The sequence below is a fragment of the Schistocerca piceifrons genome, chromosome 2 (genome assembly GCF_021461385.2).
Source record: "Schistocerca piceifrons isolate TAMUIC-IGC-003096 chromosome 2, iqSchPice1.1, whole genome shotgun sequence".
NCBI classification, from domain to species: Eukaryota; Metazoa; Arthropoda; class Insecta; order Orthoptera; family Acrididae; genus Schistocerca; species Schistocerca piceifrons.
The window spans coordinates 662,962,128-663,034,216 of record NC_060139.1 but is presented as its reverse complement, the minus strand read 5'-3'; the positions used below and the strand labels follow the sequence as shown (position 1 = coordinate 663,034,216).

The 72,089-nt window shown below is 41.4% G+C and overlaps 1 protein-coding gene across 3 annotated transcripts; it reads right to left on the bottom strand.

Annotated features, from left to right (window-relative positions):
* Positions 1–20,697: 20,697 nt before the first annotated feature.
* Positions 20,698–58,014, bottom strand: LOC124776514. 3 transcript variants are annotated; one of them, XM_047251538.1, is made up of 4 exons: positions 57,945–58,000; positions 37,065–37,303; positions 27,689–28,571; positions 20,698–21,940 (listed from the first exon to the last, which is right to left on the bottom strand). In XM_047251538.1, exons 3-4 carry the CDS (start codon positions 28,550–28,552, stop codon positions 21,545–21,547), a joined length of 1,260 nt encoding a protein of 419 aa, XP_047107494.1. In that variant the 5' UTR covers positions 28,553–28,571; positions 37,065–37,303; positions 57,945–58,000; the 3' UTR covers positions 20,698–21,544. The 3 variants fall into 3 exon arrangements, with proteins under 3 accessions (XP_047107494.1, XP_047107495.1, XP_047107493.1); XM_047251539.1 differs by having other exon boundaries at positions 37,065–37,300; positions 57,945–57,990; XM_047251537.1 differs by lacking the exon at positions 37,065–37,303 and having other exon boundaries at positions 20,699–21,940; positions 57,945–58,014.
* Between the last annotated feature and the right edge of the window lie 14,075 nt (positions 58,015–72,089).

Sequence of the window (72,089 nt, the reverse complement as noted above, 5' to 3'; positions counted from 1 at the left end):
TAACTGCCATGTGGTTTCTGTACAAATTGTAAATATGCTTTCGCTCGTGGTATTTGATCCCTGTCACCTTCAGAATTTGAAATTGAGTATTCCAGTCAACATTTTCGAAGGCTTTCTCTAAGTCTATAAATGCTAGTAACGTAGGTTTGTCTTTCCTTGATCTATCTTCTGAGATAAGTGGTAGAGTCAGTATTGCGTCACATGTCCCAACATTTCTACGGAATCCAAATTTATCTTTCCCGAGGTCAGCTTCTACCAGTTTTTCCATTCGTCTGTAAATAATTCGTGTTAATATTTTGCAGCCGAGACTTATTAAACTGATAGTAGATCTAAAATTTTGTGTGTTGTATGGACCTAACCTACTAGGATACCAATAGCAACGTAGAAAAACCTCACTACACCAGTAAGTACGAAATTCGTGCTGTTTGTCGACAGATACATCACGAACATCTACCACATATGCGTGTTTTACGCCCATCATTGAACGAGTAATACTTCATGTTCTGTCGATCGAAACTGAAGCAGCTTTAGCTCCAGCATACTGCCTTGTATGCTGTTAGATTAACGAAACGGAAAATGTCACACTGATAAGAATGGCACTATCACGAACGGAACTCTAGTGCTTATATCGCTGTCAGCAACCGTAAATAAATTCTTGTCATGCCTTTTGTGTTAGAATTTCTTTCTCTCACTCTTTTCAGAAAACTGAGCCATTATTTCTATACATTTACAGTAGGAGATAAACCTTCTGAGTAACACAAAACGAAAATAAGGCTACAATGTTAAACGTTCGACCGAGAAACAATACTTATTTCTACGCTTTGCTCAAAATGAAACAACAAGAGCGTGTCGTATAAATACTCTCATCGGTTGTTCGAGGTTTTACCAAGGGTTTCCCCCTTGTATATGTATCGGGTTGCACTGGAAATGGTAGTCACCTACATAATTTGTCATTAGAGACGTAAATAAGACTAAAATGGATAGAAAAATAATTATTTTGGATATTTCGGGAATAGAGGTTGCTCCAGGAGTAATGGCCGATAGTCAAGGATATAGCGGGAACCTTCATTTGCAGCAATAAACTTAATGAGTATGGTTGCCCTATTCTGAATGGTTTCCTAGACAGAAAACGTTTAATATACATTTTAATGTCATTTTAGAAAGTAAGTGATGGGGAGAAATTACTTGGAATCTTTTTCGGAAAATTTGTTTGTTGAACGACTTGAGGACGTTCCTTTGACCACGTGGACTGCAACGCACTCCCTACATAACTGAGCCGTTCCACATTTTATCAGACGTGTGAGGAAACATCTCAACGGCACTTACCTTAACGACTTGATTGGTCATCGTAGTACAATAACTGGCCACCAAGATCGCAAAACCTTACACCTTTCCTTTTTCTGGGGCTGGATGAAGGCTGAAATGTGGAAACAAAAAGTGAAAACGTTAGATAAAGTGCTTGTTCGCATCATGGACTCTGCTGCCTTCTTCAGGGAATGTGCAGAGGCATTCAGACAAGCAACACAACTTGTGCCATAAGATGTCCCGCAAGGACGCACAAATACATTGAAGCTGACGGTGGGATATTCGCACATTTATTGAGAACTGTACAACAACTGTAATGTTTCCAGAACGAGATTTTCACTCTGCAGCGTAGTGTGCGCTGATATGAAACTTCCTGGCCGATTAAAACTGTGTGCCGGACACAATTTCAATCTGCCAGGAAGTTTCAGCTGTCATGTTAGTTGTACGATAATGCTTAGACATGAACATGTTAGAAATCACAGGGCTGTGACTGTTGGGGTCCCTAGTTCGAGATAATGTCAGCGTGCCCTGAGACACCAGACACAAAGCCGCCACGGGACCCACTGAGCCCTAGCACATAGCTCGTTGGCTACAGCGCTCCTACAGTAGGTCACCACTGCCACAATGCCCGCAGGACAATGCTTGCGGGAACGGTAGTGTTACGCCACTGCTGGACCACAGTGCTCCCTGTCCGCACTGCAGGATATCAAGCTTCCGCACAAGCGAAACAACTGGATTCCTCACCCACACTGTTGCTGTTTGAAATATATCCCGGCGGAGAGCTGCAATAAAGGAATCTGGAAGCACAAAACTAGTCTACTGACTCCAGTCCTGTTCCAGTCAATGTTATGAATCAATACTCGTTATTAAAATTTCCATTTGTGCACTTAAAAATAGTCCTCACCAGATTGTAACCAGCGGCTTCATGATTGCAAAGCCATTGCACTCCACGCTGGTGTTTCGACGATTTCGTTAAAAAGCCTCAGCTAGTTTTTACTTCTGTGCACTCAGAAATCTTCGATGACGATTTACTTCATTAGGAAATTCATATTTGGCCAGTGACCTTCAGATTCTTTAAGTATGAAGAAATTCAGAGAGAGCCACTCTATAAGTTCCCCTAGTGGGTCTCTTCAACAAAATACAAAGAAACTGACGATGAAGCCGATGTCCACAGAAAAGATCCGTACCCAAAGACTGGAAAGTTGCGCAGGTCACACAAGAAAGGTAGTAGGAGTAATCCACTAAATTACAGGCCCATATCGCTTCGTGATGACTGGGTGTTGTGTGATGTCCTTAGGTTAGTTAGGTTTAAGTAGTTCTAAGTTCTAGGGGACTGATGACCATAGCTGTTAAGTCCCATATTGCTCAGAGCCATTTGAGCAGGCCCATATCTTTAATGTCGATGTGCAGCAAAATTTTGGAACATATATTGTGTTCAAACATTATGAATTACGTCGAAGAAAACTGTCTATTGACACATAATCAACATGGGTTTAGAAAACATCGTTCCTGTGAAACCCAACTAGCTCTTTATTCACATGAAGTGTCGAGTGCTATTGACAAGAGATTTCAGATCGATTCCGTATTTCTAGATTTCCAGATGGCTTTTGACGCTGTACCACACAAGCGTGCTTATGGAATATCGTCTCAGTTATGTGACTGGATTTGCTATTTCCTGTCAGAGAGGTCACAGTCCGTAGTAACTGACGGAAAGTCATCGAGTAAAACAGAAGTGATTTCAGGCGTTCCCCAAGATAGTATTATAGGCCCTTTGCTGTTCCTTATCTGTATAAATGATTTGGGAGACAATCCGAGCAGCCGTCTTCGGTTGTTTACAGATGACTCTGTCGTTTATCGACTAATAAAGTCATCAGAAGATCAAAACGAATTGCAAAACGATTAGAAAATATATCTGAATGGTGCGAAAATTGTCAGTTGACCCTAAATAACGACAAATGTGATGTCATCCACATGAGTGCTAAAAGGAATTCGTTAAACATCGATTACAGTCTAATCTAAAAGCTGTAAATTTAACTAAATACCTAGGTATTACAATTACGAACGACTTAAAATGGAAGGAACATACAGAAAATGTGGGGAAGGCTAGCGAAAGACTGCATTTTATTGGCAGGACACTTAGGAAATGTAACAGATCTACCAAGGAGACTGCCTACAGTACGCTTGTCCGTCCTCTTTTAGAATGCTGCTGCGCGGTGTGGGATCCTTATCAGATAGGACTGACAGAGTACATCGAAAAGGTTCAAAGAAGGGCAACACGTTTTTTTATTATCGCGAAATATGGGAGAGAGTGTCACAGAAATGATACAGGATTTGGGCTAGACATCATTAAATGAAAAGCGTTTTCGTTACGACGGAATCTTCTCACTAAATTCCAATCACCTGCTTTCTCCTCCGAATGCGAAAATATTTTGTTCACACCGATCTACATAGGGAGAAACGACAACCCGATAAAATAAGGGAAATCAGAGCTCCTACGGAAAGATGTAGCTGTTCGTTCTTTCCGCGCGCTATGCGAGGTTGGAATAATACAGAATTGTGAAGGTGGTTGGATGAACCCTCTGCCAGGCACTTAAATATGATTTGCAGAGTATCCATGTAGATGTAGAGATTCTGATGTGTAGCACAGGCTAACTCATGTCGCGGCTACATTAAATTTCCCATTAACGGTCTTCCGAGTTGCTGATATTGTGAGAAACTCTGCCTGTCTGTCTGGTACACATATCCTTCAGATGAACCCGCAAGAAACAATAAACTGGGGTTTGCGTCAAGAGAACGAAGTAGTCACGAAACAGTGCCTCCTCTTCATATTCACTTTCCAGCACGAACGACGTACTTAATCATAAGCAAAATGTTTGTCATACTGGAACTACATTTTACACAGAGATCAAATTGGATACATTCCAACAAATAAGGGAATATTTCTCTCAGAAGGACAGCGTTTATTTTTGCAGTAAAGCAGGGAAAAGGTAGATGCGAGCGTATTGGTCAATTATTGACTATGACGACCCTGGAGTTTACTACAAATCTGTGGTGAAGGCTCTTCACGACTGTAAAGTGACGATTTCAACGTACTATACATGAGTTCTGAACTTTCGACATTTGATAAAACAGCCTTCATCGTAGAAAGCCCATGAATAGGGAAGCGAGAGTTGCCTCCACAGCGTTTCAATCCTATTGCCTCAACGCAACGCTAGGTGCGAATTCAACAAGTTAAAGATAGCATTTTCTGTGAATATCAGAGATGTAGCTTCTCTTCCAGTAATATTTTGCGTAAAAATTTTCGAGGATGGAATGTACAGGGTGTCCCAGGGGAAAGGGTTAGTATTCAGTCATATGATAGGGACGATCAACTGAAGCACAAAACTTCATAAGGACTTACGCCATGCCCTGTTTCGAGTGGTCTCCGAGATACGCCATATTTACGTTACACTGTTATTTATTTTCTGCATTAATCAGTACATTATCGGGTTTACAGATACAAACATCAAAAAATGTTTTGCATCACCCTGGGTTCAGAGAGTTCCGGAACCTGTACAGAAAATTGGAATAGAGATCAACATAAACATCATTTCCCCCCTTTTTATTCCTCATGAACACCACGCATTGCATGTTGTACCACCATACAGCGAGACATTCACAGGTTGTGCTCCAGATTGCTGTACACACCCAGCAGCACGTCCTCTTGCATTGATGCACGCCTGTATTCGTCGTGGTAGACTATCCACAAGTTCATGAACTTTTTTGGTCCAAATTGTCACACTCTTCCATGGCGATTCGGCGTGGATCCCTCAGAGTGGCTGGTGGGTCACGTCGACCATAAACAGCCCCTTTCAATCCATCCCATACATGAACGATAGGGTTCATGTCTGGAGAACATGCTGGCTACTTTAGTCGACCGATGTCGTTATACTGAAGGAAGTCATTCACAAGATGTGCACGATGAGGGCGCGAATTGTCGTCCATGAAGACGAATGTCTCACCAATATGCTGCCGATACGGTTGCACTATCGGTCGGACGATGGCATTCACATATCGTACAGCCGTTACGGCGCCTTCCATGACCAACAGCGGCGTACGTCGGCGCCACATAATGCCACCCTAAAACACAAAGGAACCTCCACCTTGTTGCACTCGCTGGACAGTGTGTCTAAGGCGTTCAGCCTGACCGGGTTGCCTCCAAACATGTCTACGACGATTGCCGGGTTGAAGCCATATGCAACACTCATCGGTGAAGAGAACATGATGCCAATCCTGAGCAGTCCATTCGGCATGTTGATGGGCCCATCTGTATCATGCTGCATGGTGTCATGGTTGCAAATATGGACCTCGCCATGGACGTCGGGAGTGAAGTTGCGCATCATGCAGCCTATTGGGCACAGTTTGAGTCCTAACACTCCGTCCTGTGGCTGCACGAAACGCATTATTCATCATGATGGCTTTGCTGTCAGGGTTCCTCCGAGGCATAATCCGTAGGTACGGGTTATCCACTGCCTCCCTTGGGAGTCCTGAGCGAGGCATGTCATCGACAGCTCCTGTATCTCTGTATCTCCTCCATGTCCGAACGTCATCGCTTTGGTTCACTCCGAGACGCCTGGACATTTCCCTTGTTTAGAGCCCTTCCTGGTACAAAGTAACAATGCGGACGCGATCGAACCGGTGTATTGACCGTCTAGGCATGGTTGAACTACAGACAACACGAGCCGCGTACTTCCTTCCTAGTGGAATGACTGGACCTGATCAGCTGTCGGACCCCCTCCGTCTAATAGGCACCATACAGCGAGACCTTCACAGGTGGTGGTCTAGACTCCTGTACACACCGGTACCTCTAGTACCCAGCAGCACGTCCTCTTGCAATGATACATTGTTGTTTACATATTTGGGTTCAAATGGCTCTGAGCACTATGGGACGTAACTTCTGAGGTCATCAGTCCCCTAGAACTTAGAACTACTTGCCGGCCGAAGTGGGCGAGCGGTTCTAGGCGCCGCAGTCTGGAACCGCGCGACCGCTACGGTCGCAGTGTTCGAATCCTGCCTCGGTCATGGACGTGTGTGATGTCCTTAGGTTAGTTAGGTTTAAGTAGTTCTAAGTTGTAGTGAACTGATGACCTCCGCTGTTAAGTATCATACTGCTCAGAGCCATTTGAACCATTTAGAACTACTTAAACCTAACTAACCTAAGGACATCACACACATCCATGCACGAGGCAGGATTCGAACCTGCGACCGTAGCGGTCGCGCGGCTCCAGACTGTAGCGCCTAGGACCGCTCGGTCACCTCGGCAGGCTCGGGTCCCCCCGTCGGAGGTTGGAGTCCTCCCTCGGGCATGTGTGTGTGTATGTGTGTGTGTGTGTGTGTGTCATCCTTAGCGTAAGTTAGCTTATGTTAGATTAAATGGAGTGTAAGCTTAGGGACTGATGACCTCAGCAGTTTGGTCCCATAAGACCTTACCACAACTTTCCATTTTCCTTACTCTGTCTTGTGTTCCTTTTTCTGCCTGTGTAAACAAGACCCACACTTAGAAGAGTAAGTGTCGCTGCGGCATTTGGTACGACAATGGTCAGCGTTGTTTTCCTCCTGCACTGACTCTCCCTGTATTGACTCATATGCTGCGTCGATGTCTCCACAGAGATTCCCCCCTCCTGCTAGCAAACGGGATTGTCGATGGACTGCATTAACTCGGGCCCCTAAAATTGCGGCAGGTAGATGGAAAGTAGATCTCATTATATCACATGATGTCCTGTTTATTAGTAGTTAACTCCCATCTAACTCTAGCCTTTTGCCGTCATGTGTCCCCCTGCTCGAAACAACTTGTTACTACTACTACGTTACCGAAGTCACGGTGCAGCCAATGTTCCACAGTCTGTGCAAGTACAGCTCACAGCTAATCACTTCTTTCGCGTATTACTTCTCTACTTTCTTTCCCATTAGTATCTTCGCTTTGCAAGTATTCTGACTGTGGTGTCACCGCCAGACACCACACTTACTAGGTGGTAGCATTTAAATCGGCCGCGGTCCGGTAGTATACGTCGGACCCACGTGTCGCCACTGTCAGTGATCGCAGACCGAGCGCCACCACACGGCAGGTCTAGAGAGACGTCCTGGCACTCGCCCCAGTTGTACAGCCGACGTAGCTAGCTACAGTTGACTGACAAACACGCTCTCATTTGCCGAGACGATAGTTAGCATAGCCTTCAGCTACATTTGCTACGACCTAGCAAGGCGCCATAATCCTTTGCTATATATATTGTGGTTATAACATGTATCATCAAGAGAGATGTTCTACAATTGTGGATTAAAGTTAAGTATTCCAGAAGCTACGTACTTTTCTTTATAGCATTCATTACGTATCCTGTTTCAGACCTCACGCCAGCCTGCGTGAGTTTAAGCGCGTGCCTTTCGGCTTCCTCTCATTGTGTCTAGGCTGTCTTGTCTATACACAACACTGACCCTCTTCCACTGCTCTGTTTCGTCAAATCATAATCAGACGTCTGTAACACATCTGTAGTTGTACTTCTTCCAATTCAACAAGTTTACTCTTGTCCTCCGCAACCAATAACAACCGTAGTACATTTACACTGACAAATTTCTTCAGCATCCCCCTTTTAACAGCATATGTGTGTTTTTGTAGCCCGTCCAGGTACTGTTCCAGTGACAGCAAGTTCACTCCAATTTGGCCTTACACAGCTTGCTGCCTCGCTCCTGTAACTCTGCTAACTTTCTTCGTGCTTTCCATATACTGTCCTCCAGGGACTGTAACCATTTTGTTACTACTACTTCCGTGTGCAATATTTCCAATATTACAATTGTAAGTAGCCTGTTTGTATGTTAGCAGCAATATAGACTGTGTTAATATCGCTGGCAGCTCTCTGCGCCCTCGGCAAGAGATTCTGGGATTGGATGTACTAGCAGTTAGTTAGTAGATAGAGAAATGTAGGGACATGTTTTTTCTTAGTGGAGACTCTGTGTTGGTAGGACATGCATTGTCAAGTGAGACGCATTGAAATGTATGAGGATGGATGTATGGTTTGATAAAATCTGGGCAATGGAATTATTGACAACTATATAATATTTGGAACTGGATATCATATGAATAAGGTGAAATTTTCTAAATTCATTGTTCGTTCTACAACAAGATCTTTCTTTTTCTGACCATATGCCTCTTAGTAGTTAGAGTCTATAGCAGTTAGAATCTCTTTATTTAACTGGCCATTGTTGCTACTTGCTGTTATTGCTATCGTTATTGTAATGAAAATTTTCAGTGAGCTAAATGACTTATAAAAAAGAATGCGGGTTTCTACTATCGAGATTCGTTAATGTAATGAGTTTAGGCAATTAACAGAGTTGGAGGTAGTTTCATATTTCTGTAATTCAATATTTTTTGGATTTGTATTATTGTTAGGATTTCTTGCAATTCAGGGCCATTCTTTTGTGTTAGTTATTGGAAGTCATGTTGTCAATGTATAGCAGTCAGATTGCGTTGGGCTTGTATATTGTGGGTAATAAATGAATAGGTTAAGTTTCAGGAAAGATTCTGTTGGTCAGCGCTTCATAAAAAATTAAAGAGTTAGTTTCACAATCTCTTAATGTTCCGATTCACTAATTCCTAATTCTTCCGCAGTTTTGTCGTAACTTATTACTTCCCCAGTCATCTGGCGTAGTAACCGAGTATTTTTCAACATATCTTTCTTAAACTAGCGATTTGTGTGACGAGCCACTTACTTGTTATCTTGTTTCCCTTCACCCATCGTTTTATTACATTTAGTGTGTTATTCACTCTCCTAATGTCGACCTCGTTGTCAGTTTTCATACGTCGGCCTCTCACGTTGATCCAACCTCTCCTCCTCTTCGTATGTGGTATAGTCCTCAGAACCTGTATCTTCTCATCCCTTAACTTCTCATAAGTCCCATGTATGCTTCTACATATCCCGAGAACTTTGAGCATTCCGTGATTCTCTGCCCCCCGTCTATCTCCCAGAGCGATTTCTACCTGACGACAGCCACTCAATACGTCCATTGTTGAGAAATACTGGCACTGGCCCAAATCGTATATGGTTTCCGTAATGTTTGACAAAGGGTAGGCAACCGTTAAATGGCTCTGAGCACTATGGGACTTAACATCTATGGTCGTCAGTCCCCTAAAACTTAGAACTACTTAAACCTAACTAACCTAAGGACATCACACAACACCCAGTCATCACCAGACAGAGAAAATCCCTGATCCCGCCGGTAATCGAACCCGGGAAACCGTTAAATTTTAGCATTCAGATGTAAATTTTTTTTTTTGAGTCGTCAGATTCTGACTGGTTTGATGCGGCCGGCGGCCGGCCACGAATTCCTCTCCTGTGCAAACCTCTTCACTTCTGAGTAGCACTTGCATCCTACATCTTCAATTACTTGCTGGATGTATTCCGGTCTCTGTCTTCTCCTACAGTTTTTGCCCTCTACAGCTCCCTCTAGTAACGTGGAAGTCATTCCCTTGATGTCTTAACAGATGTCCTATCATCCTGTCCCTTCTCCTTGTCAGTGTTTTCCACATATTCCTATCCTCTCCGATTCTGCACAGAATCTCCTCATTCTTAATCTTGTCAGTCCACCTAAATTTCAATATTCGTATGTAGCATCACATCTCAAATGCTTCGATTCTCTTCTGTTTCGGTTTTCCGACAGTCCATTTTTCAGGACCATACAATGCTGTACTTCAAACGTACATTCTCAGAAATTTCTTCCTCAAATTAAGGCCTATGTTTGATACTAGTAGAATTCTCTTGGCCAGGATTGCTCTTTTTGCCAGTGCTAGCCTCCTTTTGATGTCCTCCTTGCTCCGTCCGTCACTGTTTATTTTGCTGCCTAGGTAGCAGAATTCCTTAACGTCATCTACTTCTTGATCATCAATCCTGATGTTAAGGTTCTCGCTGTTCTCATTTCTACTACTTCTTATTACCTTTGTCTTTCTTCGATTTACTCTCAGTCTATACTCTATACTCATTAGACTGTTCATACCGTTCAGCAGATCCTGTACATTTTCTTCACTTTCACTCAGGATAGCAATGTCATCTGCAAACCGTATCATTGATATCCTTTCGCCTTGAATTTTAATCCCACTCCTGAATCTTTCTTTTATTTCCATAATTACTTCTTCGATATACAGATTGAACAGTAGGATTGAGAAACTACACCCCTGTCTTACACCCTTTCTAATCTGAGCACTTCGCTCTTTATTGTCCACTCCTCTTGGCTCTTGTACATATCGTATATTATCGGTCTCTCCATAGAGCGTACCCCTATTTCCCTCAGAATTTCGAACATCTTGCACTATTTTACATTGTCGAACGCTTTTTCCATGTCATATGTCCATAATCGCAACAAAACCTATACTTCCGTGTTCTATCCACAGATTTTTTGGCTACGGCAACTCTCCTCAGTAATTCCATCCTTCACTGCTGGTCGATAAATTCTTCCAGAATCGGCTGCTAGAGCCTTGTAGCTCTGTATGGTTTGCGGTAAACCGTTGATTCATTTCCTGTTGGTATCCAGTGCTGCGTAATATACACAGCTGGCAACAGCGGTATTAGAAAAAGGAATTCCCTAAACTCCAAAAGTAGGTGTTCCATCCGTTCTCTGTCACTACCATTTTGACGCTTACTTCCCTCATTATGCAGTTTAGATGGCGTTTGGTGAACGTCCGTGGCTAACAACAATACTGTAACGCAATGTGAATCGTCGGAAACTCGGTAATTCTACCCATTCGCAGATTCAAACTATACGAAAGAAAGTCATTGAAACAAGTATCCACGCATATCTAGTAGATCATACTCGTTATTCCAAAGATCCAGTGGCGACTTATCACCCACACAAACAGTCTCCGACTTTCCACTTGCAGACTCTTTGGTGTAGGTAATTTGACGCCTTTGTCTTTGCGTGGGTTTTTCATATTTGTACTTACGCAGCAGACCATTTGATGTATGTAATTTGACATCTTTGTCTTTACGCGGGTTTTTTCATATTTGTACTCCTGCAGTTTGCAAATTAAAGTTGTTCTGCAGCGTATCTCACGTTGATGATCTATTCCTTTCTCATATAAGAAAGAGACGGAAATTACGACAATCCGAACCCATTTACCCATTCATTTTAAGTAACTTCGTTTCCCAATGAAGGTTTCATTTACAGAAACAGTAGGCTCAGGGTCAAGCATTCAGTGATTTACTATCAGAATTTGTTTTTGCGTGGTCATTTGCATGTTATCCTTTCGAAATCTGCGTCCTTAAATAGTTCCCAGGATACCCCAGATTGGGACGTACATCGAGATCCGACATACATTTTTTAAATACGAAGTATTGCCGGGTTCCCTTAGCTATACAAATATTCTTCATCTGAAACAGAAGAATGGAAAAAGCCAATGAATTCAAAAGACAAAAGAGTAAAGATCACGGCAGATGTATGAAATGCTGTATTTCATCTGAAAGACCAGCACATGTTTATCAGTTGCAAAGTCCGCCACGATAGCTGAGTGGTCAGCGTGACGGATTGCCGTCCTACGGGCCCGGGTTCGATTCCCGGCTGGGGAGGGGATTTTCTCCGCTCAGGCACTGGGTGTTGTGTTGTCTCCGTCATCATTTCATCCCCATCCGTCGCGCAGGTCGCCCAATGTGGTGTCTAATGTAATAAGACCTGCACCAAGGCGGCCGGACCTACCCCGTAAGGGGCCTCCCGGCCAATAACGCCAAACGCTCATTTCCATCAGTTGCAAAACAGAAAGACCTCCTGCCGATGCTGCCATTTTTCCCCAATAGCACATAAATTTTACAGTAAACTTCGGAACAACTCATCCGAACAATAAATTTAATTTTGTTATTGCCCTGATAAAAAACTTAAAAAGAAATGCGAAATGGTTTTTATTACAATCCTACTAGTTAAAATATTATTGCTACATTTCTGTCTACATATTACCAGAAATAAACCCGCCAGGGTAGCCGAGAGCGCTAATGCGATGCTTCCTGGATGCAGGCAGGCACGCTGGCACTGGATCGAATCCGCCCAGCGGATTAACGACGAGGGCCAACATGCCAGCCAGCCTGGATGTGGTTTTTAGGCGGTTTTCCATATCCCACTAGGTGGATACCAGGCTGGTCCCCACGTTCCACCTCAGTTCCACGACTCATAGTTCGCACTATTTCATAGCTTACAGTAGACGATAACAGCTGGGGGTGACCTACTTACATCCCAGAGGGTTAGAGGAAGGGCATCCGGCCACCCTCTAGAACTAACACCGCCAAATCCGTAATAGCAAGGCCGACTGCACGTGGCATGGGACAAGGCCCCAAGACAGACATTACCACAAATAAAAAGTGCTATCTATGTATTAATGATGCTCGAATCAAAAACTTTCGAAAGACATTTAAAACCAGTCTTTTTTCTTGATATGGCACATATAATGTTCTTTATGAATTATTCTTTTTTGCAATGGTGAGTTGAGAAACAATTCTCTGGTATCAGCATAGCGTCTAAGTTCTTTGGATACAAATAAGTTATGTGCCTAGAGAGGTGTGCTGTTTTTCTTTTTTTCTTTTTCTCCAGACAAATTTAATATTTCGCACTTAGAACCTTTTCCATTTCAAATCCTAAGTTCATTGTCACCTTTCAATAACCAAAATGTTCATTCTGTTTGTGATGTTTATTGAAATTTGCAGCATTGTCTTTGAAAAATCTGTATGCATAGACATATTTGTAACCCAAACAAGGAAGATAGCTGATTGAAATGCGATATACAATAATCAGTACCAATCTTCAGAATTACCTTACACATTTTAAAGAAATCAGCATATTTTCTAACCTATTTTCTGTAATTTATGCCACATTTCTTGCGAAATTCAATTAAAAACGCACTATAATTTCCCACAGACAAATATTTGTGTCGTGATGACATCATCATTATACTCTTCTAACAGTAAACAGAAGTACTGTAGGTAAGGCTGTGCTAAGAAAGGTCAGTTGGCAGATAAAAGGCGGTGTCGAGAAGATAGTAAATGTACTTCATTCTCACGTTTCCCATCCTCTTCATCTGCTCGGTATGGCATTTTTAGTTGCGAGGCCCTGAGAGACTCTTCCAGCCGCTCAAGCGGATAAGTTGTCCTTCTCTGCTCGCAATGCCTTGTTTCCTGGAGTCGTGTCTCTAAAATATCTATTAAGCTTAGGCGACCCCGTAATGTATGTCGGTACAGCATGGGAAATATTTCTCTTGTATGCCTTCGTGAAGGGGGGGGGGGGGGGGGGGAGAAGATAACCCGAACTTGGCACATGGCCTTCTCCTCTAGAAAACCACCAAGGTTTCTATTGAGCGTAATACCTACATCAGACGGACGCATCAGTAGTCTCACATCCCCTTACTCAGTGAGAGACTGTGATGGAGTTTGAAATTTAATCAGAAACTTTATGTCACCACCTTTCCTGCTCTTTCTGGCCAGTGAAAGCCTTTAGCTTAATCTTAATTACTCATTACTAAAACCTATGTTCCAAAATGGCGGCCTCCCACCCCTGACTCATGTAGTGTATTTCTATTAGAGCCCCACCAACGCTCTTCATGTACCCAAGCATCATGAGGTAAGCTTGTCATTCATGCTGTGTACGTCGATCGATCAACACCATGAAGTGTGAGCCGCAGAAGGTGTTAATCCTTCCATCTCTCTCTCGTTGCACATTATTATTATATGTGTTTTTCATTAATTTCTTTTCCTTTCATATTCAAAAGATCCCTAATCATGATGGAGTCAACCTACCAGATTTATGGGAGCTGACCGAGTTACAAAAGTAGTTATCTAATTTATCAGACTTCTGATTTCCAATTCCTGATTCTTCGTCCAACTTTTCGTCTCTAGCGTAGCAGTGCACTGGTTATATACGACAGCAGTGCACCGCTGATATATCACAGTATCAGCAGCTGCAAGACGTGAAACTACTCTTCTTCCAGTGCATAGTTTTTATGTTTATGGACATGTATTTAAACAACGGTGGTGAGCATAAATGGTTGTGCAGCATGGAGAAAAAGAACTAACAAAACTCAGCTGAACTGAAGGGTGCACATAAGGTACATTGCAGTTATACGACAGCAGGCCTTAAATATATAGCACTCTGTCTTAAGGCCACGAGTGGCCTACCGGGACCATCCGACCGCCGTGTCATCCTAAGAGGAGGATGCGGATAGGAGGGGCGTGGGGTCAGCACACCGCTCTCCCGGTCGTTATGATGGTATTCTTGACCGAAGCAGCTACTAGTAGGTAGAGTAGCTCCTCAATTGGCATCACGAGGCTGAGTGTACCCCGAAAAATGGCAACAGCGCATGGCGGCTGGAGGGTCACCCATCCAAGTGCCGGCCACGCCCGACAGCGCTTAACTACGGTGATCTCACGGGAACCGGTGTAGCCACTGCGGCAAGGCCGTTGCCCAGGCCTTAAAACTACAATGAGAAAAAAAACAACGTTTTGTTACTGGAATTGTTGTGAATCACTAAGTTTTTGTAACTGCAATGTTCAGTGTGCATACATCTAGCTTTTATTAACCCTTTCTAAGAAGGTGATATCTGTATGTGATTCAAATTGACATCAGTACCTTCTGTCAGCGTTCCGCTTATCAATGTGAACATGAGACATCACCTCCAATACTTAAAGACCTTGTCATCAATATTAGGAAGCTCAGTAGTAAAGAAATATACAACGGTATTATTGCTTGATAGCACATATCCCTCAAACATTTGCGGGTATAAGACTATAGATGGCTTTATTTTTGTTACTAACTTTTGTAAATCGTCATTCCAAGAAGTCTTTTCCTTTTTTAATTAGACTATAGAAGATCTGATTTCCATGCTCTTTTAAAAGGTTAGTTACGAAGTACCTAACATCTTTACAAATGCACATGCGAAATTTGTGTAACTATGATTTTAAATGTGACTGGTGTATAGAAATGTGACTGCAGTTTACATCACTAAAAGTAGTTGATGATGGGATGCACAGAACACATGGGGAATACCATACTAACTTGTAGCTAAGAAAATAAAGTCCCCTCTTGTCCTGGATACGCTGAGGCAGGATGGCGGAAATATGACACGGGGATGGAGACAAACGCCACAATATCTACTCCACAAATTCCTCCCCGATGACAATCCACGAACAAATACACAAGCACACACACACCTTAGGGAGACAATGCATAGGGATTACACTGCAAAAAACCGTCACCTGCCAGTTTGTGTGAGAGGAGATAGAGGAGATCGCGCTAGGAATTGCTAGCTACGAAACTAAGTAAATAGCAAGACTAGATCATATCCACTCGGTAACATTGCCCCATGTATCACGGCAAATAGTCCCATATTTAACTAATCTAATAAATGACACCCTGAGACTGAGACGGGTGCCTCTAGTCTGGAAAACAGCAAAGACTGTAATTATTAAAAGAGCTGCAGTAAGAATCCGTCAGTACTAAAATCGTACCGACCAATTTGTTTGTTAAATACATTGGTCTTTGAGAGGCTTCTAAGTAATCACCTTCAAGCTCACAGGGAAATCCATGGCCTCAGTCAGCACCAATTTGGCTTTATAGCAAGAAAATCTATTGACGATGCGATTAATCGGGCTTTCCAAATCGTAGAAGAGACATTACAGAAGTAGGCAATTGCGATTCTTTTTGACGCTGCTGGCGCCTTTGATAATCTTCGGTGGCCAGCAAAGTTCGCACGAATTCGAGAGCTACAAGTACTCGGATCCCTGTACAATAGTCTTCGAGACTATTGTAGGAGCAAAGTGACTGAGTGGCAAGAGGGAAACCGCGAGATAGTGAAAAGGATTACCAAAGGATGTCCACAAGGCTCTATCTGCAGACCCATCTTATGGGGTACCACAACTGAACCGCTCTTGAGTTTAATCGAGTGAGACGAGCGTTCAGACGGGATCGTTGCGTATGCTAACAACCTGTTAGGTGTGATACCAGCCAACACAAGAGCAATGTTGGAATAGATGGCTAGCAGTATGCTACCCACAGTACAACAATGGTGCAACCAAAACAAATTATCCATAGAAGTCCAAAAAAAAGGCATACATAGTGCCTAAAGGATCACTACAGAGACACTCTCAAATATACACTGACAAACGACACAGCTTCAACGAACAAACTAGCCACATTAAATTCATCCGGTACAGACTACCATTCACACACATGAGAATGCACCACTGTGCACTTTTCGAATCAGTGTTGAGCTATGCAGCAAGTACATGGGTACATGGACTCGCTGTCGTCGTGAACAGGGTCACTGTTAGACGAGAGTATTAGGCAGCACATCGTTAGATTCGCTGCATGTGGCACTTGGAATACACCCGATCGATGTAACCACTAGATGTCGGGCTGCAACATACTGGATGAAGATGGGTAGACCTGAGAGTGTTGCAGGCACTGGGCAGCACATAGAAGATAGGCGACAACTAAAAAGTTTGCTTGCGGATACTCGGCAAAAATAGTGGGACGAGAGTGATAAGAGCGGTTCAGTCTACGCATTTTTCCCCAATATCAAGGAGCGGTTACAGTTGCGCCAACCGAGGCATGGTTCATTTTGTTACTACACACTACGCCCTTATCCCACGCACTTGTGACGCATGTCGCTTTCAGAAAGCAACCGTTGCACATCCGGCGAGCTACTTCCCCCGAGCACTTTCTTTTGAAATGCGTTAGATACAGGCACTTACGTAATAACATAGGACACATAAAGGAAACAACACTATACGATGTACTGAGGAACCCAGAAACACTGACACAGTTGAACCCAATCCCCAACAACATCTCGAAAGCAGACATGACATAAACAAACAGGCCCATCAACACAGAAGGCACAGAAAGACCGACACAGATAGTTCGAGAAGCTCGAGTACTGAATGATACGAGTGATAGTGACGACACTGTCATAACATAGACACACAAAATATACATAACGAAAAATGTGTAAAACATGCACAACTACTCACGTGAGCATTAATTAAAGATTGCAGTTTATATCCTATTACGAATGAATATAAACAAAAGTAGGAGTAATTAGAATAGTTCATGGATATATTTTGTTTTATAATCCACGTTAGACCTGTACAGCAAACTTTAGTAGTTACATAAATGAACACGTCAATGTAAATGTAATAACATGAATGTAATATGAACTTAATATAAAGTAAGCATGCAGGATCAAAGAATGTAAATGCACAACAAAAACCAATCATGTGTGTTACGCAACTATATAAAATTAATGGGTCCACTACTCAAAATAGTTTATTCCAAAAAAACGTTTTACAAGATTAATAATAGGTTAGTTGTGACTTGTTATTCCTCCTACAGCAATGTGGGAACAGTATATAACTTATTTAATTTCACTGATGTAAGATATTGTTCCAAAGCCAAGCAGAATTTGTTTACTAATAATCTACTTGTAGTAGTTATTATGTAACCTAACCACCATCTACTCACAAAGCACTCTAACAATCAGTGCTGACATAAATTAGATCTGCATGGACTGAACATATCGAGTTTCCCAGAAGAGCTGATGTGGATAGTTACTAAAATAGGTAGCACCATATGTGGACGCTGAACTTGAATTTCAATACCAACTCCCCTTCCCCAGGTGGTGTTGGTGAAGGGATATCTAAATCTGCTCTTTCCTGTCTTATTTTATTCCCTTCTTAAATGATACCATAAATTTATAATTTGCTGCTTCTAAATTCCTGTATTTTTCTTTGAAAGACAAGTGTAATTGCTGCAAGTAAATAACAGATAACACCAACGTGCAGACAAAAGAATTCCACGCAGCCCCACCTCCACGTGGTGCTGCATGGGCAACAGTGCCCGTGGCTTCAACTGCATAGCACAGTTTCTCTGTGCGGTGGTGGTCATGAGTACTGGCTAAGAGATCTGTGTGGAGCACTATGGCCTACATAATAAGATGCCAGGCAAAATTGCTCACAATGCAGTTTGAAGAAAAAAAAAAAAGTCCAGCAGCTAATAAGTTCTCACTATCAACATCGGCACCACTTGTGGGCAGTTACAATGGCACACCTCACCTATTAAAGTGAAGCTGTTCACAGTAATGGGCAACGGCCTTGCCCCAGTGGATACACCGGTTCCAGTCAGATCACCGAAGTTAAGCGCTGTTGGGTGCGGCTGCCACTGGGATGGGTGACCGTCGCGGCCGCCATGCGCTGTTGCCATTTCTTGGGTTGCACGCAGCCTCGTGATGCCAACTGAGGAGCTACTCGACCGAATAGTAGCGGCTCCCGTCACAGAAAACCATGTTAACGACCAGGAGAGCAGTGTGCCGACCACACGCCCCTTCTATCCACATCCTCAGCTGAGGATCATAAGACAGTCGGATGGTCCCGATGAGCCACTTATGGTCTGAAGTCGGACTGCTTTTATTCACAGTAACAAGCAATCTAAATGTAAGGGGAAGAAAGCATGCAGTTGTGGGCACGTCCTCTAGTGAAGAGTTCAACATGTTGGCACTAGCAGCATTTCATCCAATGAGTGGTGACAGGCATGTCAGAATTCTTCAAAGGTGATCTCACAACTGAATGGTCAAATGGCTCCTGCCATAGAATACATGTTGAGGAGTACCTAAAACAATTAAGATGTACAACAATGAGGACAGTGTATAGTGCACTCATTTTCAGAAAACAAAGTTTGGAAACTTGATGTGTACTACCACTGCCCTCTCGTGTGCTGTGAATGAACATCTTGGAAGGAGAGAGTATGTGTATGGATATGGCTATGTATGTTATGAGCATATAAAGCTCATCCATGAGAAAGCTTTGGAGGACGCTTCACTAACAATTTCGATGTTTTTGTTATTCTGTTTTCAATATGTATAGTGCGTCATGACTACTCAATGGAGCTACAATAATACATGCATACTTATACACTTGTATGTATCCTACAATGCTATGTGGGATTAAAAAAAGAAAAATGATGTTTTTTAAATAAAATTTCAAATAGATCATCCCCATTAGGTAAAGCTGCATAGGCACTGTAATACAGTAATCAGAGTATATGCACTAAAGAAAAAAAACGGAGTGACTGCGTTACTACCCTATCGCTCCCAGTGGCTGCAGGTATTTGTACGTGCAGTAGAACCACAGTCTAACGTAACAGCCGTGACACTCTGTCTCGTTTTTGGTACCTACCGCGATAGCACCTTCCAAGTACCCAGTAAGCGATATGTCTGAAGACAATAGCGGATAAATTAACGTTTATATTGATTTGTGACAAATTTTAAAACAGAGAGTGTATGTAGTACCACATTTGTCATTATTTAGTTTTTTTAAGGACCCTGGGAGATATAAACGATGCTTCACAGAACAAATTATTTACAGTTTTACTGTAACATTCAGGTAATTACCGAATAAAGTTGTTTTCCTTTAATAACTAAAAATTGCTAGTAAATACCAGAAGACCTGATCTTTTGCAGAACTAAGTCGTATATGTTCTCAGCAAAATGAATTTTCGTACGCTACACTTTCAGCCGAATCAGAAAATGTGGAACGCAGGAAATCTGTATGGAATGTAATACCTACATTATTGAACGCAACAAACAAGCCGCCACACCTGTAGCTTAAGGGAGAACCACACAGACACGATAATAAGTAGTCAAAAGCAATCAAACTGTTTCCCAAAACGCAAGAAGTCAGTTGCATAACTGTTGCTAAATATAATCCACAAACAGCAAGAATCTTCAACACATTCTCTTTCGAAGTACAAATAATTACATCTACTCAAATATTCGAGCATTAGAAAGTCGAATGAAGTGCAAGAATCGACGAATCGTTAGACTCTATGAAAATTTTTAAGTGTCAAGTATAGAATCCGTGATAATGAAAACAGGCAACATCAGAAATAAAAGTTTCTCAAGCATGAAATGTGTGTTAATGTTCTCTTGTTTTCAGCGGAATAAGCTGCAGATACAAACACATTCGAAAGTATTTTTTCATGAATAAACGGCAGCTCCTGTCACTGAATCAGTGGGATTCGGTTATTTTACGTGTATTCCACGATAATTCATGTCACTTGATACATTGCGAACGCATGGAACGCAAAAATCTGACAACTATTTCGTTCATTACGTAGTAAATAATTTAAAACAAACACTGCCCATAAGATACATGTGACTGCTTTCTCACCACTTGGAGCGCTAGTCTCGCTCCAGCTGTAAAGCGGTAGCAACTTCCGCACTAAAGAGCGTCGTGACTGTATGTATTAGATTGTGGTACAACTACTGCTGTTATTGGGTCTTCCTGTAAATATGATCAGGACGGATGTAAATGACAATTTAATAATTTCTAGTTTACTTCTATATATATAGATACAATTTTTTTCTGTTGTATGAAGAATGGCAATGATAGTAGCTAAAGAACACAGAGATACGTTGTCATTTATTTAATACACGTTTTAATAACAACGATCAAATACTTCTTATACTAATATTGTTTAATAATGTTGCCTAAAAACTTTTTAAAATAATATTAGTAGCATGAAGAGATATATATAGTTTTCCACAATGGACTTTTAAAAAATATGTTAACATTCTTTGATATAGCTGTTTCAGTAGAAATATTTTTACTGTTGACATTCTTTGATATAGCTTTTACAATAATAACTTTTTTTGGTTGGTGAATGATGCAACCAGTCACAATAACTTTTAAATGTTTTATTTTAGTGCCATAACCGGTTTCGGGCTACCATGTCCATCTAATATTTTTAGTTAACCAGTTGTTTTAACTGACAGCATGTCGTCTGCTCACATATTGCACAAAAATATTTCAGTATTTGATGCCACTTCATAAGTCGTTTCAGTAATGAAAATGCGCTAAAATGCTTGCGTTTATTTATATATCAAGCAAAATAGTGGTGTTTGCTTACGTAAATTCCAGCACATGGCGATTTGTTTTGTTGTAGTCCTCGTTGTTTTCCAGGTCGATGTACATGTTGTTGAATTCCGCACAGCACGCTTATTGTAAATAAAGTATAGCAGTAGTCTCATTATTTAAATACAAAACCTCGAGAAGCAAATACTGATTAATCATGTAATAGCATAGGTATGCTGCTGCAAGGCTAATAGTTTCAGGGAGATGAAAGGATGTCTAAAGTTACCATTTAAAAGTTGTTAAATAATGTCAACTGTAATAGGGGTACGTGCTACAAATGTTCATAAAATTCCTTTACTTTCAAAAAATGGTGTCAGGTATTTCATGTAGGATAACGAATAAGGATTTCTGAAGATCTTTCCGAAAGCTTCTTCGGCGTGTCCTGGGTCAGTGAACAATTTCGTAAACTCTACACCGTACTTTTCAGTCGCCAGAGCAAAGCTGCTCATGATGCTGAAGAGAAATCCTACAACTAGACAGCGGTCCATTTCCCGCTTTAGCTCCTCTAGAGTGAAGACCTCAGCTTCCTCCTGCATGCCCAGGCGCCGTAGAATGCCCACCAGCGTGTTGTGGTACTCGCCCAAAAGGTCATCCATGTGGTGGCGATGGACCTCCTCACTAGCGCTTGCGTACAAGAAGTACTGCAGGTCCGAGGCTGGGCTGGTCACGTATGATACCTGCAAACATCGCCATAACACTAGTTTAGAGTAAAGATGTCATACTATTCATCACAAACTCACACTATTGGATGTACTAGCTATTCGCAGACAATTCTATTATGATAAATGACGAAATAGGGAAGAAATCTTCTAGTAAGTTGAGTCCATTTACAGTTACAGTAGAGAGCAGGAAACCTCTTGTTTTAGTTATTTAGTTTGTTAGCCGTTTATATGAATCAAAAATGATTAGGACAACTAATCTTTGTGAGATGGAACGAGTCATTTTATACTCTTATTACTAATTCGTACATAAGTATGGCTACATACTGACCATTTACAAACTGTTTTTTCTTTAATACAGATGTGAATTAGTAATTTCTAACACACCACCTTTCACGTTTTAAATGAACAGAAATTCTTCTGTGGGATACAAAATGTCAAAGGCAAACTTTTTCAGTTTGTTTTCAGATTGAACTTCGCTTATTCGCAGACGGTTTATATCGTGGGTAAGGGAACAAAAATTTTGATGATAGAATTGTGCACCACTTTTTGTGAAAAGACAATCTAAATGTGGAATAATGAATGTCATTTTCTCTTCCAATATTGTAATTATATGCACCATTGTTCTTATTGTACTTTAATGGGTTGCTTACGAGAAATGTAATGAGGGAGTAGAAATACAGTGATGCACTAGTCAAAATACCTAACCCCAGGTATCTGCAATATAATCGTGGGTGAGTATCACATGCTATTCTTACAGCACTTTCGTGACCAATGAAAACTTTCTTTCTAAAAGTAAAGCTATCCCATAACATTATTCCACATGACAGGATTGAATGGGAATATGCAGAGTATGTCAACGATTTGTCTTCCCCCATGGTTTCCAGTGATTCTAATTGCCAATGTGTAAGAACTGAGTTCTTTTAGGAGTTCTAAATTTTTGTTCCACTTCAGTTCTCATCAACATTGCTACATAAAAACTTCGAAGTTTACAGCACACTTATTATTTCCTCGACATCTGTTTTATTTATCAACTGGTACAGTACCTCTAAAAGTGAATATGTTGCCTTCTGGAAATTGATAGTGAGACCATTTGCATTTCAATAATGTTTTCAAAAACAGTATTTATCATTTCTTCTGTTGCTCTATTTATTATCAGAATGAACAAAATGCTAGTGTCTTCAGCATGAAGAATGAGTAATTGAATATTAGATGGATGGTCATTATATATATATATATATATATATATATATATATATATATATATATATATATATATATATAATGTTCGATGAATGATATTAATCAAACGAAAGACAAACATAATACCTCAATTCGTCTTCAAGGTGATGTCCACTGGCCACAATTCTCCTTACGACAATGTTTATGTAGTTGCTGCAAACTGTCACAGAAAGCTTCTTTTGAAATTATTGAGCAATGTCAATCAAAATATGATGCGGACAGCTTTACAAAATTGTTCAAATGTGTGTGAAATCTTATGGGACTTAACTGCTAAGGGCAGCAGTCCCTAAGCTTGCACACTACTTAACCTAAATTATCCTAAGGACAAACACACACACCCATGCCCGAGGGAGGACTCGAACCTTCCCTGGGACCACGCGAACAGTCAATGACTGCAGTGCCTAAGACCGCTCGGCTAATCCCGCGCGGCGACAGCTTTACACAGCGACTGTTTTCAGTCAGCCAAAGCTTTGTGAATGATGGCGTCCACACTGTCTTTGCCAGTTCCTGGGTTATCCGATTCTGTGCCAATATATATAATTTGAGAAACAACAGTAGACCTAGCACTGAGCTTCATGAATTCGTGAATCCACATAAGTGATTTCTCTCCACCAGAAGAATCTTCCACGGCTTTTTTCGCCGCTCAGGATTAGCCGAGCGGTCTCAGGCGCTGCAGTCGTGGACTGTGCGGCTGATCCCGGCGGAGGTTCGAGTCCTCCCTCGGGCATGTGTGTGTGTGTTTGTCCTTAGAATAATTTAAGTTAAGTAGTGTGTAAGTTTAGGGACTGATGACCTTAGCAGTTAAGTCCCATAAGATTTCACACACATTTGAACATTTTCTCTTTTTGAACGGCTTTATTCGTTGAGTTATTGAGGACAATTTTCGGCATTCTTTTGTTTAATAAGGCATTATCCATTGGTTGACTATACCATTAATTTATCTAGAAGTATAAAGTTACTCAAACAGCCAGACGCATTAGATAGATCACATAAAAGGGCAGTCAGTGTCATTTTGTTGTTTTATGCTTGTAAAATTTGGTGATGAATGTATAAATAGCATTCTTGGTCAAAAAAACCTTATGAAATGCAAACTGTGATGTACAAAGGATGCTATTGCTGCTGCGGTAAGATACTATTTTCGAGTACATTACTTTCTCAAATACTGTGGGAAATTATGTCAATAGTGAAACTGGTAGGTAGCTATTGACATGTTTCCTATCACCTATCTTATAGAGATGTGGTGATGCGTGAACATTGTGTTCTGTTAAAAATCATTGAAAACTAGATCGAGAGGCGAGAGATATTCGTGTAAGTCTGCAGAAAAAATGGTTCAAATGGCTCTGAGCACTATGGGACTTAACAACTGAGGTCATCAGTCCCCTAGAACTTAGAACTACTTAAACCTAACTAACCTAAGGACATCACACACATCCACGCCCGAGGCAGGATTCGAACCTGCGACCGTAGCGGTCGCGCGGTTACAGACTGAAGCGCCTAGAACCGCTAGGCCACACCGGCCGGCTGTGCAGAACAGAGGTAGTGAGGAGAAAGTGTGTTTGCTACTGGTCCAACCCTTCGGGAACGGAACTGAAATAGAAGGTGATGCACAACGAGTGAGGCAGCTCTCGGAACTTATTGTTGATCATCGACGAACATAACAGCAGACAAAATCGGCAAAGTGTGGTTAAGGCTGGCACAGAATCGAATAACCGAGAAATTAGTAAGGACGCCATCATTCACAAAGTTTCGGATAACTGTTTTCCATTCGAAATAGATCACTGATGAAATCCGCAATGCACACTTGTCCGCATCACATTTTGATTGACATTGATCACTAGCTGAAAAAAAAACTTTCCCCGACTTTTTCCAGCCACTGTATAAATGTTGCCAAAAAGTGAATTGTGGCCAGTAGACATTGCTTTCAAGGCGAATAAAGGTATTCTATTTGTGTTTCATTTGACTAATATCATTCACTAAACTTTTAACTCATTCTTGGCGGTATTCTCAGTGGTATATCTTCAATTCATTACGAGTAAGTGCCTTGTTGAAACTTCCTGGCAGATTAAAACTGTGCGCCCGAGCGAGACTCGAACTCGGGACCTTTGCCTTTCGCGGGCAAGTGCTCTACCATCTGAGATACCGAAGCACGACTCAGGCCAGGAAGTTTCATATCACCGCACACTCCGCTGCAGAGTGAAAATCTCATTCTGGAAGTGCCTTATTAATGTGGCGAGGTGTCAGTAGCAGTCCAGTTTTAAGGCCAACAATGCAGCGTGCAGTGTGGCTGCAGACGTCGATGCAGAGGTGTAGAACGTTTAGACTTTAGAGTTATACTGTGTGCTTTTCCCGAGAGTCCCATCGCAATGTTTCTTACTACTCCTGCACTTTATTACGAACAATATTTGCGTATTCTATGCACCTGAACTCGATGCAGTGATGATGTGGTATGATGGTTTGGGGGCTTAACAGTCAGATCTAAAATCTAAAACTCTGATAAAAAAGATAAATTAAGTGGCATGATCTAAAACATCATGACAAGAATATGTGGCTGGACGGAGTTTGGTCTAATACAGCATGGGACACCCAATATGACCAGCTAAAAATTCAAGTCTAAAACATTAGACTGAAGGCTAGACACTATACAAAATTTTTAAAACAGATGGCAGGTGTCCACTTAAATTTGCTTTACAACACTTAAAAGTTGCCGTACAATGATCTGTACGCCACAGCCTTCACAGAATGAGGAACTCTGTCGCCGGAGTGTGCAGTCCTACATTAACGATAATGACGTATGCAGAGGTTGGTCAGAGTGACTTCATCCTATTGGAGTGACTGGTATGTGGTAAGTCATAGAAGAATCGTTTGCTTCACTGACCACTGCTTCTTATCCCTTACTGCTAGCAACCAATCCAGCGATAATCGCACATTCGACAGCGAGATGAAAGTCTGCCTTTGTTTCCCTGTAGATCTTGGGTTTTTGGTCAGCTTGATCATTTCCACAGATTCCTCATGCTTTAGTATTAAGCGGAATGATACGTACTCCCATCGGTCTTGAAAAGCATTAGTTTGTCCTGCAATGTTTGAGTCATTTTCTTTGTAGGCAACATTTACTGCAGTAATGTGGGACACTAAAGGAAGAAGAACAGATAAGAATTGTTTTCTGTCGATGATGTCTCATCTACTCCACTGCCTCGAACATTGACACTAAGTACACTGTACTGATATAAAAAGCGAATCCTGAAGATATGATCCGAGAAAATGGCAGAACAGCTAAAGGCTAAAGGAATCCCCTTGATTCGAACCGTAAGTCTATGACATCTGAAACTTAAAACAATGGCTTAATGAACGTTCTTGAAAATAGCTTCAGAAAATGAGTAAGTCAATAAACTCTTGGTCCACCTCTTGCCCAGTGTCAACACAGTTCATGGTTTCATGCCATCGTACTAAGGACGTCCGCTGCAATACGAAAAGAGATGCCCAGCCACTACGACAGGCGATGGATATGAAGGTGTTTTCCGTGATTCATCTGTATCTACACATACTGCAAACCATTGTGAAGTGCGTGGCACAGAGTACTTACCCTGGTATAAAATATGGCAGAATATGTTTCAAGGATGAAGAACTTTTGGAATGTACTCCCTGAATTATTATGATTTGGTCAACATGAAACAAAACACGTTACAAACTGATGTGTCATAAACTAGACAGTCCGTGAGCTAAAAATCAAACGAATAATTATTTGCAGCAGAACACAATTGTATTTTTGGTAATACGATAGTATGCATGGTGAGGCAGCTAGGACATACCATTCCGAATACGTTCAGAACGAGTAAATACATTGATATGCAGGTTTCGCTAAGTTGAAGCTGGCAGTTTAGCGAATTTTCTGCCGACCGTAAGTAAATTTAGCTGCCTTAGGCACACTGACATTCTTTTCATTACACACGTTTTCTGTGGCTTTGGAAAAGCCTCAGTAGAGGATGTTGGAAACATAGTGCATGGAACTTGATATTAACAAGATATCAGCGCGGCAAACTACTGCCTCGTCTTCAAGAGAAGGGGTTCCACAAACGTATGTCCCATTATCCAGATTTAAGCAAACGCGTATCCCATGCACGGTTCGTGTGTTCATTTTTGTGGCTTTCAAATCAAGTTTTCATAATGTTGACTGTGAGCACTGGTAAATGGCATAAAGCGATTCTAGGGAGTCTTTACTGCACACTGTACTTCATCTTGACTTGGCTCATGCCCCTGTTTCATGAGTTTCCAGATCCTTGGGAGACATAGCTGTTGTCTGTTGCCTTGTAATCCTCTTAATTAGTTTATTCCACAGATAAAAGTGCAGAACTATTAACGCTGGAGGGCGGTGCAGGCCATTTTCTGTTTGACGACCGACCACTCCAACTATCGGTCTAAATAATCTACATTATTGTAGACATGGCAGATCAACTCACATAATTACTGGTAAAATAATTAAGCTCCATGTGGACAGAACGTATTACAAAAATTGTGAGGCATTCTTACCTGAAAGTCAACAATTCTGACATCTGAAAGTTCACCGTCCACATACTTAAACAGAAAGTTGTTCTTCCAGCAGTCACCATGGCCCAGCACAGGTAACCTGGTCTCCACCTTCATTCGTTCAAGTACTTCGAAGATACTGTTAGCAGATCGGTCTATAAATCCCCGGCATTTTTCAGAATATTTTTCATACCCTGGACACTTATTCAGTTCATCTGCCAGTGCGGACATGATCTTAGACCCTATTGCTCTGAAATAGTCCTGAGTACGCTTGTCTGTGAACATAGTCTCATTGAACACGCTCTTGTAATGGGGCTGTTTGTCGAGTAGAAAGGCCGAGGCGGCATGCAATCTGGCGTACGCTCGCAGGACCGCCTTGCAGTGTTGGTAGTTCAGAAGACTTTGCCCCTCAGCCATCCTGAAGCCACCCTCTGACAGGTCCTCCAGCACAAGGAAGAGTGCCGGCTGCTCACCCCCGTCGTAGCATCGAGCTGTCAGCGGCCGGAAGTCCTCACCCTCCAACGATGCCAGCATTTTCTGGATCTGTGGCATCACCTCACGCAGCATCTGTGTCTCTGTTCTGAACACCTGGTAATTTTTCTTGAAGTCCTTCATAGGCCCAAAGTCAAGAGCAGTTTTCACTAGCAGTGATTCCTTTTTAGCCTCTTGTTCATTATCTTTGCCCTTCAGAATAGCAGTCACTCTGAACAACAAACTTGTAATGCCAGCTCCTGGTGGACAAGCGTATTGTACTTTAATTGAATCTACAGAAGCTTGATTTCCAACTTTATTTATCAGTACAGATTCTATGAACTCCTGATTGATCCAGGATGGAGGCGGTGGTCGAGTTTCGTTGAACGATTCCATGCTGTTGTGTACTCTTCACCTGAAAACGTAAAAAAATATTCCATCGTAGTAATCAACTTGCTGAGTGTTAGCTTTATTACATTTAATATCAGGTTATTTATAAACAGGATGAGGCACATAACATTTTCCCTTGAATATTTGTTAATGAGGTATCAAAACTTGTTTTGTCATTAACACATGATGTCCAAAGTTAACTGGATCCAAAAGCCATTCCTCTCATTTGAGATAGGAGGTTTGGTACTTTAAAATTGTAAACTGAAATTACTATCCTCCAATGGAATGCATCATGAGTGAGCTCTAACAGAGTAAATTTGCTCTATGCAGTTTACATCACTCATGCATTGATTTCGGCTAGACACAGTTGAAGCCTAACTTTCTAGTTCACTTGTCCGAATATAACAATCTCAGAAGTAGAGGACAGGATTGGCAGATTGGCAACGCCGTGAAGTTTTATCACACAAATAACTGACCACACTGCGTATGTGGGGATGTGTAACCATTTGTCTGAATGGGAGGACATTATTTTCCTTATGTAAACAAACCATCCAGTTCCCGTTTCTTAATTTAACGGCCCTTCGGTAAACAAACTGTCCACTTCACCACATATTGTGTTTATTTAAGCAATAATTAATTGCCAATAACTATCATGATAATTACTATAATTTATGAGCAATATGGCGGCCTACTCCGTGAATTAGCCTTTTACACTGATGAGCCAGGACATTATGACCACCTGTTTAATAGCTTGTTTCCCCGTCTTCGGAACGAAATACATCACTGATTTTGCTTATCAGGGACCGAACAGTTTGTAGGTAGTTTTGTGGAGGTATGTGCATTAGATATCTACGCATAAGTCATGTAATTCGAGTAAATAACAGGCAGCTCATATGGGTACGTGGTGATGGCGCCCGATAGTGCTCCATGGGGGTTCCGTAGTATTTACATCAGGCGAATTTGATCGCCTAAACATCAACGTGAGTTCACTATAACGCTCCTCAAACCACTGAACCATGGTTCTGGCTGAAAGGCCTGGACAAGTATTCAGCTGAAATATGACATTGCCATCAGGAAGACATCAAGCATGAATGGATGCAGGTGGTTTGCAGCTGTCAGCGTGTCTTCTATTAGCGCCACAGGTCCCACGCAGACGCAGGATAGCGTCTCTCATAGCACAATACTGCCCCCACCAGCCTGTGCCCGTGGCACGCTGCATGTTTCGAGCCGCTGTTCACCTCGTTGACGGCGTTTGTGGAGACGACCATCGACCTAGTATAGCAAAAATATAATTAACCCAGAGAGCCGACACGTTTCTGTTGATCAAAGGTCGATACCTGACGGTCCCATGTCCACTGCGATCGTAAATGACGATATCGTTGGGTCAACGTTTGAACACGTAGGAGTGGTCTGCTGCTGAGCTTCATGTTCAACAATGTATGATGAAAGGCGTGCACCAAAACACTTGTGTTTGCGTGAGGACTGTATTCTTTCGGCAGAGATGACACAGATCACCAACTTTACAAAGCAGACGAGATTCCGAACCCCATGTTCTGTAACGAGTCACACCTAGTGGTGGGTTTTACTGTCCTACCTCTTTCCATAGATGGTCACGACAGTAGCATGCTAACGTTCGACTAGCAACGTCAAATTGTAGAAGAAAGAGTGTATTTTTTTAGTGCACTGAAGTGTTAAGCTCCGTATTTACAGATGTATTCTTTTTTATAGAGGAAAACAGAAACGGGTATGGGGGTGTATTATCGTACGGGAAACTGAAGATGCTTCAAGGTGGTGCGGTTGCTTGTACGAAGTACAGGCTAAGAGCGCCTCTCTTTGGGTGCTGGGATGACGCTAAGGAGTGGTGCGGATGGACTCAGTAGGAGACAACCGATAGCAGCACGGTGGTGGTGGTGTGGGAGATAAGTCGTTATTTTTTGAGTCATCAATTACTGTCATTAAAATGAGAGTTATCACTTTATGCTAAATGCATTTGAACACCTGGGTAGACATAAAGCCAAGTCTCAGACATGGCCGCTATATTTCCCAAAAATTGTGTTAGATATCATGACAGTTATTGTCCATTAATTATGTCCTAAATAAACAAAACATGCAGGGAAATGGCCAGTTTGTTCGCATGAGGACCATTAAATTAGGCTGGCGCTTCTGGCTGGCATGTTTCCATAAGAGAACAATGAGAGAAAATGCCCTTCCCCATTCAGGTAGAACGGGAATACACCCCTAAATAACTCTCTCTTGGCCTTTTGATTTACAAAAAACTTGCCACATATAATTTGTATAGTACCACCATACGTCAAAAGGCATAGCCATTGCATAGCTGGGAGTCAGTTAATAATGGATACACACTAATTTTTCTTATTGCATGCACATACACCGACAGAACTACGGCGACACAGCATAAAAAGTACAAAGAATGTTTGTACAAGCTACTTTTTTTTTAAATTTCTGTGGTGATGATAAGCCTTATGTAAGTACACACGAATTTCTTTGCCTACATCTGGTAGTGGTAACACACCATACATGCTCCACACAGCTTCACAACACATATCAATGTTTTTAGTGACTACATCCTTGGAAATGTTGTCATTAGTCAGCTCTGAAAGAGCATACCAAATATTTCCCCAAAAAAACTGTAAAGACAATCTCGCCAACTAACATGGTCATTGACTGCCCACAGCATTGCTGGACTGGCGCGCACCAAGTTTCCGAATGTCACTTCCTATCCTTATCACTGGTAATTTTAATAATTTGCGGGTAGTCACTGACACATGCTGAGTGACTACCCAGTAACACAGGGGGTGCAGTTTAATCATCCGACAGAGAAGAGCCACCACTCATATGACGAAAGCATAACATTCTTGGCACTAACCTGAGGATTTTGAAACACTATTAGAGCAATAAATTCGTGTCCTGGTGGCATGCGCAAAATAATACATTAGCTACCGCTCAAATTTAGACGGTACATAACAGTGAATGAAAACACCTTAACGTTTGCATTAAGCCACTGTAGCCACACATATTGTGATGAAGATCTAGGTGGTGGTGGTCACTCACGATAGTACAAGAATATTTCCTTTATATTGTCTGGTGATATTCCACCGGAGGACCAATCCTGATGCTATGTCGTGGACTAAGAGCTGGACAAAACACGCGACGGGAACCTAAAGTCCATCAAATCAGGTAAGGGCAGTGGAAAACGAATGGCTTCCATAAATCAGGCTGTTCAACTGCATTATCAGTTGGAGCCCACTGCAGTACAGGAGAGAGAAAAATGTTACTGTAAATAGCAAATAATAACAACAACAATGAAAAAGAGAAGGAGGAATTAACGAAACAATTATTTTCTTTCTACTCTTCTCATTGGTGGTGGATGATCTTTGTTGCTTCATGGTGATGGCAGTGTTGCTCGAACAAGGTATAGATTAAGAACGCCTGTCTTGGGATGTTGGAGTGATGCTAAGGAGTGGTGGGAGTAGTGATGACGTTGGTGGTGGTGGCGGCGGGGTGGAACGACCATTAGGAGCACAGTTGGGCAGTGGGAGCCGGAAGAAGTCATTTTTTGAGTCATAAATTACCATAATTAAAATGACAGTTATCACTTTACACTAAAAGCTTTGAACACTTAGTAGACAACTGATAACCCAAAACATCATGACCACTGCACACCGTGACTTTGAGTGCCGCCTGTTGTCGTTGCGGGCGCGTGAAGCGGTAACAAAAGAAGTATGTAAGTGGAGCAAACACCCTATCGAAGGTATGGGCTGCAAATGGGGGAATCCATCGAGATAAGCGACTTTGATAAAAGGTAGGTTATTATCATGCAGAGCCTGTGAACGAGTATTTCGAAACCAGTGAAGATTGTAGACTGGTTTGGAATTGGTTTATTACGCATTGGCAGCTACATGATAGACTATGGCATATATTTTCTTTCACGTTTATGGTGAGCCTTAGAATAGCAATTTTTTTTCCACTAGCACATTTTAATCCTATGTACTTAACCGTTACAGAGACACCTTGTGCTTGTAAATGTTTCCTTTTTTGGCATCGTATTACCATAATCTTGTTCAGGAGTAACAGATCTACATACTTCAGCAGCTTAGTACAGTCAGCTTGGTACGTATATAAGTAAACGGTAAGCGTTCATGTAATGGTCATGTGGCTGACACCTTGGCAGCCCATGTATCGTCGTTTTGCACCTGATGAATTTTCAAAGTTTGTACTAATCCATTTTTTTAAAAGTCTTTCCGTATTGAGAATAGGTAACGCTCTGCCTTTGTCAGCAAAAAGTATGATTATGACATTCTGTACGTATTTCTAGTATTAGATTATCATTACTTTTAAGTACTTTGCTGCTTTGCTGGACGTGATTTCTTTTCCTCTATGGTGATTTGTGGTTGGATACCTAAATTCTTTTTCCCGGTGATTACATTTTTCCGCCATGTGATGATAGCCAACTTGCCAAGTATGACATATTCATTATTTTGGCCAAATTCTTCATGTTGGCCGTCCGGAATGGCCGACCGGTTCTAGGCGCTGCATTCTGGAACCACACGACCGCTGCGGTCGCAGGTTCGAATCCTGCCTCGGGCATGGATGTGTGTGCTGTCCTTAGGTTAGTTAGGTCTACGTAGTTCTAAGTTCTAGGGGACTGATGACCTAAGAAGTTAAGTCCCATAGTGCTCAGAGCCATTTTTTTCTTCATGTTGCTATGTTCACTGACGCACGATGAATGACTTTAAATTGTCTCTTTCCACAGGTCCAATAGTGCTAGTGCACTATACAAACTTTCCTTCTCCTCACGTCCTATTTGTTCCCATAATTAGCGGAACTTCTGTTTTTCCCTTTTGTGTTTATTCTGCAGAGATAGTTAGCCAAGACCTTAGTATAAATATTTTTATGATAACATAGAGACGTTCTTGCAATCATATGGAAAGTGTCTTGTCATAAAGCAACTATGTTTGCACACTTCTCTGAATGTATACCACAATTTTTTCTTTTCACAGAACTGTGTTACTCACATTACCGAATGTGGCATACTTTGCTCTTGATATATATATATATATTCATATGCCACCACTATAACTTTGTATGCAATTCTTGTCACACAGTAACTAAGTTTGCATATCACTCTGATATGTGGACTTTGTAAATACTTTTGAAAAACTGATTATTTGCTAAGTTTTAAGGCACTTCGCCAGTGTTAAGATGCACCGTATTCTGTTTGCTTTGTTTTTTTGCGCTTTAGGTTAATATGTTTCTCATTTTGTTTTTCGATGTAACATGTATGCTAGTTCACCATTGTATTTCATTGCATGGACATACCCTCTTGTTTTATATGTATCATTTGTACTTCATTGGCACTCTACACACGTACTGAAATATTTTCATTGGGAGCAGTTGTTAGCTCTCATATTTTATTTGATCAGAGACTGTAGAGTCTTATACCCTGGCTTGTGATTAGCTTGTACAGCACTTAGGATTTTACGTACTGTAGATGCCTCGTAGAGACATGTTTGTAATGAGTGGTTATGTTGTTGTTAGCGTGGATGGACTATTTTTTAGCATATTCTGAGCTTGCTGCCTCCTCATTACTGCCAAAACCAAATTTTTCTGATGTCGGTGCCCGTGGAACTGCAGGATTGTCTTGCACTGGTCAGTTACACCAAATATTTGTGACAGTGACGGTGGGTCTGCAAGACTGTCTCACTGTGCTTTTCAAATAATATTTATATTATCATTGTCTGTGGGACTGCAAGATTTTCCTTCAATGTGTCGTCTAGTTTCCCTACACACTTATGGTTGGCAGTTAAATTGCAAGTTTTACTCTCTGAGGGCACTTTTTGTGGCGCACCCTAGGGTGGTGATAAATATTTGTTTTTGTACTTAGGACACTAATATGTGCAGTCATATATGTATTCTATCGGCTGTCTGTAATAACAGTCTACACATTTAATGCAGTTTGCACTACTGTGTGTGTACCCTAATATTTAGCAAATACTATACTTGTAACAATATACAGGGTGATTCAAAAAGAATACCACAACTTTAAAAATGTGTATTTAATGAAAGAAACATATATAACCTTCTGTTATACATCATTACAAAGAGTATTAAAAAGTTTTTTTTCACTCAAAAACAAGTTCAGAGATGTTCAATATGGCCCCCTCCAGACACACGAGCAATATCAACCCGATACTCCAACTCGTTCCACACTCTCTGTAGCATATCAGGCGTAACAGTTTGGATAGCTGCTGTTATTTCTCGTTTAAAATCATCAATGGTGGCTGGGAGAGATGGCCGAAACACCATATCCTTAACATACCCCCATAAGAAAAAATCGCAGGGGGTAAGATCAGGGCTTCTTGGAGGCCAGTGATGAAGTGCTCTGTCACGGGCTGCCTCGGGTAGTTTGGTTTTCAGCCTAGTCAACAGCGCCTCAAGCGAACAAATGTACAACTAAATGAAACTTTATAGCTCCCTTAATTCGCCGACAGATAGTGCTTAGCTCTGCCTTTTGTCGTTGCAGAGTTTAAAATTCCTAAAGTTGTGCTATTCTTTTTGAATCACCCTGTATTTATGTACAGCAATGACTTGTATCTATTTTCAGTTACGCAACTATTTATGTCCAGCAATAATTTTTATTTATTTTCTGTCATGTATAGTTTTATTAATACATGTCATGTTTCAAATGTAAAATCTCAATTTATCTGTTTGTTCAGTCGACATTATCATCTCAAGATTGTAACGGAAACTGATTTGTGAAGGAGGAGGTCTAATGGAATGTCAGAGTTAAATATTATAATGATGTTACTTCTTTTTCACTATTGCTGCGTCATCGGACAAAGTTGGTTATTGTCCTGAGAGTTACTAGATTTGGGAGATCGGAAAGTGTATTGTTTGGATGTTAAGACGTTCATTAAATTTAAAGTCAGCCTTAAGCACTTTTTCACAGTATACAAAAAAACTTAGTGTTGCCATTTATGCGGGTATTTCATTTTTTTTACCAACCTTTCTCTTACTTTTTTTAATGGATCATGGAACCAAGTGTTCGAAAAATTAGATTTGTAACTAACAGAGCCCTCATTACATCTCTCAAGTGCCTCTGTGTAGATACAGTAATTAACAGCTTTAGCATGGTGGCGAGGAAGACAGAGCAGTACTGCAACGCGTTATCATGATTTGCGCAGAATAGAGGTAAGGGCAAAATACTTTTTTTTTTTACATTTACTCAATCAGGGCCAACTTATGTCATTCCGAGACAGTTTTTGTGATCAGTTTTGCATAACCAATTATTGTAGGTTTCATGTCAAAGTTCATTACTCAGGCAGTTTGCTAATTTTTACAGTATGGAAGACTTCCCTTTTCATTACGATAATTAATTACTAATACAGTGCAGCTTTGCCTTCACACTACGACAGTACAAGTTTCATTACGACAGTTCATTCATTATTACAGCTCAGAGCTTAGAATCAGAAACAGTACTTAAGGCAAATTTTTAATTATTCTGAGGATAACTTTCACTCATATTTTTTATTATTTTAAAGATAACTTTCACCCCCACCTAAATAAGTAAAACTAAGCACAGTTTTCATTTTTGACGACGTTGCAGAGGAGAACTAGGCTGAAATACATAAATACTCCTCATAATAGTAATTTGAATTAGGACAGATGTTCCCACTTTGCGCTGCAGGATTTCCTTTGTAGTATTAGTATCATCACTTGCCATTAGGTGCCGGCGGTACTGGTATGGAGACGCAGTGTTGAAACACAGGCACTAGTGTGCAATACAGTTGCAGACACACAGCGTTGTCCGCGCCTAGATGAGAAGGACTCTACTCGTAAAGCTGTTTTATCAAAACAAAAGCAGTAGTTTTGCTGCTATTCGCAAATATCGAGGCATTAAAGGAGTACACTGATGCGACAAAATTCATGGGATAGCGATATGTACACACATAGTTGACGGTAGCATCGCGTCACAAGGTACAAAAGGGCAGTACGATGGCGGTGCTGCCATTTGTACGTGGGCAATTCTTGTGAAACGCTCTTCGACGTATTAAGTACTTACAACGGAAATTACCAGACTTTGAACGCGTTGGAGCTAGCCGCTTGGGAAATTCCATTTTGGAAATCATTAAAGAACTCAATATTCCCAGAGCCACAATGTCAAGAGTGTGCCGAAAGTACCAATTTTATGTAGTTACATGTATTCAAAATGGGTAAGTGGTCAGCTATCAGTAACCATCATGGTTTGGCGAAAAATTAAATGTCTCTCTGAATGGCCACTTTACTGCCTTTTCACCCCCCCCCCCCCCACCCAATTCCTAATTATAAAGTGTCAGTATTGGCTCTTGTGAAAAAAAGTTTGGCAACCACTGTACTGAAAGGTACTAGCGAATAATTTGGCCACCCAGATCGCCTGATATGAATCCCATCGAAGACTTAAAAAGCATAATTGAGTGGTGAGTTCGTGCACAAAATTCTGCACTGGCAACACTTTTACCATTGTAGATATCTGTAGAGGCAGCATGGCTCAGTCTTCCTGCAAGGGACTTCCAACGACATCTGACTCCACGCCACGTCGAGTTTCTGCACTGCGAGAGGCAAAAGGAGGTCCGGCACGATATTAGGAGATACCCCACGACACTGGTCATCTCAGTGTCTGGAGAGGTCCTCTTCCCGCGCTGGGGTTGAAGAACATGGTCCAGAACTTCGAATTAACTGGTGATTTGGAAACTGCTACTAGAACAGATTGACGGCCAAATGCGCCATAAATTGTTGAAGTAGTTACAGTTACCATGGTTCAGAGTGCAGGGCGCAATGCGTGATCTGAGCTGTAGTGTACAAGTTGGGTCAAGATAGGAGGCTATTTCATAGTCCATTGTTGTTTCGGGTAGCAGCAGAGCAACAACTAGTGGGTTTCATGCTGTCATGGATACAGACGGTCGTCTTGTCACTGCACAACGTTTGTAACCTGGAACTTAAATAAGGTACGCAATTAACAAATGTCAACCTCTCAAGTGGAAATTATAATGTGTTTCTGTCAATAGTTTATTAGTTATTTCTCTTCCGCATTTTCTTAGAAATGTTTCCTCGAAGTTTTGCCCGACAATGAGTCGTTTGTCATGGGGCCGCTCTCAAGTAGCATGTGGCGTCGCAACTAGTGCGCGATCGCCCATTTGTCTATTAAAAGCTTTACTTCAGAATGTATGTGGTCAGCAATGTAAGCCGGTAGAGTATTATACGGTCAGTAACGGACGAGTTGTGTCCTGCAGACTGACATCACGACCATCTGTTGCAGCCGCGCGTGTGAAAGCAGTGGAGTAGCGCTGGCAGGCCACTTACATTATACGAAACTAAAAATGTTAATAACTAATAAAGGAATGACCTGAGGAACGTCATATTTGATGTACATCCTTCTGTTGTGAAAACAAACAATATGTCAAAATCTGAGATCAAAAATAGTTGTATTTTGGAAGCTAGTAAAATTCCAAAAAAAAAGTAATTTTCCGACAGTCAAGAATTTAAGTAAATACAGTGATGTAATAGTTCACCTTCAGTGACTATGTACAATGATCTGATAACACTTTCAGTGTCCATACATAAATTTGGAAAGTTTTTAGTTTCAGAAGACCTCTGTGACTTTTCTATGATAATAATTTCAAGAATTCTAAGTAAATATGTGTATTGTGTGCTAGGGTGCGTGTGAATGACAATGCGTGCGTGAGAGTATGTGGGACGTTCGGCATTATTAAAAATCATTCATGTAATTCTCTCCAGGATCTGGCAAGTGTTCCAACTCTATAACGTGGGAACGAATCCACTAGTGGTTCCCCTACTAGTGAATGTCGGATGTCCAAGTATGTATGCTTATGTATAAGACAGCCAGAACATTCGCGACTACATAATAAATTTCCAGATGTAGAGTAAAGCTTATAGTTCATTTTGTTTTGTTTATTTAATTAGAGAGTTTTGTGTTACATAATTTGATGACGTCAATGAGCCTAGAGAAGTGGTTGGTGCTTGCTAGATTTTGGCGCGAGCCGCGTCCTAGAAGTGAGTCCTCATTGGTCGTAAGTGCTGACAGCCAATGAGAAGCGAGACGGTTGGCTGCCTAGCGAGGAGATATAGTTTTGTGCAGCGGGAGAGTGAGAAGAGAGTCGCGAGCTAGCTTTGATTGGAGGCGGTTATGCTGGATGTGACTTTTCGCACTATGTGCAAGATGAAGTCTTGGGATGACTTCCGCGTTATGGTCCAGTGTTAATGCTATCTGGTTGTGACCAGAAACTGTTTATGAAAACTTAAGAGTGTTGTGATAATTCGTTCCGATGAAAATCGCGGGTGAACTTTGAATTATATAGCTTGGAGGTATTCAGTATATTCTTACTGAGTATTTTATGGCGAGCATAAACTTTTACTAAAGACAAAAAAATGGCTCTGAGCACTATGCGACTTAACTTCTGAGGTCATCAGTCGCCTAGAACTTAGAACTAATTAAACCTAACTAACCTAAGGACATCACACACATCCATGCCCGAGGCAGGATTCGAACCTGCGACCGTAGCGGTCACGCGGTTCCAGACTGAAGCGCCTTTAACCGCACAGCCACACCGACCGGCTACTAAAGACAGCCACTGAATATCGTGTGCAGAAGTAATTGGCCGATCATTGACTGTGTTACAAGTAATTGATTTCGGAATTGAGGAAGGTAAAAGTTCTGGCTGTTTAAGGTACGGTGATAACTGTGAGCAGAAACTTTAGTAATTTTCGTAAATGTGAGCTGATGATCATGCTTAACGGCAATAAAAATCTATTGAAGGTTTAAATTTGAACTTCATGTTTAAAGTACGAGTGACATCCCCTTTCCGAATCATTTATTTAAAGTACATAGAAAATTTTCAGCAAATTTTACTTATAGCGGCCTCCGGCGTGTAGCTATGAGGTTACAGTTTCCCCAACACTGCTTTTCTGTGATCTCGTAAGTAGCTGCAGTCAGAAGTTTTACGTGCGAAGATCTACCGCTGTAAAGAGGTAGGTGAACAAAAATTATAAAAGAAATTGCTTTGCAGCAGCAACGTATAATCCGTCGCAATTGGTGCATCGCACCCACGCACGTAAAAAATCCGTCGCAAGCGAAAGTTCAACTATAACCGCCTGTAACAAAGAAGGCTGGGACTTACTGGCACTTTGTTTCGTTGTTTGCCTTCTTGAATGACTTCTTTTGTTTTTAGTTTTTTTTTTCGTTTCTTAATTACCACTAGTGTTAGTGAGAGATGTCCCATAAGATAAAGCTGCCATTCTCTAATTCTGGGTATAAGACCAGGCCCAATTTGCTAAATTACGTTAGTCACAATAATTTTCTAATTAATTTGAACCATTTAAAGTAAATAGTTTTGCAAAGGCTGTTCAGTTAAGTAACAGTAATTATTTTCTATTCCAGTTACATTGTTGACATGCAAACAGATGTAATTACTATATTACTCATAAAGTTAGGAAAATAACACGTAGAAATCCTTAAAGTATTCATCTACCCGATTTCTTTAACATCATAGGAATATCTGCACTTAATTAGATTCCGAATAATTAAAACTTTTGTGTATGGTATCGTTTATTTAACTATTTCTGCAGTTTCGGCATCAAAAAGGCTTACTTCACTTGAAACGCTTATTGTAAGAAAACGTTCAGGCCAAAAATAATTTTCCTGCTGTATTCAATTAATTTGAGATGTAAAATTATAATTCTAAATATCGAAATTTTATATTTAACAATGTGAAACTTTAATAGCCATTTTTGAAAAGCTATACAAACACTGGCCCTGAACCATTTTGGAAGTCAGTTCCGAGATGTCGCATATGGAACCCGTGCCAGTCAAAACAGTCATAATGTACTTGGGCAATAATGTGTTTTGCTTAATATTAAGCCAAACTGTGAATTAGCGCTATTAATAATATACGTAGGTTAACTTGAATGTGGGAGTCAGTCTGTTCTGAGATTTCGAGCGTGGATCCAGTGTCAATAAAATCAACAAAAACGTAATGGTGCAGTAATGTGTTGTTGTGAATAAGAAGAGGGACAATCGAGGACAGTTAACAATGACTGTTGATTAACTTTAATATGAAAGTGCCACACGCATCGTTTCATCTGATTGAGATTTTTGTAGATTGGTTACACAGCGACTATTATCGTATAATGAAAAGAGGCAGTACGTGCATATCTGGTAAATGTGACTTAACTACGTAATTAAGATACGGACTGGCCATAGCTAATTCAGTGCGGGGGTCTGACGTTTGTTGACCACATTATTGTATGTAGATAGTGCTGTACTCATCCATATTTACAGCCAATTTTTCGCTATGATCGTTGCTACCGAGGAACTACAAGCTGATTCATGACCAGGTGTGTCACACGCCCTGTGTGCTTTTTAGAAAAATATGTCTGACATTAATTTCACTATTAATTTCTGCAGCCTTCGCCAGCACTGCATTCGATGGAGTTGAAGACACTACTTTTAGGCAAGTTCTAGTATCACGAATATGCATTTCTTCTAGTTTCTAAACAGCTTAATATTTGCCTCTGCCGAAGAATGCGCAACCACAGTCAATAACAATCTAGACGTTAAAGACTCTGTAGAATAGAAACAGAATGTTAGGACACACCTGTAACCGAGCGCATCACGTTGAGACAAGGGTTTACTCCTTATAAGAGATGCGCAATGACAAATAGCAGCCATACCACAAATATTACACTGATTAAGGTAACAGTTAACTAAAAATGTGTCACAAAAATAGTGAGGCTACAATATTTGCACTACTATACTTCAGTAAAGCATTTGATACTGCTCAGAAAAAATCGACAGAATTTTCAGATAGTGTGCTGAAGTGGTTCGAAAGCTACTTGAAAAATAGACAGCACCGTGTTGTCTATGAGAACGAAAAGTCGTCCTCGAAGGATGTTCACTCAGGAGTGCTGCAAGGGTCAGTCCTGGACGCATTATAGTCCCCCTTGTATGTCAATGATTTCTTGTTGATTCTGTCTCCTGTGAATGTACTTAGACATCTATAGATATCTATACCGAAAATCTCCTACTTAACTTAAGTGCAAAATCTGAAGATGTCTTACTACCACTTCCACAGAAACGACAATATGTCGTCAGTGGTAAGATGGGCGCAAAACCTAGAACTGAAACTACATATGGTGATATTATAAGTAATTTTAATTCCAGGAAAAATAATTAACTCTGATCTCTGCTAACTTTGGATGAGCACCCCTCACTGAATAGAAAACATTGTCGCCAGGTGCAGGAAAATTTCTGTTCGCCTCTATGCCGTTTTGAAAATTTCGAAATAATTTTTCACAAGTGAAACGTACACCTATGCACTGTCAACGGCTGTGCCGAGATGGATACACCGTTTCCTGTTAGATCACCGAAGTTAAGCACCTCGGGCGTGGTCAGTAATTGGGTGGGCGACCGCCCTGGTACGCCGCATGCTGTTGACAATTTTCCCTTCGCCTTTGAGGCAGAGGAACAGGAGCGGGTAATGACGTAAAGTCTCTGAAAACGGATCTTTGCGCCACTGTCCTGAATTAAATAGCAAATCTCTCCGCAGTGCCTCATGAAGCGAGGGCATGTAACACCGTAGATGGCCATCCGACCGTCGGATGGGGACGTTAAGCTTAGGCGGATGCCCCTTGGTGCTCTTTGAAAGGATCTGGGTATGTGTCGGCATCGAATTTCACCCTCTTCCTTCCCTTATTATCTCCGGCACAAACACGACACTACGCTACACACCCACACACCCCCACCCCCCCCCGCCCCCCACCCCCCACACACACACCCACACACCGTCATGGTCATCTTCACGTCATACACTACTGGCCATTAAAATTGCTACACTAAGAAGAAATGTAAATGATAAACGGGTATTCATTGGACAAATATATTATACTAGAACTGACTACATTTTCACGCAGTTTGGGTGCATAGATGCTGAGAAATCAGTACCCAGAACAACCACCTCTGACCATAATAATGGCCTTGATACGCCTGGGCATTGAGTCAAACAGAGCTTGGATGGCGTGTACCGATACAGCTGCCCATGCAGCTTCAACACGATACCACAGTTCATCAAGAGTAGTAACTGGCGTATTGTGATGAGCCAGTTGCTCGGCCACCATTGACCAGACGTTTTCAGTTGATGAGAAATCTGGAGAATGTGCCGGCCAGGGCAACAGTCGAACATTTTCTGCATCCAGAAAGGCCCATACAGGCCCTGCAACATGCGGTCGTGCATTATCCTGCTGAAATGTAGGGTTTCGCAGGCATCGAATGAAGGGTAGAGCCACGGGTCGTAAAACATCTGAAATGCAACGTCCACTGTTCAAAGTGCCGTCAATGCGAACAAGAGGTGACCGAGACGTGTAACCAATGGCACCCCATACCATCACGCCGGGTGATACGTCATTATGGCGATGACGAATACATGCTTCCAATGTGCGTTCCTCGCGATGTCGCCAAACACGGATGCGACCATCATGATGTTGTAAACAGAACCCAGATTCATCCGAAAAAATGACGTTCTGCCATTCGTGCACCCAGGTTCGTCGTTGAGTACACCGTCGCAGGCGCTCCTGTCTGTTATGCAGCGTCAAGGGTAACCGCAGCCATGGTCTCCGAGCTGATAGTCCATGCTGCTGCAAACGTCGTCGAACTGTTCGTACAGATGGTTATAGTCTTGCAAACGTCCCCATCTGTTGACTCAGGGATGGAGACGTGGCTGCACGATCCGTTACAGCCATGCTGATAAGATGCCTGTCATCTGGACTGCCAGTGATAAGAGGCCGTTGGGATCCAGCACGGCGTTCCGTATTACCCTCCTGAACCCACCGATTCCTTATTCTGCTAACAGTCATTGGATCTCGCCCAACGCGAGCAGCAATGTCGCGATACGATAAACCGCAATCGCGATAGGCTATAATCCGACATTTATCAAAGTCCGAAACGTGATGGTAAGCATTTCTCCTCCTTACACGAGGCGTCACAACGTCTCACCAGGCAACGTCGGTCAACTGCTGTTTGTGTATGAGAAATCGGTTGGAAACTTTCCTCATGTCAGTACGTTGTAGGTGTCGCCACCGGCGCCAACCTTGTGTCAATGCTCTGAAAAGCTAATCATTTGTATATCTCAGCATCTTATTCCTGTCAGTTAAATTTCGCGTCTGTAGCACGTCGTCTTCGTGGTGTAGCAATTTTAATGGCCAGTAGTGTAGATACACTAACACACACGGTTCCCATATCTAGCGAAAGAAAAGTGCGACCGGGCGCTGAGGACAAGGAAAATGTTCCCAATTAGGCGACTGAACCTGCCCTTCGGGGTCTCCCAGCCATTCATGGAAACCACTTTACTTTCCTGGTTTTCTTGTGCATTAACTCGTTCTACCGAAATTCCACTATTCCCCATATTATAGATCAAGCACCTGTGACATCATCATAATAATAACACAGGATCTCACTTATCTTGAACCCTAGTTCTGTCCATCCACATAGCAAAAACATTCTCAAGCTGCTGCTCTACTGTGGTGGTCCACCTATGGTGGACCAAGCTATACTGAACTGTATGCACAATGAAGTGTTTTCGTGCATATAATAAAAAGGTGAAAGAATCATAAAAAGCTAGTTTTCTCTCTGTTAAACAGTAAAATGAGTGCCTTCATCTTCTCGAAGTTAACTTTTTTCCTTTTTTCACTTCTCAATCGTCCCTGCCTCCTTCTTTCCCCCTCTCTTCTTTATTTGTCTACCAGCACTTTCATCTTTCGCTCCCTCTCCCAACCCTTCTGTGACGTCCATTCCCTTCAGTGGTGTCAGTTTAGGTCTACGTGATTTTGCGAGTATTGTGTCTGCCACTCTGTTATTCATGAACTAGTATAAATGTTATTTTTTCTGCTAAAACTACCGCTGCTATCCACCTTTTACTGGTATTGTAATGTTACTTCTAATTGTAGTATCCTATATGTCCGCCCCCGATATATGAGTGGTCAGCGCGACAGAATATGAATCCCAAGTGCCCGGATTAAATTCCCAGCTGAGGGATTGGGTATTGTGTTGTCCTAATCATCATCGTTTCATCCCCATCGACGCGCAAGTCGCCGAAGTGGCGTCAAATCGAAAGACTTGCATCCGGCGAGCGGTCTACCCGACAGGAGGCACTAGTCGCACGACATTTTATTTAGAATCCTGTATAAAGTGTGTCTAGGGGTAGCGTCTTTGATTCATAATCAAAACGTCTTCGGTCCCAGGTTCGATCCCCGCCACTGCATAAGAAGTCAGCCTCATTCTGCCAACGGCCTTGTCAAAGAGGGCGGAGGAGCGGATAGAGGTTCAGGGCACTCTGGTCCTAGGGGTGGGAAATTGCCCCTAAAGGCGGAAGAATCAGCAATGATCAACGACATGAGGATGCAGAAGGCAATGGAAACCACTGCATTAAAGACACGTAACGTGTATTCGCAGGACATGTGGCCTGTAATTGAAGAAGTGTCATGATGATCTCTCCTTTGGCAAAAGATTCCGGAATAGTCCCCCATTCGGATCTCCGGGAGGAGACTGCCAAGGGGGAGGTTACCATGAGAAAAAGATTGAATAATCTACGAAAGGATAACGTTCTACGAGTCGGGGCGTTGAATGTCAGAAGCTTGAATGTGGTAGGGAAACTAGAAAATCTGAAAAGGGAAATGCAAAGGCTCAATCTAGATATAGTAGGGGTCAGTGAAGTGAAGTGGAAGGAAGCCAAGGATTTCTGATTAGATGAGTATCGGGTAATATCAACAGCAGCAGAAAAAGGTATAACAGGTGTAGGATTCGTTATGAATAGGAAGGTAGGGGCAGAGGGTGTGTTACTGTGAACAGTTCAATGACCGGGTTGTTCTAATCAGAATCGACAGCAGACCAACACCGACAACGATAGTTCAGGTATACATGCCGACGTCGCAAGCTGAAGATGAACAGATAGAGAAAGTGTATGAGGATATTGAAAGGGTAAAGCAATATGTAAAGGGGGACGAAAATCTAATAGTCATGGGCGACTGGAATGCAGTTGTAGGGGAAGGAGTAGAAGAAAAGGTTACAGGAGAATATGGGCTTGGGACAAGGAATGAAAGAGGAGAAAGACTAATTGAGTTCTGTAACAAGTTTCAGCTAGTAATAGCGAATACCCTGTTCAACATTCACAAGAGGAGGAGGTATACTTGGAAAAGGTAGGGAGATACGGGAAGATTTCAATTAGATTACATCATGGTCAGACGGAGATTCCGAAATCAGATACTGGATTGTAAGGCGTACCCAGGAGCAGATATAGACTCAGATCACAATATAGTAGTGATGAAGAGTAGGCTGAAGTTCAAGACATTAGTCAGGAAGAATCAATACGCAAAGTGGGATACGGAAGTACTAAGGAATGACGAGATACGTTTGAAGGTCTCTAACGCTATAGATACAGCAATAAGGAATAGCGCAGTAGGCAGTACAGTTGAAGAGGAATGGACATCTCTAAAAAGGGTCATCACAGAAGTTGGGAAGGAAAACATAGGTACAAAGAAGGTAGCTGCGAAGAAACCATGGGTAACAGAAGAAATACTTCAGTTGATTGTTGAAAGGAAGAAGTACAAACATGTTCCGGTAAAATCAGGAATACAGAAATACAAGTCGCTGAGGAATGAAATAAATAGGAAGTGCAGGGAAGCTAAGACGAAATGGCTGCAGGAAAAATGTGAAGACATCGAAAAAGATATGATTGTCGGAAGGACAGACTCAGCATACAGGAAAGTCAAAACAACCTTTCGTGACATTAAAAGCAACGGTGGTAATATTAAGAGTGCAACGGGAATTCCACTGTTAAATGCAGAGGAGAGAGCAGATAGGTGGAAAGGATACATTGAAAGCCTCTATGAGGGTGAAGATTTGTCTGATGTGATAGAAGAAGAAACAGGAGTCGATTTAGAAGAGATAGGGGATCCAGTATTAGAATCGGAATTTAAAAGAGCTTTGGAGGACTTACGGTCAAATAAGGCAGAAGGGATAGATAACATTCCATCAGAATTTCTAAAATCATTGGGGGAAGTGGCAACAAAACGACTATTCACGTTGGTGTGTAGAATATATGAGTCTGGCGACATACCATCTGACTTTCGGAAAAGTATCATCCACACAATTCCGAAGATGGCAAGAGCTGACAAGTGCGAGAATTATCGCACAATCAGCTTAACAGCTCATGCATCTAAGCTGCTTACTAGAATAATATACAGAAGAATGGAAAAGAAAATTGAGAATGCGCTAGGTGACGATCAGTTTGGCTTTAGGAAACGTAAAGGGACGAGAGAGGTAATTCTGACGTTACGACTAATAATGGAAGCAAGGCTAAAGAAAAATCAAGACACTTTCATCGGATTTGTCGACCTGGAAAAAGCGTTCGACAATATAAAATGGTGCAAGCTGTTCGAGATTCTGAAAGAAGTAGGGGTAAGCTATAGGGAGAGACGGGTCATATACAATATGTACAACAACCAAGAGGGAATAATAAGAGTGGACGATTAAGAACGATGTGCTCGTATTAAGAAGGGTGTAAGACAAGGCTGTAGCCTTTCGCACCTACTCTTCAATCTGTACATCGAGGAAGCAATGATGGAAATAAAAGAAAGGTTCAGGAGTGGAATTAAAATACAAGGTGAAAGGATATCAATGATACGATTCGCTGATGACATTGCTATCCTGAGTGAAAGTGGAGAAGAATTAAATGATCTGCTGAACGGAATGAACAGTAATGAGTACACAGTATGGTTTGAGAGTAAATCGGAGAAAGACGAAGGTAATGAGAAGTAGTAGAAATGAGAACAGCGAGAAACTTAACATCAAGATTGATGGTCACGAAGTCAATGAAGTTAAGGAATTCTGCTACCTAGGTATTAAAATAACCAATGACGGACGGAGCAAGGAGGACATCAAAAGCAGACTCGCTATGGCAAAAAAGGCATTTCTGGCCAAGAGAAGTCTACTAATATCAAATACCGGCCTTAATTTGAGGACGAAATTTCTGTGGATGTACGTCTGGAGTACAGCATTGCATGGTAGTGAAACATGGACTGTGGGAAAACCGGAACAGAAGAGAATCGAAGCATTTGAGATGTGGTGCTACAGACGAATGTTGAAAATTAGGTGGACTGATAAGGTAAGGAATGAGGAGGTTCTACGCAGAATCGGAGAGGAAAGTAATATGTGGAAAACACTGATAAGGAGAAGGGACAGGATGACAGGACATCTGCTAAAACATGAGCGAATAACTTCCATGGTACTAGAGGGAGCTATAGAGGGCAAAAACTGTAGAGGAAGACAGAGATTGGAATGTTGTTGTAGTTGTTGTGGTCTTCAGTCCTGAGACTGGTTTGATGCAGCTCTCCATGCTACTCTATCCTGTGCAAGCTTTTTCATCTCCCAGTACCTACTGCAACCTACATCCTTCTGAATCTGCTTAGTGTATTCATCTCTTGGTCTCCCCCTACGATTTTTACCCTCCACGCTGCCCTCCAATACTAAATTGGTGATCCCTTGATGCCTCAGAACATGTCCTACCAACCGATCCCTTCTTCTGGTCAAGTTGTGCCACAAACTTCTCTTCTCCCCAATCCTATTCAATACTTCCTCATTAGTTATGCGATCTACCCATCTAATCTTCAGCATTCTTCTGTAGCACCACATTTCGAAAGCTTCTATTCTCTTCTTGTCCAAACTATTTATCGTCCATGTTTCACTTCCATACATGGCTACACTCCATACGAATACTTTCAGAAATGACTTCCTGACACTTAAATCAATACTGGATGTTAACAAATTTCTCTTCTTCAGAAGCGCTTTCCTTGCCATTGCCAGCCTACATTTTATATCCTCTCTACTTCGACCATCATCAGTTATTTTGCTCCCCAAATAGCAAAACTCCTTTACTACTTTAAGTGCCTCATTTCCTAATCTAATTCCCTCAGCATCACCCGACTTAATTAGACTACATTCCATTATCCTTGTTTTGCTTTTGTTGATGTTCATCTTATATCCTCCTTTCAAGACACTGTCCATTCCATTCAACTGCTCTTCCAAGTCCTTTGCTGTCTCTGACAGAATTACAATGTCATCGGCGAACCTCAAAGTTTTTATTTCTTCTCCATGAATTTTAATACCCACTCCGAATTTTTCTTTTGTTTCCTTTACTGCTTGCTCAATATACAGATTGAACAACATCGAGGAGAGGCTACAACCCTGTCTTACTCCCTTCCCAACCACTGCTTCCCTTTCATGTCCCTCGACTCTTATAACTGCCATCTGGTTTCTGTACAAATTGTAAATAGCCTTTCGCTCCCTGTATTTTACCCCTGCCACCTTTAGAATTTGAAAGAGAGTATTCCAGTCAACATTGTCAAAAGCTTTCTCTAAGTCTACAAATGCTAGAAACGTAGGTTTGCCTTTCCTTAATCTTTCTTCTAAGATAAGCCGTAAGGTCAGTATTGCCTCACGTGTTCCAGTGTTTCTACGGAATCCAATCTGATCTTCCCCGAGGTTGGCTTCTACTAGGTTTTCCATTCGTCTGTAAAGAATTCGTGTTAGTATTTTGCAGCTGTGACTTATTAAGCTGATAGTTCGGTAATTTTCACATCTGTCAACACCTGCTTTCTTTGGGATTGGAATTATTATATTCTTCTTGAAGTCTGTGGGTATTTCGCCTGTTTCATACATCTTGCTCACCAGATGGTAGAGTTTTGTCAGGACTGGCTCTCCCACGGCCGTCAGTAGTTCCAATGGAATATTGTCTACCCCGGGGGCCTTGTTTCGACTCAGGTCTTTCAGTGCTCTGTCAAACTCTTCACGCAGTATCGTATCTCCCATTTCATCTTCATCTACATCCTCTTCCATTTCCATAATATTGTCCTCAAGTACATCGCCCTTGTATAGACCCTCTATGTACTCCTTCCACCTTTCTGCTTTCCCTTCTTTGCTTAGAACTGGGTTTCCATCTGAGCTCTTGATATTCATACAAGTCGTTCTCTTATCTCCAAAGGTCTCTCTAATTTTCCTGTAGGCGGTATCTATCTTACCCCTTTCTTCGTCATCTGCAGAGCTAGTTGGCATATAAACTTGTACTACTGTAGTAGGTGTGGGCTTCGTATCTATCTTGGCCACAATAATGCGTTCACTATGCTGTTTGTAGTAGCTTACCCGCATTCCTATTTTCCTATTCATTATTAAACCTACTCCTGCATTACCCCTATTTGATTTTGTGTTTATAACCCTGTAGTCACCTGACCAGAAGTCTTGTTCCTCCTGCCACCGAACTTCACTAATTCCCACTATATCTAACTTCAACCTATCCATTTCCCTTTTTAAATTTTCTAACCTACCTGCCCGATTAAGGGATCTGACATTCCACGCTCCGATCCGTAGAACGCCAGTTTTCTTTCTCCTGATAACGACATCCTCTTGAGTAGTCCCCGCCCGGAGATCCGAATGGGGGACTATTTTACCTCCGGAATATTTTACCCAAGAGGACGCCATCATCATTTAATCATACAGTAAAGCTGCATGCCCTCGGGAAAAATTACGGCTGTAGTTTCCCCTTGCTTTCAGCCGTTCGCAGTACCAGCACAGCAAGGCCGTTTTGGTTATTGTTACAAGGCCAGATCAGTCAATCATCCAGACTGTTGCCCTTGCAACTACTGAAAAGGCTGCTGCCCCTCTTCAGGAACCACACGTTTGTCTGGCCTCTCAACAGATACCCCTCCGTTGTGGTTGCACCTACGGTACGGCTATCTGTATCGCTGAGGCGCGCAAGCCTCCCCACCAACGGCAGGGTCCATGGTTCATGGGGGTAATACGTCAAGCAAATAATTGAGGACGTAGGTTGCAAGTGCTACTCTGAGATGAAGAGGTTAGCATAGGAAAGGAATTCGTGGCGGGCCACATCAAACCAGTCAGTAGACTGATGTCCAAAAAAAATAAAGTGTGTCTTCTTATAATATCCGTGACACCATACGAGCATAATAGAGTGCCTAGTTAAATGTAAGAGAGGATGTGATGTCCCTAGTCATGCCAGGGTAAATATGTTCCGTCCATTGTCATTCCCATAAATGTAGTCTGGCTTTTACTGTGGAAAGGAGATGGCTTTATCTCATGTTTCTTAGTGCCTACAGAATTCTTAGCCTACCAAAGTTACCAACAGCCGTCTTAATATTGTTGTAGCCGCCTTTAGGAAAACTTTTTTATTTTCCAAGATCGCAAGGATGTATACATCGATTGTTAGTTTTACCTAGTCCCATAATACATCAACTACAGTAGCAAGATGCTTAGTCATATTCACGTTTACGATTAAAAACTCAACAACTGAGGTTACAATATGACACAATCATATTTACGATTCCAAGCTAAAGAATTGCTATTGTTATTTTAAATTTATATTTTATTTTAAATTTATAATTGTAAACATGACAGTGACAAAGCGCCTTGCTTCAATAGTCGATGTAGACGCTCCTTTTTATTGTGTGATCTGATGATGTGAAGGGCGGTCGAAACTAGTGATTGACGTATCCTTCCTTGCGATCTTGGCATATCAAAAAGTTTTTCTAAAGAACACTACAACTCCAAACGTAATTACAGATCGCCTCCTTCAACGCGAAAACAATGTCAGGTAGTTACATTATCTCATTCTACCTTTCCGCAAATACTTCTCAAGTGTCTACAGTAAGATGTGCCAAAACTTCATACAGAAATAATTTTTCGAAAGTCGTGTTGGTAGTCTGGCAGTATACATTTTTGATTCGATTCACCACTGAAGTCGCTTTTAAATCAATCATTAGTAAGGTTTCGCAGTGTGCGAGGAAAGTATTTTGGACATACATGCGGAGTCAGACGGAGGCCCCATTCATAATTTACGGAATGGTACAATTATTCCTGTATTCCAGTCTTAAGGAAAACATTTGTAGCACCATATTGCCAATTTCCAGCAGCCAGTAGCTGTAACTTCCCTGATCACTGCACGAAAACACATGGTGTTATAATTTAAGTTAAAATTTTCAAAAGGCTGTAGAAATAACACCACTTGTCAGAATGACGTGGAATTGCAACGGAATATTACCGGTCATGACTGTCTCAATGCAGGATCGTGCTCTGCTTGTAAAGCTGTATTACAAGAACGATGAGAGTGCACACGTCGTTCCGCAGAAGTTCCGGGCACTGAAGGGTTTGAAACGAGGCGTTGGTCCGATTAGTGCCTAGGTCTGGAGAAAATGATTCGGAAAAACGGATTCTTTTGGTGCGCAACGTGGTAGAGGGAGGAAACGAATTGATTCGACGTCAGTGGAAGGAGTGGCCACAGTAATACAGGAGGAGACGAGTGGTGGTGTGCAAATATATAGTGCACGGAGAATTGCCTGAACATTGGACGTACCCGTGTGCACGGTACGTAAAAACCTACGAAAGATCCTTCTTTGCTATCCATTCAAAATTACCCAGGTGAACGAGTTGCTTCCTGTTGGCCTGCCAGCAAGAGAGACTTTTGCTTTAAAATTTCTTGCTCGCATGGAAGTGGACAATGATTGGCCGTGGAAGATTTTGTGGATTGAGAAAGCCCACTTCCATTTGACAGGATATGCACAGAATTGTCGAATATCTTCAACGGAAAATCCAGACACAGATCAACCGAAACCACTTCACCTTAAAAAGGTTACTGTGTAGTGTTGGTTTACGGCATCATTTATCATAGGGTCACATTTTTTCGAAGAGACAGGTGCTTCCGGTCCTGTTACCTATACCGTCACTGGTAAACGCTATGAGTGATTTGCGTAACTCGTCATAACAGTTCTCCAACAACTTGGATGTGTGGATGGGATCATTTTCATCTATTTTGATTGGTGCTTTTTATGCGGTTTTTGGCCTCAGGACACTTAAAAACCGATGTGAGTGCTGCTTTTTATGCGGTGTTTGGCCTCAGGACAATTAAAAACCGATGTGTGTGATGCTTTTTCTGCGGTTTTTGGCTTCAAGACAATTAAAAACCGATTTTTCCCATCCGCCGTGATATGACCTTGCCGTGGTGGATGGGATTACGTAACTAACAGTATCACACCTGTACACCCATGCATATTGACTAGTACAGTTTATCATCAGACATACAACTTAGGCATTGTTGTGTGATTCATCTGTCATTTGTAGTCAACCACTATTAAACTATGACGCTTAAAGCGCCATCTATTGCTACATTTTCTAATTATTTATTTTTCTTCTGACATACGTTTTCCCCTTCTCCGACAATATCCCGTTGCAATTTGACGTCATTCTTACCAGTGGTGTCATTTCTACAGTGGTTTGGAAGTTTAGTTATAATCACCCTGTATTTCCCAATCCTCATACTGTACTGGATGTACGTATTAAGGGAAATTGTTTGATACTTCTGTCAGAACATTCAGATTCTGGCGACACAGAGGTGTGCTATTTTGTCTAAGGATATGCCTGCGAGCGTCTCGTCCATGCTTTCGAAATTATTTTTTTCTTGCTTACTGCTCCGCAGAGCTTTGACTCATTTCCATATTTCTTCGTTAATAGTATCTTCAAAATGGTCTTCAGCCACCTATGATCATTTTCTTCAAAACACGTAATTTTATTATTTTCTTAGAAATCGAATAATTTGTTTGGACTATATTCTAGCAACGCATTTTTCCTACCAAAGTAGCTCGTACATTCTACATCACATCATGTGATTGGATATTTCTTTGATTACTTCGATTCTTTATTGGTGAAGATGGTTTCGAGAGCTGCGTTGTTTATTAGTTCGACCAAAACATTATAAGTGTCGTATTCGTTGCAGTATGTTATTAGGTTATAAATTAGGCACATTCTCATATTTTTCACATCGCTTTTATCATATTCTTCATTTCTCATTTATCACTACTTCATTGTCTCAAGTAGCAAATATTCCTAGTTTAATTTCAACTACGAGGTGGTCTGATCCCACTATGTCACTCCAAATTGTCTACTGAGTTAAAACAGTCAATACCGTAGCCGATACGGTTACGTCTGTCGCCGAAGATCTTCTATACAGACTAGATACTGCGCTAGAGCTTCCGTTATTAAGCAATATTAGCACCCGTGACTCTGACAGTATGGGTGAGGTTTAGAATACGATAGCAAAATAATTTCCGAGAGTTCAAAGTACATGACTGTTCGTAAAAAAATTCAACGTGGGACATGGTGCACGGCGACACGATCAGAAATAATTATTACGTGATACTCCAAAGTATGGTTAAAAAACAGGAGGAGAGCGTTGCATAGTGTATTAACCACTGTACATCTTGTCCGGTGGTTTGATTTAACGCGAACTAAAATTTTGTTTGATATTAACTGATTTCAATATTGAGCCACGGATTTTCAGATCATTACTTCCTAATTTAGCATCTAATGTCATAAGCTCTTCCGTCAACGCCTTCTAAGAAGAAAACGAATCTTTATGAAGTTCAAATGAAAGGAAAGTTTCTTGCCCTACACTATTCAGAAGAACGTAGATCCAGTCTTAATTCTGGGCGAGTTCCTACTGCTGCCTGTAAGTTAATGGAGCTTTTAAAGAACATGCCGCACTTTTAAGTGGCGGTATAATGCACTGAAAAGCTTTTGCTAAGGGGATCTACTTGAAACACTCAAAATCTTTATTCTGAGCCTAATAGAAATCAGAGGGCTGTATTTTTTTACTGACAGTCCTTTTGATAATTTTACTGGTGGCAAGCACTGACATCGAGCAAACTTTCCTAAGAAGTAAGACAGTTCTCATTGACACATAATAGGAGAATAACAGATGCTTAGTACCCTGTGTTTAAATTTGTGCGCTTAGTTTCCTCAAACTGCTACTTTTACGTTGTGAGACAAAACACTTAGATTACTAAAATAACGAAAACTTTGGTATATTTGTGATGGCTTTCAACAGGGATAGACAGCGTAACGTGTCTGATGTGCATTATTTCAGTATTCAAATTATTTTACATTATGACGCAGCAAAATATATATATATGGGTTTTAACGTAATTCACGCCGGCCGCAGTAGCCTACATGTTTATAGGCATACTCGCTGTTTAATATTTTCATCTGATAAAACACCATCAATACATCTACAGCTCTTCAAGATACTTCCATAACTGCGTGGAACGAGGGCTCTATCTAGTACAGAACGGTTCCCAGAATGTCCTGTAGGCTTAATATAGAAATCTCGCGTTCGAGGTAGACTGTGCAGATAAATTTTGCAAGAATTCTGCAGTACTTATTTCTCGTGTAGAGATCTTGAGAACAATATGGAGAAGGTGTCAGGTGCGTATGCATACATAAAACCAGTTACTCTCACTCCAGACACGAAAAGAATACGATAGGGGTAGTCTAACACTGGTTTGATTTAACCTACGCCATGCTCTGTATAGTGGCTTGGGGACTATATAAATAAATGTCGATACACGCTGAGGTGACAGAAGTCAAGGTATAGCAAAATACACATATAGAAAAGACGGCAGTATATGATATAAAAGTATAGTACATGGGCGGGGCTGACATTTGTACTCAGGTGATTCATATGAAACGGTTTTTGACGTGACTACGGCCGCCGACTGGAATTTTCGGTACATTTCTCAACATTTCTGTGGGGAGCTTTCAACGACATGTTTAGACCGTGCCATGCTGAGTTGCTGCACTACGTTGGGTAAAAGCAGGTATGACACGCTGTTAGGAGGAATCCCATGACTTTCGTCACCTCAGTTTATGAAGTAATAGGTAACCAGTTTGGCCTTGAAAAAATTCAGACACTGTGCGGCATCATAATACCTCCCTGTGGTTTCATCGAGCAGACGTTGCCATTTACGCTATAGGGTACAAGACATGATGAGGAAAGAACGTGTTCACTAGAATGAACAAGAGTGTCCCATTTTGCTACTGGAACTAGTCTTAGTACTTAACCGACAAAAGGAACACAACCTAGTCACTCTCTAAATTTCTGTAAAGCAATCGTTTCTCCAAAGATCCCGTTTCTTCATATGAAGTGGTCCAGATATAGCAACTCTTTGATATTTTGGCGCCAGACTGTATGTTAAGACAATGCTGCAATCAACATGCAATCGCTAAGAAATATTTTGCCGCACAACTTCGTGAAAAATGTAGCATACATATGGGTTAGCACTGTCGTTGGGCAAGATAACATGTGCAGTCATCCAGTCGAATTTTTAAATTTGTTAACTGGGTGATTGTAAATATACGTCACTGTCAGCGTGTCACTTACTTTTCTACGAAATGTGAGAGCACCAAAATGTGCTACGGTACGTCAGAAAGCTGCACTTCTACCGTGAAAAAGGATTTCACTCAGCCTAGAAAATTTTTAGATCATTTTTAAAGGCTCAGTATTAGCATCTGTTTCACTACTTCCGTCGCTAAAGCTGATAGTCGGAGTGCTTATCTTCTCTGTAACGTTTCCTCGCGGGTCAATAATATGAACTCCATTCACGTATATCCCACGATACTTTCCATTTTATGTTTGTCACTGAGAGGCATTATTTCAAAGTTATATCTTGTATTCCACTTTAAGAAAATATGCTTTCATATATTACATATGTAAAATTGCTGTACCGAGCGAGGTGGGATAGTGATTAGTACACTGGACTCCCATTCGGGGGGACGACGATTCAAACACGCGTCCGGCCATCCTGATTTAGGTTTTCCGTTATTTCCCTAAATCGCTTCAGGCGAATGCTGTGATTGTTCCTTTACAAGGGCACAGCCGAAATCCTTCCCCATCCTTCCCTAATCCCATGGGACCGATGACCTCGCTGTTTCGTCCCCTCCCACACATCAATCAAACCAACCAACCAACGTAAAAATGCTGTAGCCCACACCAAATAAGTTTAATTATATTGTAGTTATATTCCTTATGTTTACGTAACTCAATAGTCCTCCAACAATTTTATGTCACTAAATGGTGAATGCTTCAGATTTATTTGAAACGAAAGGGGAAACAAAAATATTGTTTATATGAAGAGAAACACACCGACGAACATCGGAACCTTGTTTTGCCCATTGCGTAACGTAACGTGGGTGAAGACTTTCAAGAACATTTTACACGAGATTACACTGTAAGATTAAATGACAAGACTATTGTACTGCAATATCTTCTACAGTCGTGTGAACGATTGTAAATAATCTCACTTATCTTTTAAGAAGAACAGTATACCATTTGCTCTATGGATTTGATTAGTTGTTTTACAGCATTTAAGGTGAAGTAATTCCTATCCCTTCTCCTAAGCCTCGACCAGGAAAAAGTAGAAATTTATGTAAAACATGCCTGGCAATCAAAGGAAAGTTAAACTGGAATAATATAGGCGTAGCAGACAAATGTCGTCTGTAACAACTTCCAAGAAAGAAACAATAGTTCACAATTTCAAAAACTGGTATTTAACTATTATAATTATAAATGGATCTGCACTTAGGCGCTATGTAGTACGCCCATTATCAAACGGAAGTTCTGTTAGTTTCGCTATACTTTGTTCACCACGTCAGGACCACGAAAATTGTTTAAAGATTTAATTCAATATGCGCAACATACCTACAGACTTTCGGGAAGAAATGTTTACTTTCGAGAGCTAGAAGAATTCTATAAGATCTCTCTTTTCAAATTCTAAATTAGACCTCACTTTCTCCTGTTTATGAGATATTCCAGGAACCAGGAGATGGCAAATGCAGTTCTTAGTTAATTATTTCTAGGGCCTGCATTGCTTGAGGTTCCGATATTTTGACAACTGGCAAAACTTCAAGAATCACATTACATATTTGTTTGGAAAGATGAAGGTTTGAAGAGGTACGAAATCTGAGAGCCAAAATATGGAAATAGGAAATAATGACGTCTAACGTGCGCGTCTAAAATATAGTGGTATACTTCGTCCGCGGGGAAAACTTCAAGAATCACTATCACGTCTTGGTCGATACTTTACCTATGACGAATTTTAACCGAAAAAGATGGGCGTACCGTTTCTTCTGAGGAAAGAACTTCAGCGGCAGGTCTGCGACATCTGGAATAAGTAGTACTCGGATTTTTCGTGAATCGATTCAGTGTTTCGTGTCAATGTGCAGGTGCCTATTAGCAGTCAGCACTCGGTTCTCACATAATAAATCCCTTGAGAAGCATCTACCAACGCAACGTCACGTATCAACGATACAAGTTGCAAATAATTAAGACACTCATCGCAATATGACGAGTACAATAAGAAACAGTCACCAACCTAAAGTAATACTTTGCTTGGTAGGTACCAGACAAGATGCTATGGTTAGAGATGATTGGCATACCACAGGCTGTGCAAGTTTTCCTGCAGAGGTGAGACGGCGCGAGTAGCGTGCGTTGCCGGGTGTGCAGCACTCAGCACTGATAAGCGCCTGCGTACAGCTGGGGCGGAGCCGCGTTTCGAGGCCGCCACGTCATCCGCGCCATCTTTAGCCTCGGGCAACAACAAACGCTCCAGGCGTCAGCGTCAGCATCGTGTTTCTGCCCTCCACTCGCCTTCACTGTGCGGCAGTCTCTACTGTTACTTTTCACACAAGCTGACATCGCTCTGAGTGCTTACGTATACCATTCTCGATTTCGTAGCAGTTAACTACAAGTTCGGCTATGGTAAGGAGGAAGATGGCATACTAATATCCTAATTGATGGAAATCAATGGTACGATGTTGAGGAGATTCCGAAATTGCGGACACCAGTCCACACATACGTGAAGTTCCACATCGTACAACAAGGAGTAGGTCGACCGGATCAATACAAAAGAAATGTGTAGCCTCTGCAATTGATAGATCAGTAGCAACTACACTCCTCCAGTGCTTCTCGTTGTTTTTACGTCACAGAACCAAAAAAAAATTATCACGTCTCTTGCATCAGACACGGGAGCCGGGTGAATATCTTTTGGCCTGGTAAAGAAATAACGTTGATCAAGAGCGTATCCTGCAACTGAGCAAGGATGAGTGACGTACATTACACACGCCGAAGCAGGAGAGGTAGAGGAAAAGATGCATCACTTATAACAGAATAAAACTCAAAAGTATTGATTAATTGTGTTGATTGACACCAAACACACTAGCATTACCATTTTGTAATATTTCCTTAATACCAATACTGAAATGAGAAGCGTAAAGTAGTAAATGAGTTTTGCTATTTGGGGAGCAAAATAACTGATGGAGAGGATATAAAATGTAGACTGGCAATGGCAAGGAAAGCGTTTCTGAAGAAGAGAAATTTGTTAACATCAAGTATAGATTTAAGTGTCAGGAAGTCGTTTCTGAAAGTATTTGTATGGAGTGTAACCATGTATGGAAGTGAAACATGGACGATAAATAGTTTCGACAAGAAGAGAATAGAACCCTTCGAAATGTGGTGCTACTGAAGAATGCTGAACATTAGATGGTTAGATCACATAACTAATGAGGAGGTATTGAATAGAATTGGAAAGAAAAGAAATTTGTGGTACAATTTGACTAGAAGAAGGGATCGATTGGTACAGCATATTCTGAGCCATCAAGGGATCACCTATTTAGTATTGGAGGGCAGCGTGGAGGGCAAAAATCGTAGAGGGAGACCAAGAGATGAATACACTAAACAGATTCAGAAGGATGTAGGTTGCAGTAGGTACTAGGAGACGAAGAAGCTTGCACAGGATAGATTAGCATGGAAAGATGCATCAAACCAGTCTCTGGGCTGAAGACCACGACAACAAACATGTTTCACTGACAAAATTTAGTTTGTATGAGATTTGTGCATGTTTTTGTAGCATTTTAGAACCAATGGCGCGTGATGTTTTTATTTGCTGAGAGAAGAACGACGAACAGCTAAACATGAAGTGTAATCAAAAACAAACGAGCTGGAGGCTGTAAAACGAGAAGTGCTGAATGGGTCGTAATGACAATATCTACAGATGTAGGTGTGGTCCATACAAGAGCGCTTAGGAGGCCTCAAACAAACAGATAGAGGGACACGGGCGTACACCCACGTGATGACAGAGCGAGCACGTGAGGCGTCCACCGTCCACTGCTTTCAGTTGTGCTAAAAACAGAGAAAGGGAGGTTTGATATGAAGAGAAAAATAGTAGGTGAGTTATCTGACAGCGAAAGGAGTGCGGAGAACGGAAGTCCATCAGAAATTAGCCCAAGTGTAAGAAGAAGAGCGCTGCAATTCCGTTGTAACGCTAAGTGTGTGGCACAAGCGATTCAAGTATTGTCGTTGGCCGATGGCGCACGAGCAGGAACGGCACATTGCGTTAGCAACACTATTGTCCAGTAGATGGACGCCCTTGTTATTAAAGTCCGGTCACCTACGTTGGCAGCCATTGTCCCGAAAGTCGGACTGATAGTCGGAATTCCAACAGACATACAGTCCTCTCCGTATTACTTGTGCCATTGTTCTATGAATTTCGATTCCCCGCATTCCTTCTGGTGAAAGAAAATACCGCTACATCCTTTGCTCTTCTTTTGAAGCCTCCAATACGATCATTTCGCTTTGGATGCACCTTATAATTTTGATATTTCATCTACATCTACATCATACTCCGCAAGCCACTTAATGGTGTGTGGTGGAAGGTACTTTCGGCACCACTATCTGATCCCTCCAACCCTGTTCCACTCGCGAATAGTTCATGGGAAGAATGATTGTCGGTAACCCTCTGCATTGGCTCTAATTTTTCGAATTTTCCCCTCGTGGTCAATATGCGAGATGTATGTAGGGCGAAGTAATATGTTGCCCGACTCCTCCTGAAAAGTGCTGTCCAGAAATTTTAATAGTAAATCTTTCCGTGATGCACTACGCATCTCTTGTAAGGTATGCCATTGGAATTTCTTTAGCGTCTCCGTGATACTCTCTCGTCAGCTAAACGATCACGTGACGCAAAGCGCCGCTCTTCGTTGGATCTTCTTTATCTCCTCTAGCAGTCTTACCTCATAGGGATCCCAGATAGATAAGTCGCGCGGGATAGCTGCGCGGTCTAGAGCGCCTTGCCACGGCTCGTGCGGCTCCCCCCGTCGGAGGTTCGAGTCCTCCCTCGAGCATGGGTGTGTGTGTTGTACTTATCGTAAGTTAGTTTAAGTTAGGTGAAGTAGTGTATAGGCCTAGGGACCGGATGACCTCAGCAGTTTGATCCCATAGGAACTTACCAAAAATTTCCAATTTTCCAGATAGATGAACAATACTCAAGGATCAGGCGAACAAGCGCCTTACAAGCCACTTCTTTCATGGATGAATTACATTTCCATAAGATTCTTCTGATGAATCTGAGTCTGGTGTCTGCTTTTGCCACTTTCTGTTTTATATGGTCATTCCACTTAAGGTCGCTCTGGTAGTTACGCCTATATATCTTACAGCAGACGCTGTCTCCAGCTGTTTGTTTTCAATAGCGTTGCTGTACAGTAGTGGATTTCTTTTCCCATGTATGCGCAGTATGTTACATTTATTTACGTTCTGGGTCAACTGCGAGAGCCAGCACCATTCATCAATTCTCTGCAGGTCATTCCGCAAATTCTTACTCTCCTGTGGCGTTGCTACTCTAGTATAGAAAATTGCATCATCTGCGAATGGCCTTAAAGAGCATCCGATGCTTTCTACTAGATCAGCAACGGTCCTATCGCACTTCCCTGCGGTACTCCGAATATTGTCTTTACATCTGTAGATTTAGTTCCGTTAAGAGCGACGTGTTGAGTTCTATCTGCAAAAAAGTCTTGAATCCAATTGCAGGTCTTTTTTTTTTTTTAGACGGCTACGCGGGACGCTGTCAAATGTCTTACTGAAATCAAGGAACACGGCATCAACCTGAGCGCCGTTGTCCACTGCGCTGTGAATCTCATGGAGGAACAGAGCGAGCTGAGTTTCGCAGGATCTCTATTTGCGAAATCCATGTTGATTTTTATAGAGGAGATGTTCATTTTCCAAAAACGTCATAATTCTTTACCATAAAAAAAGACTGTCGGTTCGCTTGCTACAAGTTAGTATCCATTACGCGCCCTCGTTCTCTTTGAGCCGATACTAAATTGATACGTCTCTCTGTGTGCCGGAGCAAAATGCTAGTTCTGTTTGTAGTTACCGTAATTTCTTTCTAGGGCAGTACCTGCCCACTCCTCACCACTCTGCCTCTGGGTTTCGCTTTGCCACACGCCTTTTCCTGAAAAAAAAAATGTTTTGTTAAAGACATAAGTCTAGTTTCTACTTATTCTAGAATTTTGTTTTTCTTTATTCTCCCTTTTTTAGCTCGAATGTTTAGGCGTCAGGAATTATTGCTGTGGAAGATTTATTGTCGAGAAAGATTCATACAAAACTGATGAAGATTTAGAGCCCACTGCTTCATTTTCAACAACTGAGAAGTGAGTGACCAGCTGGTTAAACGACAGCAAGTTCGCCTGTTCCGATCTATTGGTATATGCTGATAATAGCAAGATTTGATAGTCAGGAAATAGTTGCTCGTGTGAATGATCTGGACACATTTGGGATACAATTAAAATGGAAATTTATAACAATTATTTTCGTGATAGTAGAGATAATTACTTTAAGTATGCACGAAGAAAACTGTCAATGCTGTACGAGAGAGGCTCTGGAATGGTGAGCTCTCGCCTTTCCTAAACACAACCAACTGAGTGATTCACGATTAGGAGGGGGAAAAGAAAAGGAGACCCCTCGATCAGGTCCTGAAGGGCAGGCGATAGTCGACCGACCGCCGTGTCATCCGCATCAATCATCATCGGATGCGGCATGGAGGGGCATGTGATCAGCACACCGCACTCCCAGCCGTTGTCCGTGTTCCGACCTTGGAGCCTCTAATCGGCATTTTGAGTCTGAGTGTACCCCGTTGCTGTCCTCCCGCTAGTGAAAAATACCCAGCAGTACTGGGAATCGAAACCGGGTCTCCCGCATGAGGGTGTCGTCCTGGCGGCTACGTAGGTGGACTCTTGGAGGGGAGCCACCTTTAAAAGCTGAGTGAAGTAGTCTTGGTCTAAACGTTGAGTTGTGTTGTTTGATTGACTATGCATTTTTGCAAAAGTTCTTGGAATAGTAATGGGACAGAGTCTTACGCAAAAGTTGTCATGCCACTATTTATGGGGTCATCAGAGCAATATTATGTGAGAAGACGTAAGTTCGCAAATCACAGTGAAGCTCTCAATAATGAAAGGGCGTACATGTCTTTCCATAGAAGACATCACAAAAATAAATGTACATAATATTGTTTGCAATTTTTATTGTGTGTAACAACAACTCATCTTATTTTAAACTCTTATGCTTTTACTTACTTTGATCCTCTTCCCGGCCCAAGTTTCCGATCAAGAAGGTTTGTGGATCTGACTTTACTCCATTATTTACAGTAGATATTCTTCATGGCAACACGTGTAACAATTTACAGGCTTTTGTGGGCATTTGTTTACATGCTGCAGTATATTTTGGGTATGCTTCATAAAACTCTTTATGTGGCTCAGTAATTCATCTGTTACTGAACAACAGCTGGCAGGTGAAGTTTATTACATACAGCAGGGATCTGAAACATCCCAAATGTACGCCTAAATCCAAGTTAGCCCATAGTAAAGGATCTTCCACAACTCCATGCACGACTGTAAATATCACTAAAATCTATTAATGAACGGGCGAGGTTTAAGCAGTGTGAAATAACTGATGTTGTGTAGAAAGAAAGGCAAACAGTGTTTGATACGAAAACCTTACCATAAAAAAGCTTTCTGTAAATATAGTACCACAAGATATTAGCAATTACGGGACTTTTAATACGAATTCAAGTAATTTAGCTGATGAGTTAGTTACTTTTTCATGTTTCATTTGGACGTTGTAGTCTGCATAATCTAAAAGATACTCTGTCAGTGGATAACTGTGGGAGTAGAGCATAAACTGCTGGTACGCTCATGATATTTACCTAGTTTGGCATTCGCTGACCGTCTCCTACTCCCGTATCAAATTTTTACGGATTCAAAGAAGATGCTGTGGCACGCGTATATGGGTATTCCGCAAACGTTTCAGAATCGCAATTCAAGAATGGAGACAGGTGCTGGGAAAACGTTGGTCATAGTCCATTGACGTAAAAGAAATATATGTAAAAGAACCTGTTCTGACAGACTAAAACATTTTCTCCATAACTTCGTATATAATCATTAGTTTGAGTGGGTATTTAACCTGTAAAACAAAAATGGAGAGGGGGAGAGCTATTTGGTGAATCTAAAGTGACAGGACAGTGTCGCCAATCCCTGAGCCTTTTAAATCGGACATCGTCAAATGTACGGAGCAGCTCCTGAAACCTTTATAAGACCAGCTTCAGCAACATTCGCATGTCAGTCATGTGTTTCTAATGTATGTTCCACAAACTGATGTGGGTTTGTATAACCCGAAATATAGCTTATATATCGCACCTCGGCAATAAAAGTGGCACACGTCGAAGTGGAGCAATTTCTAAAATGGTTCAAATGGCTCTGCGCACTATGAGACTTAACTTCTGAGGTCATCAGTCCCCTAGAACTTAGAATTACTTAAACCTAACTAACCTAAGGATATCACACACATCCATGCCCGAGGCAGGATTCGAACCTGCGTCCGTAGCGGTCGCGCGGTTCCCGACTGTAGCACCTAGAACCGCTCGGCCACCCTGGCCGGCGGCAGTTTTTAGATTGACACTGAAAAATACGTGTGAGGGCTACCACGTGCACGAAAAATATGATGGAATTTACTGCCAACAATACTTACTTTTAATTTAAACAAAGCCTACACTATTTCAAAACGTTTCATAGAATTAATTCTTTAATTAGAGCTTTCTCAAGTATTGCATTTTTAAGTTGTGTCACTGTTGTTGCCAGGGTGCGAGACGATAAAAAAATCTCTTTTCTTTGTGTTACTGATGCCATAACGGCTAAAATTTTTTTGTAACCGCAGTGGATTTATTATCTCGTTCCTTGATATGAACCTTAGTACGTAACATTTAAGCTACCTTCCCATCAAACTACTGCATAGTATTGGTTTGTAACTTTCGCAAAATACTTCAAAAATTCTTAAATACAATCAGTTTTATCGTAACTGAACATGTGTACAATAACACCAATTATGCAAAAGTCCAGTTAGTTGCTATTAAAGTATACTGATCTCAAATTTTGAACTTTATATGAACCTAAACTATTAGGATAGCAGCAGTAATACAGAGAAACCTCACTATACCAGTAAGTACAAAATTCGTCTTGTTTGTCATCAGGTGCATCACCAACGTGTACCTTAACTGTACTTTCTACGCCCATCATTAAACATACAATACTTCAGGTTTTTGTCGATCGAAACTGAAGAAGTTTTAGGAACAGTTTACTGCCTTGTAGTCCGTTAGATTACTGAAACAGAAAATGTGGCGTTGATAAGAATGCCCCTACCACAAACGCAACTCCAGTGCTTATGTCGCAGTCAGTAACTATAAATAAATATTTTTAATACCTTTTCTCTTTAAATTTCTTGTCTCATGTTTTCACAAAACTGAGACATTTTTTCGACACATTTACAGCATTAGCTAAGTTGCCTTAAGAACGCAAAATAAAAATCACACTACAATGTTAAACTTTGCACAGATGATAAAACTTTGCACAGATGATATAACACAATAAGATCAAGTACAAATGCGCACATTTATTGTTTGAGGTCTTACCAAGAGAGTCTCCCTTTTATAATACGGGGGTCCAGTGTTAAGCATGAATGTGTTATAAATACATATTTTTCAACTGACAGTTTGTAAAACGCATGTTGTAATGTTTACTTCCTGTTCTACACATGCACATTTGTAAACCTGACAATGTGTTGAAAAATGCTGAAAATAGAAAAGTACTATAAATGTATCTCAAAAACAATTCGGAATACGGTATTAGACCATTTGAAGATTTTTTCTTCAAATGATCGTTTCTGTCATATCCTGTACATTCTGTCCTTGAAAATTTTAACGGAAGCAGCTGCATCTCGGCTATTAACTGAAAATTCTATATGTAACTCTTATTAAAAGAAAGCGTTTCTCGTTGCAACGGAATCTTCTCACGAAATTCCAGATACCAACTTTCTCCTCTGAATGCGAAAATATTTTGTTGACACCGAACTATATAGGGCGGAACGATCACCACGATAAAATAAGGGAAATCAGAGCTCGTACGGAAAGATACAAGTGTTCCTTCTTTCCGCGCGCTATACGAGAGGGAAATAATGGAGAATTGTGAAGGTGGTTCGATGAACCCTCTGCCAGACACTTAAATGTGATTTGCAGAGTGTCCATGTAGATGTAGATGTTGGATTTACTCCTGGTACTGTTTAGAAGTAACAAGAATGAAATCCTGTAGTGTCGCCTCTCACTTTCCTTTGCATGGGCTGTTCTAGGATAAAGTCTCTTTCATCAAATAGCGACAGCTCATGCATGGTCCTTTTAAAATCGCCAGTCTGCAGTCATTTAGAGCCTACAACAGAGATTTATAGTGAACTTGTGGGCAGTCATAGTTAATAAGTGACCAATGTGCTTATATCTATCTTTTCCCCACTTCCCTGGAGGAGTGAACGCTATGTTTCTGAGAGACATATTCCGTACATTGTTGGAAGGTATCTGTGCATGATATAGTTCCCACATGACGAACTCCAGCTCACCTCGCACAACTTGCTCGTGAAAACCTACATCCGATGTGCTGAAAAGTGAATGTGAAGAGGAGGTACTATTTCCCTACTAGTTCTATCTCTTGACGTAACCCCATTTTAGTGCTTCCTGTGGCGACACGTGAAAAGTCATGTGTACCAGGCAGACTAGCAGAGGTTCACACAACGGCAGCAGCTCGAAACACCTTTAATCGGGAATTTTATGTAGCCACAACGTGTGTTAGCATGTGTTACATGTCAGAATCTATCATAAAATTTTGCTGTTTATCGTCATTTACGTCGTAAGTTTCTTTGCCTTTTGTTAAAGACATTCACTAGAGGACCTTTTGGAGTGTTCCTCCTCGATTTTCTTCGTATTGAAAGAATGTGAAGGTCACTGTCCGGACATCAGTTTTTTATTGCAGTCCTTGAAGATTTCTGAGCACTCTTAATCATAAAATATTTGTGGCTTTTTAACGAAATCGTCGATGCATCAGCATGCAGTGCGATTGTGTCGTACTTATGAAGTCTCTCGTTACAATCTAAGACTATTTTTGATTGCATTTTGTTAGTAAATCGAAATATTAATAACAAATATAGATTCATAATTTGTAACTGAATAGATTCCTTTTGTGCTTTCAAATTCCTTTATTGCAGCTCTCTGTCGATACACATTTCAAACAGCTGCAGTGTGACATCCAGTCGCCTCCCTCGTGTGAGAGCGTGACATCCTGTGGTGCTGACAGAGAGCACTGTGCTCGATGTTGGCTTAACACTGCTGTTTCCGTCAGCGACGCCCTGGGGCTGAGTGGCTGAGGACTGTGTCACACGGGGCGATTTTTGTCGCTGCTACGTGAATAGCGTGTGGCCTAGTCGCCGCTACTGAGCACAGATGTCGTCTCGTCTGACAGCTCAATCCTTCGTGTTATCAAATGTAGCGTTCGACTTATTTCGTTTCTTCGTTGGTCTCATTTTGTTCATGTTTCTTTGCCGTCATGATGCAGAAAAGGCAAGTAAACGTGTGCAAGTGGTCGGTCAGTCACCGGACAGAATAAGAAAATATAGATCCCGTTGCGATTTTAGGTTTTGAAATGAACAGTAACTGATGATATCTGATTCCAAAGGTAACTTAAACTTTAGATAACTGATACAGTGTAAATTCTTTTGCACATTAGATTCAAAGAGTGGCTATCACCAGATCGAAGTATGTCCAGAAGAAAGGCCGAAAGCAGCTTTTACAACTTCATTCAGTCATTACCAATATTGCAGAATGGCTTTTTGGTTAAAAAACGCACCTGCAGCGTTTCAGCTTTTTTTTATATGGAGTCCTTCGAGGTCCAAAATCGAAAAAAATGCATGATCTATTTGGATGACACTATCCTTTTTTCAAAAGGTGCAGATGAATACACAAAGTGGCTATGTCAAATATTTGATAGATTCAAAAAAATCATATCACTTTAAGTATTGATACATGCCATTTTGCCCAGGCTTAAGTTACGGGGCATATTACTCGTCAAGATGGAGTGAGGATAGATGATTTCACTTTATATGTACGAGATTTTTCAGTAACACAAACACTTGAGCAGTTACAATCATTTTTTGAATTGGGAAATTATTACCAAAATTTCGTCAAACGCTTTGGGGAAATTGCGCAACAAATGACTAGATTCTTGAAAAAATGGTTTACGTGTCAGAAGACATCGGAATGTCAAGCAGCATTCCAAAATTATAAAAACATCCTGACTTCACATCCTGTATTAATTTTTCCAAATTTTACTAAAGAATTTATATTTTACTGTGATACAAACAACACAGCTTTGGGTGTCATTTTAAGTCAAACAGTATATGGACAAGAACATCCAGTAGCTGAATAAGACTGAGTGCAATCATTCTGCTACATAAAAGGGAATGTTAGCTTTGATATAAGATATTACGTATTTCTGTTGCTATCTATATGGGTTTAAATTTAAAGTAGTTACAGATCATGCATCCTTGCAGTGGTAATTGGCAATAAAAGACTCTTCAAATCGATTAACAAGCTAGGCATTCAAATTGAGTGAGTTTCAGTGCAAAGTAGTTCACAACCCTGGTGTCAAGCATATGAATGTGGATATGATTAGTCAGAAAATTCAGTATTGCAAGTATCAGGACTGAATCTAGCAGATTTGAAAAAGGCACATGCAGTGGATACAGAACACCAAGCATACAGTACACATCCACGATTTCTCACGCAAGAAGGTATACTCTGTAAAGCAACTAAATGCAGACAAAACATTGTTATTCCTGCAGCGCTACAAAACAAGGTGTTACAGCAGGCACATGACTATGTGCTATCACGACATAGAGGTGGGAGAGGTAATGACAAACGAGTTGCAGAGAAATTTTAATGCAGAACACGAGGAGATTATGTGGAATGATGTGTAAGAGATTGCATTCCTTGTGCTCAATGAACAGGTTAGAGTCACCAAAAGATACAACTTCAGAGATAACCAGAATCGGAAATATCTTTTCAGATGACAAGAGCGGACGTATTGGGACCGTTTAGCTGAAGTTTAGTGGGTAATAAGTATGCACTAGTGATGATAAACCATTTCTCAAGATACCTTGTAATGACATTAGTACCGGATCAGAAAGCGAGCACTACTGTTGAATCTAAATCTCTGTTTTTTAACATTTTAGATGTGCATCACGGTTTCACCGTCGTTTACACTGATGGCTCCAAACAGGAGAATTTACTTGGCTGTTCTGTGGTGTTCCCTGATCATGTTATCCGGATTCACCTCCTGAATATACCGTTTTAGCAGCGGAGCTCCACGCGATCCTGAAGGCACTGGAGCAGATGAACCGTGTTCGGGGCTATCGATTTCTTCTCTGCTCCGATTCTCTTAGTGCCTTACAATCACTGCAGAATCTGTACCCGACTGAGGAGATGGTCCAGCTGATATATGACCAACTGTACTTGCTCCAACGGTGGGGTAAGGAGATATCCTTCTGCTGGGTGCCTGGTCATGTCGGAATATGGGGCAATGAACAGGCCGATCGGGCTGCCAAGGAGGCCTGCAGAGAGTAGGATGTTGTCCAGTGTCCTATCCCCTTGCAGTCTGTCATCTCTGCACTCCACAGGAAGGGCATGGAGTTGTGGGAGGACGAATGGCTGGCGGTGACGGCCAATAAACTGCGGTTGGTGAAGTCAACAACTCGGCCGTGGCGTTCCTCCTGCCGGTTGTTCAGGCGGGAAGAGGTGGCCCTCACACGTCTTCGGATCGGGCACTGTCCTCTCACACATAGCTTTCTATTACGGCGGGAGGATCCTCCGTTTCGTGATGCTTGTGGTGTGCACATCTCTGTCCGACACATTTTAACAGACTGCATTTTATACCGTGATGCAAGGGCAGAAGCACAAGTTTATGGGGATCTGCCTTGTGTTTTAGCTAACGATGAGACGTGTGCGTCTAGGGTTTTAAAGTTTTGTGATGTGTCTGGACTCTGGCCTAAACTTTTAGGCTGGAGGTTTTCGTGTATTGCAGAGTGGCTGACTCCTCCCTTTCTTCCTTGCGGTCAGCCAGCCAATTCCATCTGCTACATTGTTTTAGCTCCCTCTACCACTTTCTTCCTGCTGACGCCCTGCTTCATCGCACGCTTCGGTGTGGGTAGGCACATATTTTTCAACGCATGTTACCTGTGTTTTTTGTTCTATTTTATCTTACTGTTCTGAGTTTTTTTCTTGACACCCGTCTTACTATGTTACTGAGCGGGCGCTGAAAACCTTGCTGTCGTGCGCCCACAAAAATGCTGTACTACTACTACTACTACTACTACTGTTGAAGCCACGGTGAACAACTGGTACTTAACTTTCATGTACCAGAGAGTATAGTCACAGAAAAATAACAAATTTTGTATCTGGTCTGATGAAATAGTTATGTCGTCTATTGAGAGTAAAGAAATTGCAGACTAGTCCGTTCCATTCCCTCCCGCCGCCTACCCCCCCCCCCCCTCGCCACCCCCCAAGCTAATGTTCATACAGAAAGAGTACATTGTACCATAGCAAAGATGTTAATTTACTACGTTAACAGTCAATATTTAGACTGGGGTGTCTACGTGGGCTGTATCGTTAGTTTGTACAACTCAAAAATCCACACAGGAACAGGTACTGCACCATACCAAGTGATGTATGGACAAAAATTTTTCGTAACAATCAAAATGTGCAAACGTAAAGGCATTTGAGCTTCAGGAGCAGACTGGGCAGGGAACGAGTAATTACCTCAGCAGAGGGTAAGACAATGGGTTCTACTAGCCAATCCTTATACCCCAATGGGTAAAAGTAAGAAATTCTTCATGAAGTTCCAAGGACCGTTCCAGGTAGCAGAGATGTCTTAAGCGACCGAGGTCAGCTCGCAGCTACCGATGAAAACATCGGTTGTAGATAATAGTCGAGTTAAACATTTTAAAGGCATAGTTATGCATTCACACAAATATCTAAGTCCTTGCCACAGAAAAAGAAGTTGCCATGTGGAACAAGAGTAACATAGAGCATACCTCATGAACTTAGGTCTAGGGATGAGTGACAAAATAGCAGTGTATTCTTTTCAACATTGTGTTGGGTTGCCTAGATTAATATTATTTTTTTAGTGTACTACAGTAGTTTTCTATGAGATACGCTTTTTCCTAAGGAGGCAATTCCTTTCTTCTAGAAGCTATCGAAGGTGATGTCGCAACTTAGTATCATTAGTATAATGTTGTTGCGCATACAGGAAGCAGAGGTACTTAAGAATCAAACTCTGGAAAATTGAATCGTTTTCTCACGGCAACCGGCTGTTCTTCCACGAACCACAGTTGGTTACTAATACTCATGTTTAACATCTGGTAGCAGTTTGAGTAGAATTACAGCAAGCAGAACTAGAATTTCCGACAGATTATGACACGTTGTACCTATGACACAAAATCAATACAGCATTCTTCCTTCATGTTTTTACAGTTAAGGTTTATTCAGACCAAGTTAGGGTGTATATTAACACACAGTTTCCAGTTGCAAGTCAAAATTTCCGTTACCAGCGTTTTACGATTTATCCATCCAAATAGAGAATTATCGCTAAGTGGTACAACTGAAAACTAATGAAGAGTTACTTGTGCCAGAACAAAGAGACGCGTACTATAATGTCAATATGAGATCTTAGCAATTATGTGAAGACGTTAGTCACCATTAGTCCAGAACAGGTTGTTTCACTCATCAAATGATCACGTGAATTCAGTTGTTCCTAGAGAATAAGGAAGTGCCATTGTGTAGAAATATAGTATCAGTGCTCCAGTAATATTTTCAGAGGATCGGTAGCCACTGTTTATATTCTGTATTTTCGCCAGAGACAGTAACAGTAAACAGTTACAGCAATGAACTAGGATCAGATATTTTGTCATCAACAGAGAAAAAGGTTCAAAGAAAGTGTAAATATGAAATATAATTATCAAAAAACGGTTCAAATAGCTCTAAGCATTATCGGACTTAACATCTGAGGTCATCAGTCCCCAACTACTTAAACCTAACTAACCTAAGGACAGCACACACATCCATACCCGAGGCAGGATTCGAACCTGTGACTGTAGCAGCAGCGCGGTTCCAGACTGAAGGGTCTAGAACCGCTCGGCCACAGCGACCGGCATATAATTATCCAAACAAATTTCAAAAGGTAAAATTTGGGAGGAATTTTATTAAAGTGAAGACGAATTTTAGGCGAAAAATTAGTAAGGGAAGGCGAGAGAAAAATTTTTCTTAGTTCGGAACAGCTGACGTTACTCAAGCAGCCAGCTGGGAAGCATAAACATTTCAACACCGTTACTGG

What these genes read in the sequence shown, in the direction of transcription:
- LOC124776514 (XM_047251537.1), bottom strand. Translation starts at nt 28,552, where the DNA reads ATGGAATCGTTCAACGAAACTCGACCACCGCCTCCATCCTGGATCAAT. An exon ending in TCAGAATTGTTGACTTTCAG is followed by an intron (nt 21,941 to 27,688) that starts GTAAGAATGCCT and finishes CGATGTTTGCAG; the next exon opens with GTATCATACGTGACCAGCCC.